A 72,089-nucleotide genomic window follows, 5' to 3' on the forward strand; every position below is an offset into this window, starting at 1 on the left:
AATAATTTTTATTACATCTGCAACTCAGTTTTTTAAGGTAAACAGTCATTAAAAGATAGGATTGATGTTCAATGAAGGAAGCCCTTTTCAAAGATTCAACATGCCAACACTTGAGTTGAGGCAGAAAAAGCTAGTAACAAACAGGTACTCATACTCAGCCCAGCTCCCTCCAAGAGTTCCGTCTGAAGACTTAAGGAAGTTGGCAACTCTGATCATTCTAATTGTCAAAGAACAAGAAGAAAATTCTGTACTCCACTCCCTCACCTTTGAAGTCTTCTTTAACCTTCATGAAGAAGCAAAACATAGGTGCCAACCCAGTTTAAGAAAAGAATTCTTGAAGATCCCCTTTCCTGTTGGTACAATGTGTCTGCAGCCATAGCAGGCTGGGTTACAGAATTATCATTTTGCACAAGCCAAGGAAGAGTAGTGCACAGACAAGAAATAACAAAGGAAAGCTCAGATGTTGCAGGTAAGTGTCATGGTTGATTTTGTAGCTGGTTCTCCTCATAGTACATAGTGGTCAGATCCCAGCTGCACTAATTGGTGCATCTGTCTGTCTTTCAGGTGTGAGATAAAATCCAGACCCTCCCACCCAGCTTGTCATTATGCACAATCAAACCCCAGGGCCAGTTTCTGTAGGGAATTCCCCATTAGGACTGTGTTAGGTAGAATCCTCCTGAAACTGCTTCTGGGAGGAGCCTGTCAAGAATGGTCACTCACAAGTTCTGTCTGTTTCATCCTAGGCAGATATTTATACCTCCCCTCTCAACAAACTTTAGACCATTTGAGCAAAAGCTGCAATTACCTGTCAGACTTAAACATAGAATGTGGAGCATAAGGGTGAACCAGGAATCAGATTATATTCCTGTAATGTGTCCCTGCTTGATCTCTGAATGTGCCTGGTCCCAATAAAAGCTGTGTGCCTCTCTTAGCTCTAATGATGGCCTCTGCCTGCCAAGTTTGCTTGGTAATCAACATGACAGAGTGGAGGGCGAAACTAGTGCAAACCCACAGGAAAGCCACACTATATCCCATTTTCCCTGCTTCACTGAGAGGTTAACTCCAGAGGACTGAGAGCAGGCGACGCCCCTTGTCCTGATATGACTGGGCTGTTGGAATTCATCGGTGCAGGCTGCTGTTTAGCTTGTTAAATACGGGCATTTAGGAGGAGCTCTGATTTAAACAGCGGTCACTCACGCAAACCAAAAGGCTGACTTATGAGCGAGTCTGTCCTGAAATGTGTCAAGCTCTGATCCAGTATATTCGGACTGTCAGCACTTTTTTTTTAAAATGCACATTTAATAAGCACGCTGGTAACACAGACTTTTTAGAAGTGCTTAGGAGTCCTTCCACTGGAGCTCTGGGGCATATCAAACTTTAATTACTGTCTGTCTCCTGGTTGCTTAAAGACTGGTTGCAAATATGCCTTCACGTTCATCGTCGTCATCATGTATATTAAATGGACCAAAGATAAACGTCAAAGATTCAGCCAGCTCCACTGACCAGAATATAGACTATTCATCAACTTGTCACTAAGAAATGCTGATGGTACGTGCGCTGGCTAGTTCAGTGAATATACTTTCATGATCCCTCATGAGGTGACTTTGTGTCTAGTCAGGCAGCATGCAACTACTGGATATTTGAACTCATCTCAGAAGCTCTTACATCAGTGAGTGCCATAATGTACTGACACAGACAACTCCTAGCATGCTTCCCTAAGCCCTGCGTTGTGCTCTTCAACTGACATGCTCCTTCCTCCAAGTCGTGGAGTTAGCTGTGTGTTTAAGGTGGCCTAACACATCCTCCTTTTGGTAAGTTTATATGATAGGAAACATGTTACTTCTGGGCTATCCAACAGTTGAATCAAGTGTTTTTCTGAAACTGATATTTGTGAATTTATTGCTGCCGAGGAAATTGCTCTGAATCTGTTTCACGCTAAATGAATAGCAGAGCCAGAACCCCTTTTGCATGAGCGTAAAACCAAAGTCAGATCCTTCAGTTCAGATGCTTGCACTGCATCCCTGCCTTAGTCTTACTGTAAAGACAGCTGAGGCAGCACGTACAAGGTGTGTCAGGGTGAATATAAAGGAAAAAGATCGTTTTGTGGTTAAGGCAACAGAGAAGTCCTGCCATTCACTTCTTGTGAGGCCTTAGGCAAGTCCATTGATCCCTGTGCTGCAGTTCTCCATCTGTATGAACTGTGGATCATTGCAATCACTTTCCCTTGCTCTTGGTCTGCATAGTCTATTTAGCATGGGAGTTCTTCATGGATGGGCCTCTCTCCCCTTCTCTGTATGTATGGTGCATGGCACATTAGCTGCAGGGTCTGTTTGAGCATGGGTTGATTTGCTTGAAAAGTGTGAATTGGGAGTGCTTTGTTCCATGTGGGCCTTGAGCTGGGACAATTGCTTTGAGCAAGTGGCCCTATGAAAAAGCAGCCATTTGTGGACTGAGTGGACAGTGAACAAAGGACAGGCAAACTCAGGGAGTCTGCCTGGGTGGGGAGATCCCGTTGAATTTTTGTGCCTTTCAGCGTTCTGTGAGAAGTAAATAGAAGATCTGAAGAGGTTCCTAGAAAGAAGACGATATGGATCAGCTCCTGTGACCTGCATAGCATGTACCATGTTTGTCTCTCCCAGAAAATAGAAGTGACTTCACCTGCACAAAGTGCAAGCTGGTCTCCAGACTAGAAGAGAAGGTTATAGGGCTAGAGGCCCTAATGTCTACCCACATTGCATTAGAGAACATGAAGACTTTCTGGACAGAAGTCAGCATTTGGTATTGAAGGCACAGCATGCTGAAAAATCAGTGCAGGGCAGTGAGGAAAATTGGCAGTATGTAGCCTCCATGTTACCCCAGGGCAGAAAGCAGTAAGAAGTCATTTTCAGTCTCCCTTCACAGGTACTGCTGTGGAGAACAGCTGGAAGAGTTTTCTGAGGAAATGGATCAAAAGAAAGCTCCATCGAAAGGAAGGTGTGGGATGCATTGTCTTAAGGGTGGAGATTTTGCAATCATGATTCCCAAGAGGAGGAGACAGGTGGTGGAGGTCTGGGGACTCCCTCGCCAGGCAATGGAATCATCCGTCTGCCGTCCAGACCAGGAAATTGGAAGTGTGTAGCTTGTCTGGCGCTAAAATTCAGGATGTGATGGAGTGCCCGCCAGGACTGATCCAGACATTGGAAGGCAACTCCTTCCTACTTCTCCTCATGGGCACCAATGATACCTCCAAGAATGATCTTGAGGAGGTCACTGCAGACTATGTAGCTCTGAGAAGAAGGATAAAGGAGTTTGAAGTGCAAGTCATGTTCCTGTTCATCCTCCTTGTTGAAGGTAAAGGTCTAGGTAGGGACTGTTGAATTGGGAGCTGGGGTTGGTAAATGCGTGGTTGTGCAGGAGGTGTCAGAGAGAGGGCTTTGGACTCTTTGACCAGAGGATGTTTTTTCAGGAACAAGGATTGCTGGGAAGAGATGGGACCCACCTAATGAAGAGAGGGAAGAGCATCTTCACTGGCAGGCTTGGTAACCTAGTGAGGAGGGCTTTAAAATAGGTTCTCTGGGGGATGGTGGCCTAAGGCCTGAGGTAAGAGGGGAATTGGGATGTGGGGAGGAAACACAAGGAGGAGAGAGCAATGGGGAAGCCTCCTCACCCCTACTGAGAATGTAGGGCAATCACTAGTTATTTCAGGTGCTTGTACACGAACACAAGAAGCCTGGGAAACAAACATGAATAACTGGGAGTCCTGCCACAGTCAGGGAACGGTGAAGTTCACAAAGACATGGTGGGGTAACTCATATGACTGGAACACTGTCATGGATGGGTATGAAGTGTTCAGGAAAGACAGGCTGGGGAGAAAAAGTGGAGGAGTTGCACTGTAGGTAAAGGAACATGACCATTGCTCAGAGCACCAGTATGAAACTGGAGGAAAGCCAACTGAGAGTCTTTGGGTTAAGATTTGAGGCAGAGCCACAAGAGTGATGTCGTGGTGGGCATCTGCTATAGACCACCAGACCATCATCCTTTCAACAACATTCTTGACAAGGCTCTGGCTGGAATGACTGAGTTGGAGCTGATCCTGCTTTGAGCAGGGTGTGGGACTAAATGACCTGGTGAGGTCTCTTCCAGTCTTCCATGATTCTGCGATTAGGGTCCCTAGATCGGTTGAGGCATTGTAGTGCTATTGCTATCTAATCATAATTTTGTGATGGCTTTTCCCTTTTGCTGCTGTAGCGTGGAAGAGGGCTCATTGATGGAGACAAAAGGAGAGTGGCCAGATGTTCCTGTGTCACAGTGTTTCTTGTCAATGCACCCAGACCCTCCCTGCCCCTGCCACAGCTGGCGGGGGGCAATGCACACATGTGGCACTCAGCACCCGCACCCTGACAAGATGGCCTGCATGGGAAGGAAGGTGGGCACATCTGCGAGTGCATGGCTGGGTGGTCCCCAGACCTCTGCAGGGCCCCCACCCTGGAACCCCTTCCCCAGACCCCTGCAGGCCCCCCATGTTCCTGGGAGCCCTCTCCCTTCTCCCCATGGTGGATATGTGGCCCAAGCCTGGCTTACCTCCATCAGGACAGCCCTGATGCCCACCCCAAACTGATGGCCTTGCCCACCCTGAGCTGGTGGCCGATGGACTGGTGGCTGTTGGGGTGGCCAGCTTCCAGATGGCAATCACTACCCTCTTCTTCAGAGGGAGTGCAGGCTGCATTCTGGTGTCCTGGTGCTGGATGGCTGGGGCAAGCCAGTGGCAGACCTCCTTGAGGGTCTGCTTGGTTATCTGGAAGATTCCTAGACACATGTCATCATCCCAGTCCACCAGCACCAGGTGGCCACACCACTCAGTGCTGGTGGCATAGCACCAATGTTGCGGGATCGAAAAGGTGAGGGGGTGCAGATGTTCGCAGGGCAGATGGCCTGCAGGAGGGGGCTTGTGTGGTTGGCCCTTTGGTGCTGCTGGACCACAGCCATGTGCAGTGCAGCCAGCCCATGGCCAGGAGGAAATCCCTGTCAGTGAGCTTCTTTCATTTAATTCTAACCTGCCATGAAACCTTGAAAGGGCGCCTCAAGGACTGAGCTCACAACCCTAGGTGTGGGAGGCTAATTTAATGTTCTAGATGCTGAGCTATTTCTCTCCCCCTTCTCAGGGAGCTGCTGGGGAGGCATGCTGTCCCTAGTGGACGTCGGGTTGCTGCATGGGGTCTGTTGTGCTGTAGACAGCCTGGCAGCCCTGAGCACGTGCAGAGTGAAGATGTTGGGAGGGGCCTTTTGAAGGAGCTGCTGGTTCTCACCCTTGGAAGGGCTTGGCAGCCGTACGACCCGGTCCACGGCATTTCCTGGCCCATTATTTTGAAAGAGTGGCTGTGGCTGTGTAGACACTCCCTTTCCAAATGCTGGGCCAGGTTTTCGAAATAGTGGATCGTGACCTTGATCTGCATTTTGTGTGTGGATGCGCAATTTTGAAAGGTGTTCTTTCAAAAGGTGGATTTCGAAAGGGAGCCTTTTGAAATTGAGATATGGTGTAGATGTAGCCTCATTTATTAATGAAGCTGCTGTAAGTCATGACTTTAAAAAGTATCACCGGCACTTGGACCATACATAGAGGTTGAAAGGTCAAATTTCAGCACCCCGCCTCAGAGAGGTTGCTGACTCCTGCTGCAAGCAATTCAGAAAGTCTAAACACTGTGCACATTGTTGTGACTCCAATGTCTGTGTTGATACTGCTAGCACACAGATAAGTGAGACTGGTATCCAGTGAGGCATTTGTGAGTGTTCAGCTAGTCCTAAGGACCTTGACATGAGCTGTGACGTGGTCTGCCAGTATCACATTGGGGTAAAAAGCCCAGCTGGCATACCAAGAATGTTTTACATCTCCTGTTCCCATGCCCTTGTTAGTGAGGAAGGTATCTTCCCAGTTCATGCTGCCCTAAGGAAAAAAAAATCTCTATCAGCTGTTGGACCATTTCTAGATGTCTTCTTCAATGGAACAAAAATGGGCGGCTGTGTAATGACGCTGACATCGATCTCTAGGACCCTTTAGGTTCTGGTCCTGGAGCTGGCCTTGCTCTGCAGTGACTGGGACTGCTGCAAGGACAGTGTGTTTAGCTCCTGAGAGAAGGGAGCCATGGGACTTTGCAGCAATGTCTCTGGCAAGGAACAGGAATGAGGGACGTCAGATGTGGTTCTGTTCAGCCATCTTGCTCCAAGAAAGATAGTTGTGAGTTGGAGCTTTTCAGGAGGAAGAAAGGGGAAAGTCCACCACTGAGAAATGGGAAGGAAGAGCAAACATCTGTGAAATCCCCAGTAGAAACTGAAGGGCTAGTATATGGCAGATTCAGGCTGGCACATTAATACATCTTATTTAATCATGGTAGGAAATAGCACTAAAATTTACTTTCTTTAAGTATAAAAAATAGCTCTGTTAACTGTCATAAAGTTTTACAACCAACCTTGAATTTGAACCAAGAAAGTCCCTTAATGTGTATCAGTTAGTCAAGGGAAGCTGGGTGCATTTTAAAGATTCCATTGTCCTTTCATTCCACAGTTTGTTTGTCTTCCTTTGCAGCACATTCAAATTGATGGATAGTTTGTTGACTTCTGAACCTTTAAGTTAACTTCGTGAGTTTTGTTTAATTTTGGAGGAAAAGTATATAAATGGGAGAAGGAAATATTTCAGAGATTTTTTGCCACAAAGGATGGCGGCAAGCCATTAATTATGTGCAGAGTAATAATAATAGATAGGCTTATTATTATATTTTTACAGGGTGAGCCATGTAAAACTGAGAAGCTGCTGTAAAAAAGACACAACCCACAAACCCATCTCTGCCTTTTTGCAAAGATATAAAAAATATTAACACAGCTTTGACACAATGCATTTGTATGTTGGAGTTATTGCACCCAAGTTCAATAAACTCTGAATTCCCATTGTTACGCAGAGAACACGCTAAGTGTACATTGCATGTCATACAAGATGCAACAGCCCTGAAGAGTTTACAGTCTAAAATCTTAAAGTTAACGGGAGGCTTTCCACAGACTTCATAATAAAGCATGATGTGAGGTATAGGGCAACAGTTCAAGGACAAAAGGCATGGAACGTGAGGAGATTAACATAGGAAGGATTTTAAATACAAAGTCTGGTAGGGGGGAGGAAGCGTGTTTGGTTCACGAGTAATTGGAGACTTTTTAGAGAATAATGAGGAATATCTTGGTGTAAAGCTCTGAGTGAGAGAAGGAGGTAGAGGTGGAGATGAAGGCAGAAGAATGGAGCAAGTAGATGGTGGTCCAGGAAGAAATAAGAGGAAGTACAGGGCTATGCAGTTTTGGAGGACGGAATTGGGGTGGGCTGAATCACAGAACTCCCCTTGGGGTTGTCCTGCTCTGGGGCTTCCCACTAGCCTGTTCTGCTGCATGGGGGGTGGGAAACCCCAAGGGAATATCTGTGATTCAACCCATCACAGGTGTAGCCCAAGGTTTAGTGTACTTCAGAAGAAGCCCTGGGAACTACAGGTTGTGGGTTACAAACCGTGGCATGTTGGGAGACCTTCCTGGTTCCTGCCAGGATGTACAGTAGACCCTCACTTTGAGCAGACTCGACTTATCCGGTTTTATATTAATGCGAGCTGCGTCCAGGGGGACACTACTTTCTTGTATCCCACCTTGCCACTTACCCCCGTGCGCCGGCCAGCTCAGGGGCTCCTTAGGAGGCAGCTCCTGCCTTGTGGCTGCCCGGCGCTGCAGGGCCAGGGGCAGAGAGAGGCAGGCATAGCTGGAGCTGCTTGGGGCCACGCCAAACTGCAGCTGGAGCTGCCCAGAGCTCCAATGCCATTGCTAGAGCTGCTGCTGCCTGAGCAGCCCCAGGACCAAGCCACACCACGGCTGGGGGGCAGCAGGGGCACCATCACTGCTCCTCATGGCTGGTGGCTGGAGTAGGGAGCACCCTGCCCTGCCCCTAACTCAGCCTCCGCCCGCCCACAGGCGGAACTGGAGCTTCCGGCTGGAGCAGAGGCTCCATCCGGCTGCACCCCCAGCCAGGGGAATTCCAGGCATCTCCCCAACCCCCCCACAATTTATGTGAAAGTTGATCTATGCAGAGGTTGCCCAGGACACAACCTCCACATAAATTGAGGGTTTACTGTAACCTCTGCTCCCCTGCAGGGTCTCAGCACTGACTGAGCTGGGAGCATGTAGGCTGGAAGCAGAGTGAAGGCTGCTGAACTGTAATCCTGGTGGTTTGCCTGAAAGGTTCTGGTCTGAGGTGCACGCATACTGACACACAATGCAGAGCACCCAACGGAGCCTCAGGCCTGGTCTCCCGAAGTTGGGTATAAAGTAACAAGGCTTCCCCTATGTTGAATAACCTCCTACTTGGCACAGGAATGGCTACGCAAGCATAATTTGAAAGACATATTTCTCAGCTTTCTCATAAAGTTCTCAGAGTAGTAATATCTGTGGTGATGAGCTGATGATGCCTCACCACACCATGTAAGAATTAATCATTCTTCTATTACCATTATCTATGGGTACCGGTATTAGGGAATATGTTGGAGACCCAACCACCAAGTGTATGATTTGGAAAATGGCTTTCAAACTTCTTTTAGTGTTAGAGAATTACCCTCTGGAGATGTCAGAAGAAAAGGGGAAAGAAAAGGAACCCTGGAGCATTGTTATTTTTTCTGTCAGAAATGAGGTGAACATAACCACTCAGTATCAGAGAGGTAGCCGTGTTAGTCTGTAGTTTCGAGAACAACAAGAAGTCTTGTGGCACCTTATAGACTAACAGATATTTTGGAGCATAAGCTTTTGTGGGCAAAGACCCACTTCATCAGATGCATGAGTGTGGGAGGGGTGATTTCAGAGGGGTATTTAAAGAATGGGGTCCCAGAAAAAGGGAGGGCCAGAGCTGACAAGGTCTATTCAGCAATAGTCTAGTATTCTAATATTAGACTCTGACAATGGCTCATATCCCCCTGTCTGATCCGACTTGTTTTTTCCTCTTTTGATACCTACTATTGACAATGGGCCATTCCCACCTTGCTGAATAGACCTTGTCAGCTCTGGCCCTCCCTTTTTCTGGGACCCCGTTCTTTAAATACCCCTCCGAAACCACCATCCCCACTCATGCATCTGACGAAGTGGGTCTTTGCCCACGAAAGCTTATGCTCCAAAATATCTGTTAGTCTATAAGGTGCCACAAGACTTCTTGTTGTTCTCATAACCACTCAGGTTCATCAGCCTTTGTGAAAATCTGAACTCCAGATTGATTTGCTGGAGCACTGAGGAAACAAATTATTACTCCCTACTGTCCTGGTCCTTCTTCCAGGGAAATCAATGGAAAATCTCTTGCTTATTTGCAGGGAAGCTGGACTGGGCTTCTCAGAAAGTTTATTTTACTATTGCAAGTGATTTGTTAAGGTTCAAAGCCAAATTCTGAGGTGACATCACTGAGTACTTGACAGAGTAGTTCCATTGAACTCATTGGAACTATTCATTTAATCAGTGCTTGCTAGGCAGAGTATGGGTTACACAATCAGACCTTGGCTAGGTCCCCAGGGAATCTAATCCGATGCAATATGCACTCTTTCACTACTGTCCAGCTTTCATAGCTGTAACATGAATTTAGATTTCCTCTAGACTCCCTTATACTCACTTATTTAGATTCACTTAAACTTGCTGACTGATTCCATTATGAGTGAGCAGAACACTAGAGTTGCATGCATTTGATCCATCTTGGACAGCTTGTTTATATTGAATTGGAAAGTTCAGCTGGTACTTTGTGTGGTTTTTCTCTCAAAGCACACGCTTTAGGTCTTCATTCAGCAAGTCACTTCTTCGTGTACTTAATTTTAAGTATGGGACTAATCCTTCAAGTGAGGTGTCTATAGATAGGTTGCACCTCTGTGAACTGGGACTCTCTTCTCTGGCAACATCCGTGGTCCAGGCCAGAAAGCTGTGGACGCTGGGACTCAGTGAGCAGGAGGGCTGGCATCTCTAGGCTGTTGGGGAGTCCCTGGCTCTCAGATCTGCCACCGCAGCCCCGGCTCTGAGACCTGCCATGGCCCTGGCTCCAAACCCCTCTGCTGCTGCCACCACGGCAGGTTTGGGAGCTTGGATTGCAATGGGGGCTGTGAGCCAGGGAGGCAGGAGCTGGGATCCGGGGCCATTGTGTTAGCTGCCACGGAGCTGGCAGCTGTGGCTTCCATGGCTGTGGTGGAGCTGGGAGACTGGGCTGGGACAGGGTGGTCAGCTGGGGCCGGAAGTAGGGCCAGTGGCGCTGGTGGGAGGCCATCAGCTGGGGACTACCCCGGTCTAGCAAAATTCCAGAAATGTCAACAGCCCAACCACTCTTGAGCAACTGTACACGAATATGCCAGTGCTTATTCACAATGGAAAACATGAAAATGCAATCAGGAAGGAGATTCACTTTCTGGCTTCCAAGGAGTTTTTATAAATATCAGCTAGGAAAAGCACAAGACTGATGTGATTTGTTACAACTTATTGGCAAAGTCCTTTGTAAGACTGTAACTTGGGGCCAGTGTAATTTTTGACAGCAGCTATGCTGTGAATGGTTTATTTGCTGAAGAAAGCCATCTGGTCTTTGTCAGGAACTCTGCCAGATGAAGGACAGTCAAAGTGGTGACTAGCATATGGTAAATAAGGAGACAATTTGATTGTCATATTGCCCACTACAAACCTTTTGGCCCCTTGGCAAGACAGCTGCTGTTCTGCTACTTTGTTCCACAGTGACTGATAGGCAAAGCAAGCCCTTGTTAAGTGAGGTGTGGTTCTTGATTCTCCTTCACTGCTTGGCCCATCCATTGGCACCATGGGCCATGTCTACACTAGTCCCAAACTTCGAAATGGCCATGCAAATGGCCATTTCGAAGTTTACTAATGAAGCGCTGAAATGCATATTCAGTGCCTCATTAGCATGCGGGCGGCTGCGGCACTTCGAAATTGACGTGGCTCGCCGCCGCGCGGCTCGTCCCAACGGGGCTCCTTTTTGAAAGGAGCCCACCTACTTCAAAGTCCCCTTATTCCCATCTGCTCACAGGAATAAGGGGACTTCGAAGTAGGCAGGGTCCTTTCGAAAAGGAGCCCCGTTGGGACGAGCCGCGCGGCGGCGAGCTGCGTCAATTTTGAAGTGCCGCGGCCGCCTGCATGCTAATGAGGCGCTGAATATGTATTTCAGTGGTTCATTAGTAAACTTCAAAATGGCCATTTGCGTGGCCATTTTGAAGTTTGGGACTAGTGTAGACATAGCCCACGTGAGCAAGACCAGATGCCTCTGTAGTGTCTAGAGCTGCAAAGTGGGAACGCATTACTGGAGATTTATGCAAATGATTCTGGACAGCCGATAAGGCAACAGATGTTTGTGGGAGGAGGGAAGGACCAGAGCTTTGTGTGTAAAACATATCTCCTCCTGTGCAGTAAAATTATTCTGTCTGACCCCAAAGCTGATCTGTGGAGAGCAGGCTGTATCAAAATAGGTGGCAAATCTTTGATGAACAACAAACCAGGACCCTACAACAGGAAATAAAATATTTCTCCTCTCTATATCTGAGTGGATTCTTAGCTGGTGCAGATCAGCATAGGTCCTCTGGAGTAAAAGGAGCTATAAGGATTTAGATTAGCTGAAAATTGGGCCCACAGATCTAAATTACCAATAAAATGATACAAAATAATTCTGTGGATAAACAAAACACTAGCAGGGTTAAAAACAGATAGCTAAGAGTTTGCATTGTTTATTCTTTATACAGCTGTCCATCTCTTTACTTGTTCCTCAGCAGAATGTTAAGGACTGGCACACCCACTGAAGTTCAAGGTTTTATGAGCCTCTGGAACAATTTTTGGAGATTGGAAGAACTCAGTGCTAGCCTGAGTTCATGAACACATATATTAACTAAAGAATGGCCATACTCTCGTTATAATGTCTGAAGCATTTTTGCCTGCCAGTGAAACCTCTACATTAATTGCATGGCAATTATAACGTACAAGAAAATCAGCTTTGTCTCTCGTGCAGGAGGACTCCTTTTCACAGGCAGAATACCAAGGCTTCGGCACATTTTCTCTGTCAGTGGGCTTTTCAAAGTCCCATCACTATTTCTAATGCACGTGTGAAAGCAGGGACAGAATCCTTCCATATGCTGTTCTCCATAGGATGATGGAGGTCAGGTAAGAACCTAGCTGAGCTCCTTCCAGTAGTAAGTGACCTGACTAACATCTGTCATGTGTGATTTATTTGCTCCCATCTCTCGCCGAAGAGAGAATTATGCATGCAGTGGAACAGGTGTGTGGGGATCCGAGGGCTTAGACTCTCAGGCCACATCTACGCTAGCAAGTACATTCGAAATTAGAATCGGAAGGCCGAGCTCTTTTGAAAGAACCTGCGGAGCGTCCACACACACCCCGCGCCCTTTCAAAAGTAACTTTGAAAGAACTCCTGTGTTCTTTCGAAGTTGGTCCTCCATTCCTGGGATGGGAAGAGTGCCTTCCTTCAAAAGATAATTTTGAAAGAGGACAAGTGTAGACACTCCGCAGCCCGCTCATTCGAAAGAGAGAGTCCTCCATGGCGGCGATCAGCTGGCAGGCGGCGGCGCTGCTCACAGCACAGACAGAGCTCTATGGTTCTAGCGTCCGGCCGCGCTTAAGAGGACACAGGCTCCCAGAAACCCTCAGGCAGGAAGCTGAGAGCATGCAGCCGGCAGTGAGGCCACGCTGCTCTCCAGCTCACCGGCCACCGTGATGGCCAGCCAGTCCCCCACACCACCCAGACCCATGGCCAGCCACCCAAACACTCGCTCACCCCAGGGGCCCTCCAAAGACAGTGGGAAGTCATCCCAGGAGGTGGGCCAGGCCCCGAAGTGTCGAGCCCCCTCCTGGACAGAGGCCGAGATCCAGGACTTCCTCTGGGAGGATGAGGAGGTCCTCCAACAAACGGACCTTTTCAGACTTATCTCAATTCCTGGGAGAATAATGGAGGGAATCCTCAAGGAATCTGTTTTGGAGCACTTGGAAGAGGGGAAAGTGATCAAAAGTAGCCAACATGGATTCACCAGGGGCAAGTCCTGCCTGACCAATCTGATTAGCTTCTATGACGAGGTAATAAGCTCTGTGAACATGGGGAAGTCAATGGATGTGATATACCTTGACTTCAGCAAGGCTTTTTATGTGGTCTTCCACAACATTCTTGTCCATAAGTTAAGAAAATATGGATCGGATGCTTGGACTATAAGATGGATAGAAAGCTGGCTTGATGGTTGGGCCCAACGGGTAGTCGTCAATGGCTCAATATCTGGATGGTGATCTGTTTCGAGCGGAGTTCCGCAAGGCTCAGTTCTGGGGCCGGTGTTGTTCAACATCTTTCTTAATGACCTGGATGAGGGACTGGATCGCACCCTCAGCAAGTTTGTGGATGACACAAAACTAGGGGGAGAGGTAGATTCATTGGAGGGTAGAGAGAGAATCCAGAGGGACCTGGATAAATTGGTGGATTGGGCCAAAAGAAATCTGATGCGGTTCAATAAGGAGAAGTGTAGAGTCCTGCACCTGGGGCAGAAGAATCCCAAGCATTGTTACAGGCTGGCAACCGACTGGCTCAGCAGCAGTACGATGGAAAGGGACCTAGGGGTTATGGTGAATGAAAGGCTGGATATGAGTAAACAGTGTGCCCTTGTAGCCAAGAAGGCTAACGGCATACTAGGGTGCATTAGGAGGAGCATTTCGAGCAGATCTAGAGAAGTAGTTATTCCTCTTTATTCAGCACTGGTGAGGCCATATCTGGAATATTGTGTCCAGTTTTGGGCCTCCCAGTATAAAAAGGATGTGGGTTTGCTGGAGCAGGTTCAGCGAAGGGCAACCAAAATGATTAAGGGTCTGGAGCACAAGACCTATGAGGGTAGGCTGAGGGATTTGGTCTTGTTTAGTTTACAGAAGAGAAGACTTAGAGGTGATTTAATAGCAGCCTTCAACTTCCTGAAGGGGAGCTCTAAAAAGGAGGGTGAGAAACTGTTCTCAGTGGTGTCAGATGGCAGAAGAAGGAGTTGAAGTTGAAGAAGGGGAGGTATAGGTTAGATATTAGGAAAAACTACTTCACCAGGTGGGTGGTGAAGCATTGGAATGCATTGCCTAGAGAGGTGGTGGATTCTCCATCCCTTGAGGCTTTTAAGTCCCAGCTGGACAAGGTCCTGGCTGGGATGACTTATTGGGGGTTGATCATGCTTGAAGCAGGGGGCTGGACTAGATGACCTCCTGCGGTCCCTTCCAGACCTGTGATTCTGTTAAGTAAAGTGTTTATTTCGTGGTTCCATCTGGGTCCCCTGTGCATGTGTGGGAGTGGTGGGGTGTGCATGGGGTTGGGGTGTGTGTACATAGGGGTGGGGTGGTTACTGCAGTTCCCGCTCAAAGGCCTGGTGCAGGGCCTCCCATACCTTCACCCTGTCCTGCTGGGCCTGGTGGCATGGGGCAGCAGGGTGCAGCTCATACCTGTGCCCTGCCTCAATGGCCCACCTGTGCACGAATGGCTTGTGCTTTGCCTCCACAAGGTTGTGCAGGGCACAGCAGGCCCCAACCACTGCTGGAACACTGGGGAGGCCCACCTCCAGCCTCGTGAGGAGGCATCTGAAGCGACCTTTCAAACGGCCAAATACCCGCTCCACCATGTTGTGGGCCTGGTTCAGCTGCTCACTAAAAATGTCCTGGCTGGGCTGTGTGTGTCCCGTGTATGGCCTGATGAGCCAGGCCTGCAGGGGATAGGCTGCGTCCACCATGATGCAGGGTGGCATTGTGGTGTCCCCAATGGGGAGTTCCCGCTGGCGGATGAAGGTCCCCTTGGCCATGCGGCAGCCCAGCCTGGAGTTCCGGAACACCCTGGCATCATGGGCATAGCCGGCCCGGCCCACACAGATGTCCCAGAACCGAGCATTGGCATCGACGAGTGCCTGCAGGACCACGGAGTAGTAGCCCTTATGGTTTATGAAAGTCCTGCTGCTGTGCTCTGGGGCCCGGATGGCGATGTATGTGCTGTCCAGGGCCCTGAAGCAGTTTGGGAAGCCCAAATCCTCAAAGCCCTGGGTGGCATTGTCCAGGTCCCTGACATGCACCAGCTGCCTCAGGAGGACTCTGTTAATGGCCCGGACGACCTACAGGGAGTGGGAGGAGGATGCATTCATGAGCATGGGGTGGGGTGTAGTGTGGCCGACCATCCCTGTCTCCTGCAGGGAAGGCCTCCCTGGGGCCCCCTGTCCCCATCCCTGTCCTGTCACTGGTGGGGGCTGCCCTGTGGTCCTCAATAGTGCCCCATGCCAGAGTGCCCCCCATCCCCTGGCCCCCGCATGTGCATGGCTTACCTCATTGAGGACGGCCCCAACAGTGGTCCTGCCCACCCCGAACTGAAGGCCGAAGGATCGGTGACTGTCTGGAGTGGCCAGTTTCCAGAGGGTGATGGCCACCCTTTTCTGGAGTGGGAGCACTGGCCTCATGCAACTGTCTTGGTGCTGGAGGGCTGGGGCGAGCCAGTGGCACAGCTCCAGGAATGTCCCCTTGGTCATCCGGAAGTTCTGTAGCCACCAGTTATCGCCCCAGTCCTCCAGCACCAGCCGGTCCCACCAGTCACTGCTTGTGGAGAAGCTCCACAGGCGGCAGATGCCCCGGGGGACTGGCTGGGGACGTCGCGCCCCCTGGATGACTTCCAGGAGAGTGGCTAGTAGGCTGGCTGCCCATAGCTGCTGCTGTGCGGCGGCCAGGACCACAGCCAGTGCGCTGGCCACGGCCTCGATGTGGATGGGGGGCTGCTCGGGTTCCATGGGGGCCTGGGGTGCCTCCTCTGATCTCCTCAGTGTGCAAGCCTGGGGACAGGTGGCTGGCCCTCGACGTGTGCAGGCTGACGTATGTGATGACGGGGGTCCTTTAAGGGGATGGCGGGCCACGGTCCCGGAAGGGCTCATCCGCCATGCGACCCCGCCCGCGGGACTTCCTGCGCCTGTACTTTCGAAAGAGCACCCTGCTAGTGTGGACGCTCATTTTCGAAATTGCATTTCAGGACTTTCAAAAGAGCAGATCGCACCTTTGGTCTCTGTTTGGCTGTGTGGATGCCCCCTTTCGAAAGGGCAGCTTTCGACGTTCTGTTTCGAAAGTCGTCCCTTCAAAAGGGGGCTGTAGTGTAGACGCGCCCTCACTTACACTACAGCCGCTTGACACTGCTCTGGCCAGGCTTGATGACAGGAGTAGGCAAAGAGGGCAATTGCTCTGGGGTCCAGTGGTTGAAAAGGGCCTGGAGCTCTGGCCACTGCTGCTGCCTTTTAAATCACTGTTGAAGCGCTGTGCAGCACGTTCTGACCTGCTCTGGGCAATGCTATGGGCTGGCTGCCCTCACGCTCACACCACCCTTTCTGCCCTAGGCCCTGCCCCTTCTGGGAGCAGGACCTGGCAAGCCTGTTGGCTCCACTCCCTCTGGCACCATTGAAGGACTTTGAAGTGTGAGTAAATTAGGTTTACATCCACCTCAAGGCGTAGTTACCTGCCTAGACAGTGGTGTAAAGTTGCCTTAACATAAATGAGAATCAGGTCCTGTGACTGTTGTGAGCACTGTGAAGGAGATATGAGACGGGGGAACAGGTCCACTCTGAAAACAACCCACACCCAAAACCTAAAGAATTTGTCAGGCAAAATCTTCCAGCAAGGTAAGTGTGGAGCCTACGCAGCATGTTAAATAGCACTGTTGTTTGAGTGTGTTACAGGTGAAGAAGCAACTACATGATAGGAACTTGGCAAAGTCACAGGGAAGCATCTCACACTAGCCTGAACTGTATTCCGGCCCTCTTCCTAGGGACAGGCTTAAGTTGTGCCCTCACTCTGTAGACAATTTTCTATCTGTATGTCCAATAACAGACACAGACTAATACACACACCTCTTGTAGAGCTGAAAGGGGCCTCAGGAGGTCATTGAGCTCACTCCCCTACCCTCTCTGCAGGACCAAGCACTATCCTCCCCACCAGTTTTTTCAGTCTATTTGCCCACAAGCCCTAAATGGCTCCCTCAAGGGCTGAGCTCACCACCCTGGGTTTAACAAGCCAATGCTCAAACAACTGAGCTATCTCTCTTCCTTGGCCCCTCGCTGGACACTGACCAGAGAACCACCATTTCACCTGTGACAACGACTCATCCCCCCATCCCTCCTACTGCATACTCCCAGTATAAACCAATTTTTTCTTACACTTCACTAGTGCTTCTTTTCTAGGAAAAACAGTGCCAGAATTCCCTGAAGCCCCAAACTGCCCCCAGGCCTACGTCCCCTGCAGCTTCAAACCTCCCCTGCACCCTCCGGGCTTACCCCCCGCCCCCAGCCCCAAACCATCCCCAGGCTTAACCCCCCCACTGCCTCAAGCCACCTCCCCCACAACCCGGAGGCAGCTTAACTTCCTTTGCAGGCCCAAACCAGCCCACTCCTGTCCTCCTCAGTTTTTAAGTTCTGTGGTTTTTATGGCTATTATAAGAACATTCCGTTGCTGCTGTTTTAACGGAAACATGTTCTCAACTTTAACTCGCACTTAAGAATACTTTTGTCAGAACCTATCTTCAGTTAGCTACCAGGGCAAACAGATACTCTTGTAGGCTGTGACAGAACAGCACTTGAGGCTGGTTTGATTGGACTTCAGAGGGTGTTTACGATGCATGCTCCATATGTCAGAAAATCAGGACAGGTTAAGAGTTCATATGTTGCCGAACTTGTTAATATTTGATTTATGGCTCCTGGAATACTTTTCAGTGCTGGACCCTACAATTAGCATTACATAACTTCAGATAATGGTGCATGAGCAACCAAAAGCTTTACACTGCAACTCCCTTGCCCCCACTTTAAAAAATACTATGCAATTTTATATAGTTTTCTCTGAATTTCACAAGATTCATCCGATGTAGGGGGAAGTCTCTTCCATGAAACTCTATAACAGCATAACCCATGTCTGAGTAGCAGCCTATATATCCAGTCTCAGGGTGGGATCACTTACCTCACACAATGGTGAGCTCACTGACAACACTGGGTTGGAGGATGATGTTAATTATGGAGGAAGAGGCCAGGATTCCCTGCCTGACCCAGTGGAGGTTGGCAGCTACATGTGATAACTTTGGGTTGGACTGTAGCGGTGTTAGCAGATAGAGACGCGTGCCTGGCAGCCAGTGCTGTTATTGTTGTCATTCTTGCAGTGTCGGGTTCCTTATTGCAGGCTTGTTATTTATCATGTTTTCTAAATAAAGCTCCGCAGCCTTTTCCTTCTGATAAATGTTGTGGAAACCAGCTAAAGTCAACATGAACTGGGAAGGAAGTGGGAGGATGTCACTGTGGATATTTACTAGTGTCCAGTATGTCTAGTTATGCAAGAGAGAAGAGGGTTTTCTGAAAAGGGATCATTTATGACTACAGAAAAACTCCAGCATTGCTACACATGGGTCTTATGTGAAGTTGCGGATTCATTCTACTCTCTTAATCCACCTCAGCTGTGTACTTTGTGGCTCAGTGGAGCAAAATGGTGGTTCATTGCTACCCTGCTCACATTTTCTCATTTCTGGAAATGTAAAAAAAAAAAAAATTGATTCTATTTTCTTGTTGAGAAATCCTGTGGCAGACTAACTTGGCTACCCCTCTGACACTTACTTCCTTGTCAGGGGCCGTGAAGCTGAATGCCAGCCTTTAACTGAAAGTTACCACTGGAGCCTGGTCGATCTACTGTGTGGAGAAAATAATCTATAGAAATAAGCACGTCTCTTTCCTTTCAATAATTTATGTAAAAATTAAACTTTGTAACTAAGGGAACCAAAAAGTAAAATCAGACTGTATGTTAACCAGGGCCATGGGAAACAAGGCAGCAGACATGTAGTACTTTAAAGACTGACAAAATGATTTATTCAGTGATGAGCTTTCATGGGACAGACCCACTTTTTCAGCACCTAGAGAGAAAACCAATAGTACACCTCATTGTTGAGAAGAAATGATGAAATATATACATTTCTAACAATAACTCATGTTGGGTATTGACTGCTGTTAATGAGTACATTTCTTTTAGCAAAGTTGTTTCCATTGGGACAGGCCCTGCTCTCACTGAAGTCATGAGAAGTTTGCATTGCCGTTAAGGTGTGGCTTGCCCATGAAAAGTTGCAAATGACAGTGTGGAGTTCCACGTTTATAGTGTTGTACAGCATCCAGATTAAATTGCCTAGGACAGAAATAAAAGGACATTTTTTTCTCCAGTGACTGGCTGTGCAGAACCAATCTGAGACCTGAAAGTCAATGTTTTGCTCCTTGAGCCGGGGTACTGGCAACAGGGCTCCTACTGAAATTCTGTCTGGCTTACACTGCGTAACCACATTGTCATCAGATTGTGCTGTAGTTATCTTTAGGCAGGTCCAATAATGCCAACTGGCCTTTATGTTGGAATGTAGCTCACAATTCTGCCGATACATTAGATGGACTAACGTCCCATTCACTCTCAGGACTCTGGTGCTCAACGTTTACAAGCAGTAAAAAGCAATAAACACTTATTTTTGTCATTGATGTATGCATGCTAAATGACGAACACACCCAGAAAGAAGATTTTTTATAGAGTAATTTTTCCTAAATAAAATTGGATGTTAAGGAGTAAGGGTTGGCCACCTTAGTTACCACATATGGGCATGAGAAGAGCCCATATTTGGCCTTCAGTTGTCTGGCTATTTTGTCTGTGTGGTCTAGACTCATGCATCTTTAGTCACACTCGAACCCCAGATTTTCCCATTGTTTTAAACTTAAATCATGCTGCATGGTGAATAATGCAGTAAGCTTTCCAGTCTCCTCTCCCTGTCGGATGTTTATAATTTACCATCTGAAATGACACAGCTTTTTAGAGCCAATTTTCAGTTTTCTCTCACTGTTGGGAGACGTTGTGGAACATTTTCTTGCATCTACTGTATACATCAGCTTCACAAGAGAAAAAAGAATATGTAGAGGATTGTTCATAAAAACTTGCACTAATCCAAACATGTAGGAAGGCCACTAAATTGTACTGGAGAATTTTCCATAAGAGAAGCATTCAGAGGTTTGAATTGCTGCTTTGCTTTGCAAGCCCTCTTCATTACAAACCGTCCATGGTGCTTAGGGCTATTTTAGCTAATCAAGGTATCTGTTAATGTAGCATATAATATAGGAGCTAGTCATAAATGGAACTTGGTTGCTTTCCTACCCATCACCCTTCTGGAATTTGGGAGGCCTGCAGAAGCCTGAAGTATATCTGAGGCTATATCTGCACTTCTATGAAGATCGACCTGGTCAATTTGTGTTCACGTGCCTGGTAGAGATGCACAAAATCAAACTGTCTGGGGTCAGCAGTGGACCCCTGTACTCCTCACTGTCACAAGGAGTAAGGGAGGTCCCTGGGAAAAACTCTCCTGTCAATCTCCCTCTGTATGGGTGGCCAGGGAAGTCAAGGGCGGATAAGAAGATTCTGGCTACGCAATTGCCATAGCTAGAATTGTGTATTTGCAGCCAACTTACCTGCCTGGTGTAGACCAAGCCTAAGACACCCTTCCTGTCCTGGATGCCTTGCCTGTGCCAGCCCATGCCACCCCATCCCCACCTGTTCAGGGTAGATGTGAGAAGCCTAGAGAAGATGGTGCTGTTATTGGCTTCAGTACCATCAGTGGTCTGATGAAACTAAACTGTACTGCTGCTACTCACTGCACTTGAATGCTCTAGTTTTCTTGCTGTCCTCGTGCCTGGGTTAAGGACTGGATGAAAGCTAGCTGGATTAAACTCAAGACAAACAAGATGGAGGTGATTTTGCTGGGTGAGACTATCTTGAGCAGTTTATGGGATTTCTGGCTGTTCCCTTTTTTAAGAATATGAACACTCATTTCCTTATGTAGCCCAATGGACCAGGTTACCTCTGTTATTTTCGCTGCTATGCAATATATTCTGCATTATTATATTCACCAGTAATTCAAGGAACCTGTAGGTTTGTAATCTGGAAGACATTGGCTTTAGGATTGGCTTTAACATAAGGCATTATACCAGTGAACTTTGGCATAGTTAAACTTAAGTAATTCATAAGTTATGAGGAACTAGGCATAGGATATAAGAGGGAGTTTTGTGCGTTTGACATCAATTGACCACAGAACATGAGCTGACTCCAGCATCTGGAAGGTTCTGGATGGAACATCTGACCGCAAATGTGGCATGGCAATGAAATGACATATATAATAAGGGGATGAAGTCATAAATGTATTAATCTATAGCAAAAGGACACCTTAGCATTGGTGAGGGGAGAAAATACAAATAAGGAATAAGGGAAAACCCTACTGAATGTGCATTATACATGGTAATGTCACCATAACTTAACGATAAAAATGACATCCCAGTTCAGCAAGGGTAGAGATGTAGATCTTGGGAGGGGCCAGAATAATGGCCACTGGTGAAGATGAGGAAGGTGATGGCAATGTTTCTTTTTCTCTCTTGGCAGTCACTCAATTGTGAGCCAATGCTCCAACTGCTGAGCTATCCCACCTTCTCCCCACAACCCACCAAGCCATGGAGTATGGAGGGTCCAATGTACGTTCTGTTTTATCGCTATTTACCTTGCTAAGTTAGTATAACTCTATTAAATGTGTAAATAATGTATTTATTTATAAATATAAAGGAGTTCCTATGGTGTGAGTTTTGCACCTGTGTACATGGGAGCACGAAACCACAGAACAACTTTAATAATAATTTAACAGGGCCTGATCTTGGGACTAGAACCCATCAGCTCTCAGAGTGATAAGTGGGAATATATGGATTAGGCCACAGTTACCATCTCATGATCTCAAGGTCTTATTGGACTTCTTGTTTCTGGATTTCCAGGTAACAGTCTCGGTCCTATTAGGATACAATTTGCAAGTCAGAAATTCTTCTCTGACAGAGTCATAGAGCCCAGGGAGACTATCGTGATCATCTAGTTTGACCTTCTGTGTAACATGCCATAGAACTCATAAAACATAACTTGGCACTCTATTGAGGGCTAAATCTTGAAGCCTTTCAGAAACTTTAGCATGTGAAAAATGCAATGTTTTCCCTTTTGGTAGGTGTAGATTCACCTGAGCAGGGAATATATGTGTTTTCTGGTCACCCGTGGCTCCCAGTTTGCTTCATGTTGCAGTCGGAACTGTTGAACTTGATTGTCATTTATAAAGCTTTAGGTGGCTTTACAAATGCTTTTCTGCCCTTTCCTAGTAGTCAAAAGTGGCTTCTCAGTTATTGTTCCCAAGGTTAAACTTCAGAGAGCAGGTGGTAGGGTATTTTCATTGGAAGTTCCACGCTCTGGAACTTCTTTATTTTGGTGACCCTGTCAGAGCCCATTTCTGGCCATGTGTCGGGTGCAGCACCAGACACGGACTTTCTGTTTGGCTTTTTCTTAATTTCTAGGTATTCAGGTGGTTTCACTGTGGTGGTCAGGGAGTGTGCATTTCAGAACAATACAGTTTAAAATCAGGTTATTACTAGCTTAGGGATACAGATAACACTGTGTTTTTATTTGTGTGAAGGAGACAGGCCCCCATGGTGAGGTGCAGATAAAAAAGTTTTACAGTACATAAAATAAATAGCCAAACTGCAGAATGATGCTAGTTTTGATGGGTCCTCTATATGCACTAAGTGCAGAAAAAACTAGGTATGGGATCTGTCCTGAAGACAATCTCAAGTCACAGCTGTCTACTCTAGCAGGATAGGGTTCAACACAAATCTGCTTTTGTGCATCTATGGTACAAGCCTCCCTAAGCCAGCTCTGGGCTGAGCAGAATGCATGAAGCAAGAGTTGTGCAAAAGAATGATGTCCCCTCATTCCAAATGCAGTCTGTTCCGCATGCCCATGCAACAAGATGTCTGAAATTCTTTACATTCACAGGTCAGCCACGTCTAAGACCTTGGCATTTATACTCCTATCAGTATCTGAACAATGTTTTCCTTCCATCAACAGTTTCGTGCTATCAGCCACAGATGCCAATGAGGAATACATTAATCTGAGACTAAGGAAGTCACACTTGTCAGACTTGCACAGTTTAGCTCAATGCTTTTACTTTATAAAGTATAAACAGTGGGATATTTATTGTTCTGCATGACATCCGTGAGTCAGTTGATCAAGTAGGGTATGCTCACGCATGACTTTCATGAGCCAGGCTTAATTGCATAGCAGCGTGCCATCAAAATAAAGATTAGACATTATTATCTAGGAACCAATTTTGCATTTTTCTCCTCTGACTGTAACTGTTTAAAATGTAGGGCACTATCTCATCCTGGCCATACATAAATTTCTCATTTGTCAAAATGCCCTTCCTCAACTATCTAGCTTTTCACGTTGGTTGAAAATCATAGTGTTTAACTATGTCAACTAAGGCTAGAAATGTTATTAATTCACCACTGGGTTGCACTGTCCAATTTTTTTAAATCTTAACCAACTATACATTTGAAGAACTAGTTTACAGGTGAAATACTTTTTATAGCAACTAACAAAGACAATATGAGAGTGTCAGGAGGAAAATATCTGCAAACACCCAATTTTCTTTTAGCCACATTCATTCCACTTAGCCTTTTTTACTGGCTGTTTTCAAATCTTCTTAGTATAATGCAGCATAATATGACATTGCACTTAGTGTATGATGCAGACCTGATTCAAAGCCTATGATTTTGAGTTTTAGTGGGTTTCCATTGATTTCCATGAGCTTTGAATCAGGCTCAGGGTTTCTAGTGCTGTAGCTATCTATCAGCCACCACTTCCACCCATAAGCACAACTAACAAAGTGGAAAAAAAGCAAGAGACCAATATGAAATGCCAAACTTCAATGGCCAGTTTCAGTATCTGCGTAATTCCTTGGCTTCAGTTACTTCCACCAGAGATGAAATCTGACTAATTAGCATTAGGTGGCATAAGCAGTTTCTCTTCATTTGTTTGGGATCATTCTCCACTAAAAGGATGTTCCAGCCACAAAGGCTATGTCTAGATTAAAGCAATCTGTTGACAGAAGGTTTTGTCAGAAGATATTTTCTGACAAAACTCCTGTCAACAGATCGTGTCCAGATGGCAAAGTGGATTGCTCTGTTGATCTGCTCTGTTGACAGAGAGTGGCCAGATCGCCCAGCCACGCTCCCAAAAACATGGCCACCTGGAACACTGTCAGACAGGGTCACATGCCTGACAATCTTTTCTGGGAGCCCCAAGAGATGTGCCCTTAAAGAGCCACCCCTCCCAGATGCCTATTCCTTGCTTATACTAAGGCGTGCCTACTTGCACAAGGGACAGCACAGCTGCTAGAGCAGGGCTTTGACACTTTCTGGGAGACACAGCTCTTTCCAGCAAGCCATGGTTCTAGAGCAGCCCTCAGGCAGATGCGGAGAGGGCTAGAGGAAGTGATATAAGGACAAGCTGAAGGCCCACATGATAAAGTGCAGCATCGCTGTTGACACTTGGGAGAACCTTGCCCAGGACTGTGCCCAGTGGAGAGGGGTAACCCATGAGGCGGTGACCCAATCTGAGAGGTCCCCACAGTGCAGACAAAGAAAAGCAAAGAAGAAAAGAGCTGCAAAAACTGCACCAACCCCCTCCAACAGCTACCAACACCTGCCCCTTCTGTGCTGAGACTTTTGTGCACTCGGGATTGGCATTGCTGACTGAGTAAGAGACAGCCTCGGCTCTGAAGAGTTCAAAGTCAAATTAGATAGGACAGACAACGGGTGTGAAAGGGGAAATGATATAGCATACAATTGGAGTGGCGTGTGTTTCTGAGGCAGCACTGCTAGTACAAATCCCGTAATTTCCTTTGTAAAAGAATTACATTTCTGCAGCAGTTTCATTTGTAATTTCTTCTCCAGGTCCTGCCTGGTACTGTCTAGGGCTGTTGTCTAGCTCAATCAAATGAGAATCTGGCTTAAGCTGTTTCCTGGGAAAGTAAAAGACAGTCTCAGATTCAGTTTTAACATTTCATGTAGATAAGCAACTAAGGCTACGTCTACACATGCAGCCAACATCGAAATAGCTTATTTCGATGTTGCGACATCGAAATAGTCTATTTCGATGAATAACGTCTGCACGTCCTCCAGGGCCGACAACGTCGATGTTCAACTTCGACGTTGCTCAGCCCAACATCGAAATAGGCGCAGCGAGGGAACGTCTACATGTCAAAGTAGCACACATCGAAATAGGGATCCCAGGCACAGCTGCAGACAGGGTCACAGGGCGGACTCAACAGCCAGCCGCTCCCTTAAAGGGCCCCTCCCAGACACAGTTGCACTAAACAACACAAGATACACAGAGCTGACAACTGGTTGCAGACCCTGTGCCTGCAGTATAGATCCCCAGCTGCCGCAGAAGCAGCCAGAAGCCCTGGGCTAAGGGCTGCTGCCCATGGTGACCATAGAGCCCCGCAGGGGCTGGAGAGAGAGCATCTCTCAACCCCCCAGCTGATGGCCGCCATGGAGGACCCAGCAATTTCGACGTTGCGGGACGCGGATCGTCTACACGGTCCCTACTTCGACGTTGAACGTCGAAGTAGGGCGCTATTCCTATCTCCTCATGAGGTTAGTGATTTCGACGTCTCGCCGCCTAACGTCGAAGTTAACTTCGAAATAGCGCCCGACGCGTGTAGACGCAACGGGCGCTATTTCGAAGTTGGTGCCGCTACTTCGAAGTAGCGTGCACGTGTAGACGCAGCCTAAATGTTCACTAATATGTAGCCCTAGGCTGTTAAATCACTGAGTGCACAAGAAAAAGGAATATTCTGTTTTGTCAGAGTGCCCCCTCCCTCAGCCCACTGCATGTTCTGAAACTAGTAAAAATAAACTGTTTATTGACTGGGTGGAGAAATTACATTCAGGTCACATAATGCCTGAGGCCTGGCTGGGTTGAGTGAATCCACTCAGGTCTTTGCTAAACGGATTAGGGTGCCCTTCACTTTAGTGCAGAATATCATAGGAAAAAGGGTTGTGACTTTTTCAAGAAATGGGTTGGTATGATTTCCTGTCTACTGAATCCTTGTCCTTTTTGTGGATAACAGAGATGTTGGAAAGAAAAATCCCTGTGGTTGGAACCACATTATATAGCACTCACCAAAACTGGAGCTAGCACAAGTCTTTTATAATGTGATAAGTCTGTCTAGGCTAGGGGCTTTGCTGAGATTGGTGAGAACCCATGTATTTCCAAGTTGCCTCCCCACATGGAGCCCGATTTATCTAATTGCAGATGGGTGACCAGGTCAGGAGATGGGAGCCAAATATGCCTCTCTCTCAACTGATGTGCCATTGGCAACCATATAGACTCTCATAAAAAGACTTAAAGCTGTTTGATACATCTGGGGTCTCTGTCAGGGTCTCAGCCACATCATGAATGATTAGTTCGGTGCAGCTGTAACTGACTGAGATGATGCAAGATGTGAACTATATCTGTCATTTGTACTATGATTCTTAATAAGTTTGAGTGTTGTGTCTAAACAACTGCCTTGCCTTCTCAACTGCCAGATTATTCAGTTTCCTCTGGGCTGCTATCAGAGTGCCTGCTTTCCTGTTTTTTATTTGTGTGTGCGGTGATCTTCTAAACACTGACGGTAATTTCCCCTCTGAAGTCTAAACATTGGCCAGTCACTATTTTTATAGCCTGAAACCAGACTCTCCTCTCATCAGGCCCCTTAATATTTCACATAAAAGTGACACACCTTGTCGCTGGTGTTAAAAAGCCCTTGTATGGTCCTCAGCCTGTGTGTGGTGGACAGCTCTGTGTGCTTTGTTGATCCTTAGAAGACACCCTGCACCCTGCCATTCTGTACCCCAAAGGGGGAGACCCGATCGAGCACTCTGATTCATCTTCAGAGGGAGGAATATCTTCTCTGGGGGAGAGGAAATCCCGGTACTGGTTTTCAGTTTCCCAACTGGGAGAACTTCTAAGATTTGAGGTGAGCACACACAGTTGAGCCCAAGTAGCATCCAAGCCCAGCAGTTGGTGGTTAGGGAGAGAAGGGATCAGTTGCTGTAACAAGGCCAGCACAAGGAGTTCTCAAGTTCTGTCTGTGTTGTCTGGTATGAGGGGAGGGTTTGTATTTGTAACACAAGGTGTGTGTGTGTAGCAGATGCAGAACCCTTTGCGCTTGTGTTGTCACAGTGAAGCTGAAACCCAAGACTGAGTCTTTCTCTGCTCACACTTGAACTCCTGTGAAGTACCTGTCCTTCTGCACCAAGTCTGTCCCTGGCACAGAGTGATTCTAGAATTGCAGATGGCATGAGAGGGTCCTGAAGTGGTCTCTGGTAGGGGGTTTAGCACCTGAGCTCAGCAGTGTCATGCAATGGGACCAGGAAAAGGGGAACTTGAGCCCTTCCTGCTCCATGAGGGTCCAGCCCAGGGTCCTATGTCTGACAGATTGGATATGCCACCTGGGGAGGATGCTTCCCAAGTCTGCTCCTACTACAGGACCCCTCAGGGTCACAGCAACATCTTCTTATAGACTTATCCATGATTCAGAGTCTCTTTTCCATCAGTCATAGTCCACCATTCCTGGTTTCTGTGGGGGCTATTGGTAGCATAGCAGTGAGATCTGGTCTGGTAAGTGCAGAACTCTGACAGCTTCTCTGCATGAACAAACAGCATAGACCTGCTCCTCATTTTGTGCAGGCTGACTGACCTCGTCTTCCTTGTTTTCCTTGTTTTGAACTCTGCCTCCATTGTGAGCATGCCCAGCAGGTGACCAGAGCTGCTCATTAACCCTTGGTCCCATCTCTGGGGCTTATACAATTATTCTAAGTCTTTGCGTGCATCTCCCAATGTTACAGGTTCAAGTGACTGGGATGCATTAGGTAACTACCCCAAATATTAGTGGCCTCTCAGAAGCAAATTATACTTAGCCACACTTTTTGAGATTTTTTTCCCATCACTACAGGTGTTGCCCCAATGCTCTCAATGGTCACCCTCTGCAGGTCGATGCAATAGGCTCAAAGAATGGACAGACATTCAGAAGAGGGAAGAACGCTCAGGAAAATGGTGGCCAAGAGGGTAAAACAGCTCCCAAGGATTCGTAGAGTCATGAATCGTAGAATACTAGGACTGGAAGGGACCTCGAGAGGCGACTGAGTCCAGCCCCCTGCCCTAATGGCAGGACCAAGTACTGTCTGAACCCATCACTGATAGACATCTATCTAACCTGTCCTTAAATATCTCCAGCAATGGAGATTCCACAACCTTCCTTGGCAATTTATTTCACTTTTTGACTACCCTGACAGTTAGGAACTTTTTCCTAATGTCCAACCTAAACCTCCCTTGCTGCAGTTTAAGTCCGTTGCCTCTTGTTCTATCCTCAGAGGCCAAAAAAACACAAGTTTTCTCCTTCCTCCTTATGGCACCCTTTTAGATACCTGAAAAACCGTTATCATGTCACCCCTCAGTCTTCTCTTTTCCAAACTAAACAAGCCCAGTTCTTTCAGCCTTTCTTCATTGGTCACATTCTCTAGACCTTTAATCATTCTTGTTGCTCTTTTCTGGACCCTTTCCAATTTCTCCACATCTAATTTCTCCACATCTTTCTTGAACTGCGGTGCCCAGAACCGGACACAATACTCCAGCTGAGGCCTAACCAACTTGCCTCTTAATACAAGCAAATGATCTTATGGCTAGGAGCAAAGAGCATAGGCCAAACATAAAAGATCAAGGACTGTATCTTAGAGAACAGTGAGTCTACAAAGGATTTCAAGGTCATGGTAGATAGTTAACCAGCTGAACATGAATTCTCAGCATCATGCTGGGACGAAAAAAGCCAACACCATCCTTAGATGTATAAATACCGAAATGTTGTTCAGTGGCAAGTCCAGGACAAACGAGTACTGAGTACAGTACAAACTACAATATGGGGACAGGGGCACTGGGACAATTTTATACTGGGGGTGCTGAGTGCCACTAGCCCAACTGTTAACCTACCATATAATGGAACCACTTCAAGCCAGAGGATGCTGCAGTAACCTACACCTCTAGATCCAGCACTTATGTATATGGACAAGGATGAGAAAGCTTGAAATGAGATCTTGAAGAGATAGCAGTGGTAACTCAAAATGTCTTTTTTTTTTATTACTTAGCTTTGTGTAGTATTTCAAGACAGATCAAAGGAATATTTCCAGGACTAGATATAGCCGAGAATTTATGGAACCCTCTAAATGCTACTTTCTCAGCAAAGCTGTGCCTGTGTCCTCTAAAATAGTCTTAAAATAAGTCACTATGGCAGTGGCAGCTTGCATAGCAGATTAATATGGGCTATATGAATTCTCCTTGAACAGGAGGTATTTTGCATCTAAAAGCACTCAGAGATAAGGAAAGCAATAAAGGTACAACTATTAACTTTGATTTATATGGAAGAAAATATGAAGTTGTGTCTAATAGCATTTCCAGATGGCACGCAAATTGGTGGGGTGGTAAATAAGGAGAGGCCACTGATATGGAGTTATTTGGATTGATCAGTAAGCATTGCCCAGTCAAACAATATGCATCTTAATACAAGCAAATGATCTTATGGCTAGGAGCAAAGAGCATAGGCCAAACATAAAAGATCAAGGACTGTACCTTAGAGAACAGTGAGTCTAAAGAGGATTTCAGGGGCATGGTAGATAGTTAACCAGCTGAACATGAATTCTCAGCATCATGCTGGGGCGAAAAAAGCCAACACCATCCTTGGATGTATAAATACTGAAATGTTGAGCCGTAGTGGAGAGGTGCTACTCTAACCAGTACTAAATGCTGGAGCCCTGTGTCCAGTTCTGGTGTCCACCCTTTCCACAGGCTGGTGCAAAACTGGATAGGCTTTGGAAAAGAGCTACATGAGTGATTTTTGGTCTGAAAACCACACCGTATAGAGAGAGATGTTAGGACCTAACCACTCGTTTAGGTTAGAAATTACCACGTGTGGGGGATACAGTTGGTATTAGAGGGCTTTTTTTAGTCTACCAGCCAAAATGGGGCAAGTTCACAAAGCTGGAAACAAAAAAACCCCCAAACAAACAGGAAATAAGACCTAAATTTCCAACTGTGAAGGTACTTTAATCAGTGGAACAAATTACCAAGGCTGGGGTAAGTTTTCTTTCACCTGAGTGATGCCTACATGGCAGCATGATTTTGAAGCAAGCTATTCTGGAAGAAATTTTCCAAAATAGTTTATTTTGCAATAGGGCATCTACAAACAAATGTGTATCAAAATAGTGCTCAGCCATTTTGAAATATACCATCCACACATAATAAAGTCTATTTCAGAGTAGAGCCCTTGGATGCACAATAGCCTCTGTTCCCTGTCTACACAGCCTGAGTTCCTATTTCAAAGTAGATGCTATTCTTTATAGAATGAAGTTTACCAAATTCGAAATAAAGTCTCCAGTATTTTGAAATTATTTTGAAATCACGATTGCGTTGTGTAGACGCTCTCAGAGTTATTTCAGAATAGTGGCCATTATTCCAAAATAACCCTTGGAGACTAAGTCAAGATGGAATATCTTTCTAAAAGATATGCTGTCATTGAATCACACGGTTTTGGGGTTGAAATAGTGGGTGAAATTCTGTGGCCTGTGTTGGACAGGTGGCAAGATTAAGTGATCAGGATGGTCTCCCTGGCTTTAAAGAATGAATCAGCATTGTAGCAAGGACACAGAAGAGGAATTATCAGTAGTACAGAAAAAGAATAATTAAATGACCATGCTATTTTCCAAACAGGTTTGCATCAAAAATGCAATTACTCTTAAGAAACAGTAAAGATATGGAGAAAGAGGTTTGGTTTTTTTTTCCGCTTATAATCCTGCCTATTGTTTGTCTTTAAACTCAGATCTAAAGCTGGCTTTATACTGTATTGCTGTGAGATCATGAACTACATTTACTGGAAAATTACTGGAGTTCCAAGTTGGGCTTTCCTAAAATGTTCTTGATTTGCAAAATGCAGACATCAGCCACTACTGGCCTTTGTTGTGGTACAATAAAGCCTGGATTTACACAGAACATATTTAACCAAACAAGATGCATTAACAATCAGGAGTATGTCCAAACAGATGTCACCATGATTGATTAATTCAAGATAAATACAAGTGTAAGATAAGAACTAGCTGGGTTCTTGCTCCTTCTTGTGGTTGCACACTCAATGGATGATGGGAAATGACATGTTAAGCATGAGCTAACATGAATCATGTACTGTCACGACTAGTAGAAGTTGAAATACAAAGGAGCAGAGCACTGGAATTTCAGAATTCTCAGACCAAGACTAGTGTACAGACTTCAGTTCTGATCAATGCCAAGACAGATGCCATGGGCCCTGGGGCAAGTGGGGAGGCAGGCTTGGCTCCGTGCCACAGATGGGGTGGGGCTAAGGGCAGAAGGGGCAGGGCCCAGGGCATTCAGCCCTCAGTGCTGCCTGCACCACCATGCTGAGGGCCTCCTGCTCCCTCACAGCCATGAGCAGTGACACAGCAGCATTGCGTCAGCAATTCCAAGGGTCTCGGAGCTACAGTTGCTAGCACTGCTACTTTGGCAGAGGTGGCAGCTGAAGCTCCAGGCCCCTTTGAAATGCTGGTCCAGGGGCAACTGTCCCCTTTACCCACCCACAGTGCTTCTGTCAGCGGGCCGGTTCTGATCTATCCAACTGCACTGTGCAGATAGAACCGTGCACCTACGTGGAGTCCTATTAGTTTCCATGAGTGGGAGTGTAGGTCTCCGCCCTCATTAAGCAGTTTGTAGGATTGAAGCATTGTAAAATGTGAAATAGAGGATCAGTACAAATCTATAGGAATTGCAAAGCATAAGTGAATGATACTGGTATAATTTCCATTCTGCCTTCTGCCCTGAAGGCCTTTTAGTCAATAAAATTCGAAGAGAAGCCACTCTTTTTATTTCATTAGCTCTAAATTATTAGTCAGTCTGAGAAAATCTGGGATAAAAACATTTTAAGGAGCAGTGTGTGTTAAGGGGAGTACTGCACTATTTGCCTATTTAGATATTATTGGCGCACACAGTGTTAGTATACATCCAAACAAGGTCCAGCATTAGACATGGTAGTATTGCGTTAGGTATAAATCAGTGACATATGGCCCTGAGTATTGAAGACTGCCAAATCAGACCAATGTGTAAATAACTTCACAATGAGTGTGCAAGTCAATGTGTAAGTGTGGATATAAAAATACATAAGAGTAGGTATTTATTAGCAAGTAATTTTGTGCAGTATGTAATCATTTGCTCGGAAGTGGTAGAAACAGCTGTATGTCTACTTTTGCAAAGTACTTTAGTACTTAGGAAAAAAATACATTTCAAAATAATCAGTGATGATAAATCCATAAGAAGGTAGGTTATTGGCATTTAAACACCGACACGGACTCTTGGCTTTTCTCAGATATGGAAGGTTAAATATGGGAGTATGTGTTTGAAAATTAAAAAATATCCGGCAAAAAATAAGGTTGGGTGGTACCAAAAGGACATGGCAAATTTGTACGGATTTAGATATCTTTCCGCTCTAGCTGCCTAGCTCATTCAGTAGTACAGGTTGAACCTCTCTAATCCGGAAGTCTCTCATCTGGCCACAGTCCTAATCAGGGATGATTTTAGTTAGCTGGATGACCACTTATTTTGGGTGTGGTCAAGTTTCCTGCGGTCCCATAAAGTTTGTTTACAGCCACCACTCCTGGCTCTCAGTGTTCTGTGCTGTTATTTAGCTGTTTTTTTTGGGGGGGTTGGGTTTTTTTTTTTTGGCTGTGTTATTTACCCTAAAACCTAAATGTCTTCTAAGAGTCCAGTAAGGAGTGAAAGTGTTCGTAACGTGCTAGACAATATTGACCTCCTGTGCTCCGGCAACTTCTCTTATTTGGCACCGGTCATGTCCTGAGGGTACTGGATGAGAACAGGTCAATGGAGCTGAGATTCACGGAGGGAACATAGATCATTCACTATACCATAAATACTCCAGGAAACGTAACTTCCAGAACCGGATAGTATAAAAGGGTCTCAGGGAGAATCCTGCCCCTGCTAGTGGGAACTTCAGTGAGGGCAGAGGATCAGAGGAGAAAGATGCTAGCTGTGCATGAGTTCCGTGTCCCCCTTCTGATATGAAGCAGAATAACCACCTCTAGATGAACAAAACAGCAGTCCTGTAGCACTTTACAGACTAACAAAATAGTTTATTAAGTGATATTAGGTGATATTTTGTTAGTCTGTAAAGTGCTACAGGTCTGCTGTTTTGTTTTGCTAGAATATAGACTAACACAGCTACCTCTCAGTTACACCTCTAGATGAGTCATATCATTTCTGTCCTCTTTGCTTGACTTGTGAAAAAGGATGTCATAATAATTCCTTATTGCACAGCTATTGGGAGGTTTAACCCATTATTAGTTACGTCTTCATTATCCCCTTCCTTTCAGAAAGGGCATGGTAATGAGGGAGTTCAGAACATGCTAATGAGATGCTGACAGGAATATGCAGTGCCTCATTAGCATAATGGCAGCTGCATGCGATTTAAAATTGCCACTTTTGGAATTCATGCTGCCCATGTAGACAGGGGCCTTTCAAAAGGACCCCCCTCACTTCGAAAGCCCCTTCTTCCTAAAACCAGATAGAAAGAAGGGGCTTTCGAAGTCTGGGGGGTCCTTTCAAAAGGCCCCCATCTACAGGGGCGGTGTTCATTCTGAAAACAGCACTTTCAAATCTCATGCAACTGCCATTATGCTAATGAAGCTCTAAATATTCATGGTAGTGCCTCATTCGCATCTTCCAAACTCCCTCATTACCATGCCCCTTCCAAAACCAAGGGGCTAGTGTAGACGTAGCTATTGTCTGTAGATGGCTTTTGTTTGGAAAGGAGACCTATGACACAATACTCCTGCACCAACACGTGCGTGGCTAATCATACATGCCGTGATGAAATACGTGGTTGACTATATGAAAGTTAGATAAACAGTGAGTGCAGTGAGATGGTACAGGACAGGGAATCAGGACTCTGGGTCCTTTTCCTGAGTATGTCACTGATTTACTGTGTAACCTTCGGCGTGGCCCTGTGGCCCAAATTTTCCAATTGGGTGAACAGTGAGGCACCCAAATCCAGATGTCCTGATATTAAGAAGTGTTGAACACCCACAACCCACCCCTCTTTTATCAAGGGGCCTAAGAACGGATTTTGGTGCTAAGGCACCCACATTGGAAAACATTGGCCGTATCTATATGGGTAATCCTACTTGTTTGTAAAATGGTATTGAAAATGCTTCCCTGCCTTGTGCTGCTGCTTGGTACTGTCCTCTGTAAAGGCTGCATGTAGCAACCAGGAGGGACCCAAGGAAAGAAATGTTGCTCAGAGAGACACTGTTCCTTCACTGCCCCATCTTCCTTCCATGCTTCTACCCCTGGCTGATAGCTGATTGCCATCCTTCACTGGTTCAGCTCTGCTCTATGGTGCATTATGAGGTGGAGCAACAGTAAATCGGAGCTCTTCTCTGCTTGTTCCCAACCACCTGTGTTGCAGGGGAAATATCTTGTTTGAGTACAGCTGTTTCTCTGTGCCACCAATGCACATATGTGAAAACTCCTGCGAGTGATGGTGGGGGTTTACTTTTCTGCACAGCCCTGCACAAATGCACACGTGGTCCACGATCTCTGTTGTTAATGTCTGCAAAGTTCTTTGAGATCCTTTGACAACAGGATGTGTATAGGGAAGCAGGGTGTTAATGTGACATTTGATTCATATATGTTTACCTCCTTTTTCTCTATAGTTCCTCTAAAACTTTTCACACACATCCCTTTGGTACATGCAGGATATTACTAGGAAATAGTTCAATCTAATCTAATCTCCGTTGTAAGCACGTATATGTGATTTCACATGTTTACACTTCCTTTTAAAGTATAGCTATTAAAACATGACCACATAACCTGCTTCCTCACCACCACCCCAGGTGGGTTTTTCAAGTTGGGGCTGGTCAGCACATTTATCAAGAATATGATGAGGCCTGAGGGTAAAGGGGGTGGTGGGGAGAAAGCTGAGTGTAATTTACTTTTCATATTTTTAATAGAAAGCCCATCTGCTGTGGTATCATCTGGTATTCCACCCCTCCTTACACATGTGCTGTGTTGTGTATTTGAAAAGATAAGGGGCTTTAAAAAAGATTGGAGTAATGAGCAGGATCCTGGAATAAATTAGGAGGGTGTCACTGAAATCAGTGGAGTTACAACGATTCATACCTGCTGAGAATCTGTCCTTCCAAGTCTTATTGTGAAAATGACGGATGGCATGGGCTTTTATTTGAGTCTGGCCACCAGAACATTTCCATTTTATTGAGGTAGTTTGCTCCACAACATTTGTGTATGAATGCTCCAACACATCCTTTGTTGCATAAATGAGCTCGAAATGATACAAAATGTTCAAACAAGCTGCCCTCCCTCTCACCCTTGCCACTTTCTAAGGCCAGATTTTAGGCACCTGCTGGAAAAGATTCAAACAAGCAGGAACATTTGGACAGGAGAGCCGTGTTTTGGCCAGATCCTATTTAGGGCACATGGGGAGTAGTTGGTTAGTAATTCAGCCTTGAAGCATTTCAACATTTTGTAGCCTATTATCTAAGAGGAGATAAGGCTTCCAGTGAATAGGGAATTAAAAATGAAATGCCCTGAAGCAAATTTGTCATGAGCTCACAACCAGCAGCGGTAATGGTTTTTAGTTTGATATTTCTATGATTGAAAGCCAATTTTCCTGTCAGGGCACAGCAATTTTAGTTATTTAATCAAGCTAAATTATTTCCTTCTTTCTCTCTCTCTGCTAGTCCACAGATCAGGATGCACAATTAAACACAGCCTTTCATCCTACCTCCTTTTGCTGCTGTAGTTGACCCAGGGATGGAGAGCCATTAATTTGTCTGAGATACTGGTTTAGTAGGGTAGAAGAATTAAAAAGGACAAAGAGAAACCCGACTAATTAGCATTTCCAAGATATTTCTGTAATTAGTCAGTGGGGATTTTATAAGGCATGAAGTATTTGCTTTCACATTCATTTGTCCCACATTCTTTCTCTCATGTTTGCTCAGCAAACTTTCTGGAATAAAGATCCCATCTGCCTCTCTGTAAACTCAGTACTTGGGAGGTAATTCAGCTGGCTTCTTCTTAAGAGAGCATGTATGCATTTAATTGGACATATGCATCTGAACACACTATCCCAGCTACTCCATTGAATTTGATTTGGAATGAATCCCATGGAAGGCTGTTTTCCAGCCTCCATGGAGAAAAGGTCTTTTCCAAAGGGAAAAGTATTGAAGCACTAAATTTAATAAAGTTTAGTCTGAAACTTAATTCTTTCAAACAAAATCCTTTGAAAACTGCATAGCTCAGAATAATTCCTCATCTCCGCCCATTGATTTAATAGCCAGTATCTTATATAGTCATTGTGATTTGTAACTAATTAATCTTTATTTTGTAAACATGGAATAGTTACATGACAGTTTAATGGGGTTTGGTAGAATAATTACATTGTTGTAAAAGTTACTTGTGCTGTCATGTCCTGCCATGTTGAGCTACAATGGAGGATTTTAGGGAGATAAATTCCTCACAGTGAGATGAAAATAAACACTGGGATTATTTTTATTCCATTTCTAAATTTAGGATGCCTACTGAAACACAGTGATGCAAACACATGCTCATCACTAGAAATCTATTGCATTACTAGCTTCAAGAAAAGAGACAAGCATTCAGGAAGAGATGAAGTAATAGTCCAAAAATTGGTCCATCGGGATGAGATGAGAAGAGCTACTCTAGTTAATGAAGGTAATATGTATTATCCTTAAAGTATGTTGTAAGTGAACTTGATAGATATGTCTCCTGTTTTCATTTTTGCAAATCATTAACTGGTACAAGTCTTGACTATTTATCATGGGGTGATAGCCTGAAGTTTTTATTCAGTGTCTACTCAGCTTTCATTTAGTATTCCCAACTGAACTTGATGACCTCTCAAGGTCCCTTCCAGTTCTATGAGATATATATATCTCAGGGAAACCTGCTAATGACTGAGTTTTGCTTGAATAAGGACATCAGGCTTTCGGCCGCTGTTAATTGCTTGAATTATATACACAGAGAACCAAAAGAGCAGATTACCGGTTTCCAAACTAAAGTGACAATCCCCTCTGAGACAAGATGATGGGGGATGGTGAAGCAAAAGGAATTGTTTTATTTGCCCAAATCTGTTGGTAGGGATGCCACATTGCATATTGATCCTGCACTCTAGCTCCTTGGAGCAAACCACATCAGTTTGTTCTGAGTAATGCCTTGCCTAGATGCCAATAATGAGAGAACTCTTCCATCCAGCTACTCCTTTCTGACTTTCTAGCTGCTAGAAGTTGCATCTCCCCAGTGTCTTCCTTCTTTGGAGTTCAAGGCTGTTTAGATGTGGGGTATTGGGTCCCCACCCTATCCCTTGCTCCCTGGTACTTAGGGGGCTCAGAGCTGAGGTTTTTCTATTGCTCATTACAAGATAGATTCAAGAACTCATGTAAAATAATCTCTTCTTCTGAGAGTATTCCCACTGAAATAAAAGGAACTACTTATGGAGTAAACTACTACCAAACAGTCATAAAGTGACCAGAATCGGGCCTTATTAATCAGAGATTGATTTACAAAATTCTGATACAAATCTAGGCTTCAGTTTCAAACACCCTCTAAGTTCCTGGCTGTTGAGACTCCAGATTCTTCTTTGTGTGCGCACTGTACAAAAGACTGCAGCATATTAGGTGATCAAACAGTGTTAGACTGGGCTCCAAACACCCAGAGGCTTGTCACAGCATTGAATCAGGAAGGTTTGGTATTCTTAAGAGAAGCGGATTCTCACTTCTTCCTATTTCCAAGTCATCTGAGTGACGCAGAACAAACACTGACGGTTGGAATCTGTTGATTAACCAGCTGGCTTTTGATATTTTCTAGAGAAAATGAGAAGCATTTTGTCTTGCCATCTGCTTTAGGGAAAATGATGTTTTGATTAGGGATGGGCCCAGGCTGATTCAAAAGTTTCTCAACATTACGGAGGTTTCAAATCTTGAGTTTTGGTTTAACACATTACAGAAATACGGAGCAGCTGTGAAGTTCAGAGAGAGATCTGGATCCAAACTTTTCCACAGTTTTGGTTTGGGCCCGGTTCTAAATTCCTGGCCAGAATGTGTCTGTGCTTGGTCCTTATAGCCGCGTCTACACGTGCACGCTACTTCGAAGTAGCGGCGCCAACTTCAAAATAGCGCCTGTCACGGCTACAGGTGTTGGGTGCTATTTCGAAGTTAACATTGATGTTAGGTGGCGAGACGTCGAAGTCGCTAACCCCATGAGAGGATGGGAATAGCGCCCTACTTCGACGTTCAATGTCGAAGTACGGAACGTGTAGTCATTGCGTGTCCTGCAACATCAAAATTGCAGGGTCCTCCATGGCGGCCATCAGCTGAGGGGTTGAGAGACGCTCTCTCCAGCCCCTGAGCTCAATGGTGGCTGTGTGGAGCAGCCCCTTAAAGCTCCCTGCCCTCTCCCTTCCTGTGCAGGAAGCTGAGAGAACGTGCAGGCGGCAGCCCAGACACACGGCCAGCCTGCACGTCTCTGAGCGCCACAGACACCCACCCCAGCTGCAATGGTCGCATGGCAGCCCCCCAAGCGCCCCCAGGGGACCCCCCCAAGGGGAGCCAGGGCTCACAGCCCAGCAGCCAGGCGAGGAAGCGGCAGCGGGGCCCCTCCTGGATGGAGGCTGAGCTTCGGGACCTGCTGGGGCTCTGGAGTGAGGAGGAGGTGCTCCAGGTAATAGGGAGCAAGAGGCAGAACGTGGACGCGTTCGCTCGGCTGGCCGAGGGCCTGGCCGCCCGGGGTCACCCTGCCTGCACTCCGGATCATGTCTGGAGTAAAGTGAAGGAGCTGCGGCAGGGTTACGCCTGGGCCCGGGATGCGGCCGGTCGATCTGGGGCCGCCCCCGTCACTTGCCCCTTTTACAGGGAGCTCAGGGACATCCTGGGCCCCCGGCACACCTCCTCCCCTCCGGCCACTCTTGATACCTGAACCGAGGAGCCCCAGCAGGCCTCGGAGGCGGAGTCCGCCCTGAAGGCAAGCCCAGCACCCTGGGGGCCCCCCCAGGAGCCCACCCCCAGGGCACTGGAGGAGGAGGAGGAGGAGGAGGAGGTGGGGGAGTCCTCCTCCAGTGACACCAGCCTGTGGATTGCCATCCCATCGTGGAGCTCCAGCCGGGCGTCTGCCCCCCGGGTGTCCCCCGACCGTGGGAGTGGACCATCAGGTATGTACCCCCCCTGGTGCACACCCCCGGGGTTGAGGGGCGGGGGTAATAGATATGACCAGGGCCCTCCACATGCCCAGATGACCATGGCCCCAAGGACAGCAGTGGCATGTCCCTCAGAAGAGTGCATCAGCCCCTGCCCCCCCCAGCACGACAGTGCCATGCCCCATCCCCGGGGCTGGGGGGAGCGGAACCTCTAGGGTCCCCTGGGGGGAGGGGGTGGGACACCCAGCAGCAGCAGCAGCAGCAGCAGCAGCATGTGATGGAGTGAGGGGGAGTGCAAATGTGAGACTCAGGCTACATATGAGAAACAAGAAGCAGAATAGCTCCCAGGGGCTAAAGATGATCTTGGGGCTACAACTGGCAGGTTACACCTCTACCCTGATCAAAGAGGAGGGAGGAGGCAAACTGGGTTTGAATCGGGGGCAGCAGTTAGAGGCTAGGGGAAGGGAGAGCTAGAAGGCAGCCAGCCTGAGGAGAGGGAAAGCTACAGCCTAAAGGGGCACCCCTCGGGGTCTTCTCCCCAGGACGGGTTGGAAGGACTGTCTCTGACTGCTGTACTGTCGCTTCTGTGAGAAACTGGGCATCTGTTGCCTAATAAACCTCCTGTTGTACCTGCTGAGTGACAGTCACTCCTGCCAGTGGATGGGGTGCAGTGCAGGGGGACCCCTGAACCCCATCACAGCAGCATCTCCCGGGGACGGGGATGGGGAACCTGCAGCAGAGGGGTGGGGGGACAAGGGCCATGGCTCGGGGCCCACACTAACAGCTGTCTCCACTCTTCTTCCCCCACTCCTGTGTTCCGCAGCTGCACCATCGGAAGGACCGGAGAGCGCCGGCGAGGCGTCAGTGGTCCCGGACAGCCTTCCGGGGCCATCACTCCAGGCCAGCCCCTCAGCGGAGGACCGACCAGCCCCATGGAGGGGAAGACACTGGACCCAGCACCAGCAGCCAACGGCGACGGACCCCCAGCTGCTGGCCCTCCACCGTTGGCAGCTGGAGGTCACCGAGCAGCGGCTGCGGGTGGAGGAACGCCGCCTCCAGCTGCAGGAGTGGTCGCTAGCCTGGCACCAGGAGGCATGGGGGGCCTACATGCGGACCCTCAACCGTATCGCGGACTCCCTGGCCCCCCATGCTGCGCTGGCCGCCGCAGCGCCTGACCTGCCTGCTCCACCTGCTGCTCCACCCGCTGCTCCAGCCACTGCGCCGTCTGCCATCGCACCGCCACCCACCACTGAGGGCCATTCTGCCGAGGGGGACCTGGGGCCAGCTGACACTTGCCGGCCGTATCTCCCGGTCCGCCCGGCCGCCAGCCAGCCCCGGCCAGTTCTGAGGATGAGGCGGGGATCCCGGCCGCCCACTCCCAGCACTGGACTTTAGGGGTGTGGGGCCCAGGACGTGGCCCCCCCCAGCTTTGTATATATTCCCCCCAGTTTTAAGTTAGTTTGTTGTAAATAGTTTGTATATTTGACCCCTGTTACAATGATGATCCTTACCACCCCAATGTAAATAGTTCTCCCCTTCCTTGTCTTCCCCTTTCATGTTATCCCTATTTTTATAATGTATATATATTTATAAGTTATTTTCCCTGTACATAGTTAGTTAGTCTTGTTGATAATAGTAATAAGAGATTTAAAGATATTTGAGTTGACAAACAACTGTCTGCTTTTATTTTTACAAGAAAAGTGGTGGTGGGGGCTCTTGGGTGCTCTGTGGTGTGGGCGTAGGGGCAGGGAGTGTTGTGGAGGATGGGGGGGCAGTGGGGGGCCTGCCAGCGTTCACCCCGTGGCCTCATTGAACTGGGCCCGCAGGGCCTCCTGGACCCGGGTCCCTTCGGGGTCCACCTGGCGACTGGGGGCAGCGGGTGGCTGCACATCGGCCCTGCCGGCCTCCACAGCCCAGCCCAGAAAGAAGGCCTCCCCCTTGCTCTCCACCAGGTTGTGGAGGGCGCTGCATGCGCCCACAATCTGGGGGATGTTGGTGGGGCCTGCATCAAGGCGGGTGAGGAGACACCTCCAGTGCCCTTTGAGGCGCCCAAATGTGCGCTCCACCACCTGGCGCGTGTGGTTCAGGCGCTGGTTGAAGTGCTCCTGGCTGGCAGACAGATGGCCTGTGTAGGGGTGCATGAGCCAGGGCCGGAGGGGGTATGCCGCATCTGCGATGATGCAGAGGGGCATGGTGGTGTCCCCCACAGGGATCTCCCGCTGGAGGATGTAGGTCCCCGCCTCCAGCTGGCAGCACAGGCTCGCGTTCCGGAATACCCGGGCGTCGTGGGTGCTGCCAGGCCAGCCCACATAAATGTCCAGGAAATGGCCCCGGCTGTCCACCAACTCCTGGAGGACCACTGAGTGGTAGCCCTTCCTGTTTAGGTAGCGTCCTCCACTGTGCTCCGGGGCGCAGATGGGGATGTGAGTCCCATCCAGAGCCCTGAAGCAACTGGGGAAGCCCAGGGTGGCAAAGCCCGTGATGGCGGCATCCGAGTCCCCAAGCCTCACGAGCCTGTGGAGGAGCACGGTGTTGATGGCACGGACGACCTGCAGGGGAAGCACATGGGAGAGCACCAATGAGGGATGTGCAGGGTGTGTGTGGCCCTCCCCTGCCAGGGCCCCCCTCCCCTCCCCTCCCCTGCCAGGGCTGCCTCCCCCTCCCCCCGTGGGTCCTCTTACCTCCATGAGGACAGCCCCGACGGTGGCCTTGCCGACGCCAAACTGCTGGCCCACGGATCGGTAGCTGTCTGGAGTGGCCAGCTTCCAGACAGCGATGCCGACCCGTTTCTCCACACTGAGGGCACGCCGCATGGCGGTGTCCTGGTGCCTCAGTGCGGGGGTGAGCCACTGGCATAGCTCCAGAAATGTCTGCTGGCTCATGCAAAAGTTCTGGAGCCAGCAGTCGTCGTCCCACTCTCCGAGCACCAGCCGCTCCCACCAGTCGGTGCTCGTGGGGTAGCCTCACAGCCAGCGGCGGGGGCGGCGGAGGGGGCGGCGGAGTGTTGCAGGGTTGGGGGCTGTGTCCTCCTCCTCTGCGGGCAGCTCCTCCTCTGTGGCAAGGAGGTGCTCAGCTGCCTCCTGCATGGCATCGAGCAGGGCGAGCACTGCTCCTGCAGGGGCAGCTGTGTGGACCTCTGGCTGCTGCTGCTGCTGCTGCTGCTGGGGGTCCATGACTGCGTCGCTCGAGGTATGCGTGCCTATGGCTCTGCAGACCGCATGCTGTGCAAGCTGAATGTGTCTGGGAGGGGCCCTTTAAGGGAGCAGCTAGCTGTTGCCCCAGAAGTGCTAGTCCGCCCTGTGACCCTGTCTGCAGCTGTTCCTGGCATCCTTATTTCGATGTGTGCTACTTTGGCGTGTAGACGTTCCCTTGCAGCGCCTGTTTCGATGTGGTGCTGCGCAACGTCGACGTTGAACGTCGACGTTGCCAGCCCTGGAGGACGTGTAGACGTTATTCATCGAAATAGCCTATTTCGATGTAGCGTGCACGTGTAGACATAGCCTATGTGTGTGAGAGGTAGTCATGGTATGAGGAACTTTCCTTTCCCTTTGTGCCTCCTATGGGATACATCAAAATTTTCTTTTAAAACTTTTTTCTTTTTACAGAAAATTAGTTTTTTGATCATACTAAAATTTCTTGAGAAAGTATCTACTTTTCTTTAAAACTTCAGATTATTTTTAATCAGTAAACCAGATAGCTGAAATTGTTTGGCCAAAAATTGGATGTTTGGTTTTCAGATTTTTGATGAAAAATCAATATTTTCAGCATGCTTTTTTCATTTTAATTGACATAGTTCACAGGGGAAAATCCCATGCTTTCTAACCTCTCTGTCTCCCTGTGATAAGGTGCACTTGGTCTTTGCTGCTGCCAAATGAGGCCCTGTGGCTTTGCCCTGGGACAAGAGCAGTGAAGATGGGTCCTCCGGGCCTGCCTAGAGAGGCCTTATGGAAGATGACTGTCTAAAGGTGCCTGAGGGACAACCAGAGTTCCCTTCTGGCTGCATGTGTTTAAGCTGGATTTTCAGGGAGAGGGAGAATCTAACGCCTCTGTCCCTGAAGTGAGGGGTGAAGCTAAAAGGGGCTAGGTAGGAAGATGCCCAGGAAATAGGCAGCAATGAACTGAATTTTGAGCAGGATGTAGCTGCTGTCTATAGGGTCCATAGGTTGGAACCTGGAGAAGTGGGTGGGCTTAGTTTCCCTATCAGCCACATTAGAATAACCCCCAACAGGGAGACAAGGCTCATTTGAGAGTCTGACTAAAGGGCTGAATTTAAAGGGTCCAGAATCGGTCTGAAGACTAGTGAGGCAATAGGACAGCTTATTTATTGGACTCCATACTACTCCAGACGGGGTTCATTTGGACTTTTTGGGGGGACTCAGTCACAGAAGACCCACCAAGGTCAGTCGATGGCTTGCTGCGGCTCCAGTGACTAGGAGAGGATTGTAGTACTACGCCCGGCTGCTTGGACGTGCACAAGAGGTGAGTGACCCCTGTTACATGTCTGCTCTGAGCCAGGAACAGTTACAGTCCTTGTACTAGGAGGTGTCAGATTGCTACCTCCTAGCACCTTTGGAAGCATAAACCACATCAAAGGGAACAAACTGGAGATAAGATCTAGGCCCTGGCTGGTCGTCCTAAGGCATGTGCATGCTGCATCCCCCTGCCCCGCTCCACATGTGCACTGGTAAACTCTAGAAGGAACTAGGCATCCTGAGACACATGCCTTCCCAGAGCTGTGGCTGCACAGCCTGCCCCCGCAGGGGCTGTGTCTGAGTCACAAGAGTCCCTCATCTATTGTCCAGTGGCAGATTCCCTGGTACCTCAAAGGCTGCATCAGTTCACAATGCACTGAACACTTATGATGCAGCAGCTCTGTTCTGCTATGTAAAGATTATGGGAGGAGGAAGACTGTTAGACAAACCCACTCTCTGCTCTGAATATTACTTGTAGCTGGTCAGCAGGTTTCAGTTCTTCATATAACTGCATTAAGATCAAACGTGTTTTGAAGCTGGGCCAGATTCCCGAGTGGAGTACATTTGCATAGTATTGCTAACTTTAGTGGAGCCTCACTGATTTACACCTGTGGAAGATCTGGCTCACTGTTTGTGCCTCTGGAGGCAACATGCAGGAGTCAGGAATGGTCAGCAATTGAATAGAAATCCTGACTTTCGCTGTGTGTATCAGGATGTAAATGCTAACCTAGCAACTTACTGGATGTGAAGCAGAGCCATGTGCCCATAAGACCCGAGTGCTGATTACTTCATGCTAATTACACCTTCTGCACTCATGCAGTGCTGCTGGTGATAAGTCTTTAGCCACGGCAAAGGAGTGCGCTGAAGGAAGATGAAAACAGCCTCTGCTGTTCAACTGCCCAAATGTCAGCGGTGTTGACTTGCCTAGAATGATGCATGCCGAGGATTTGCATCACCTAAACAGATGATTCCATAAAGCCAGCTGCTTTCTGTTTTCGGCTACATCTACACGAGAAACATCTGTCAGCAGAAGTGACTTTCGGGAGAGATTTCCTGGAAAAACGTCTGTTGCTGGATTGCGTCTACACATAAAAGGAGATCTAAAAAGCAATCTGCTCTGTTGAGACTGAGCAGCCAGACTACCCAGCCCTCTTTCGACAGAACGGCTGACCGGAAGCTCAGCAAACGGGGATGCCCTGTGAACCAACACCCGCCCTCTGTCAACAAAAGGGCCGCAGAGTGTCTACATGCCTGTTTTGTTGACAGGAAACTACCAAGAAAGGTGTTATACCTGAATGCAGAGAGGTATATCACTGCCAACAGATGTGCCAGGTTTTGTCAACAGACTGTTGCCAAAGCACATTTTGGCAGTGGCCACACTTGTCCAAAACTTTGAAATGGACATGCAAATGGCCATTTCGAAGATTACTAATGATGTGCTTAATTGAATATTCAGCACCTCATTAGCATTAGAACGCTTCTGGCTGCAGCTCTTTGAAAGCGCCACTTTCAAACGCCCGCGGCTCAGCGCAGCTACATGGGGCTCAGTGGAGGGGAATAAGGGGATTTCGAAATGTGTGGGGTCCTTTCAAAAAGCACCCCCTTTGTAGCCGCACCGAGGTTATGGGGTAAGTGATGCTGCTTTTCCACAATTTCTGCCTGTGCACGCTGGCGGAAGCATTCTATGTATAGGTCCAGTTTGTCATTTCGACTGTTGGTGGAGTCCATGAGGAATTCTTTTCCTTGTACCGTAGGTGGAAGGGTACCTGTGGGTCAGTGCGTTGTTCAGTGTCATGTTGGAAGTATTCCTTGAGTTGTAGATGGTGAAAGAAGGCTTCCAGACCACCACAGAACTGTATCAAGTTTGTGGGAGTGGGGGTGCAGAAAGAGAGTCCTCTAGAAAGGGCAGATTCTTCTGCCGGGCTGAGTGTGTAGTTGGATAGATTGACAATATTGCTGGGTGAGTTAGGGGTACCACTATTGTAGCCCCATGTGGAAAGTAGGAGTTAAGATAGTTTACAGTCCTTTTTCTTCTGTAGAGAAGAGAACTGTGTGTTGTAAATCTCCTGTCTTGTTCTAGAAATTTGACTCCATTAACCATGGATTAAACAGAGACTGGGAGAGGCTCGCAGCTTACAAAGGCAGTTTCTCTGCTCTGGGTGCTAATATCTCCCCATTAGACTCTGACAAATTCTCACATCCCCCTGTACGATCTGACTTGTTTTTTCCTCTTTTTATAAGTGCTGTTGATACTGGGCCATTTCCACCTTGCTGAATAGACCTTGTCAGCTCTGGCCCTCCCTCTTACTGGGACCCGAGTCTTTAAATACCCCTCTGAAACCATCCCCCAACTCATGCATCTGATGAAGTGGGTCTTTACCCACGAAAGCTCATGCTCCTAAATATCTGTTAGTCTATAAGGTGCCACAGGACTTCTTGTTGTTCTCGAAGCTACAGACTAACACTGTTACCTCTCTGATACTTTAACAGAAGCTCATATAAAAGTGAATGAAGAAAACACAAAATTACTGGCCAGGAAAACTTAGTTTTACATGTTTTATTTTCCAGACTTGTTCTAGCCTTTCTGCTTAGAACTCTCGCATCTGAGGAAAACTCTTCTGTATTTCAAAGCTTGTGGCTGACTGAACACAATGAACTGGGATACGTCTATAGGCAGCATCCTTCACTGCTGCACTATAACAAGGCACAGAACTGTTGCTCCTGATGGGCTGTCTCAGAGGCCAAGCCCCACACACCCACAGCAACCACACTCCAGGTGCCTGATTGGATAGAGAGGCAGCACTCATTGAGCACCTGGATTATATATGTAAAAGGTCCAGCAGAAAGCTGTTTGAAATGTCATTGTTTGTTGGTTGGTGCCTAGACCACCGTGCCCTGTTGTCTTGCCCGACCCTTCCTTGCTGCCTCACCAAACTTGCCTCCCTAACTCACTGACCCAGTGTCACAGACCAGATCTTTTGTCTACAGACCCCTGCAAGAACTCCAAATATTGCCCTGGGCACTTGGTTACTAGACCACCCATGCACACTTGATTTCTGCTCAGGACTTCCTCTTAGCCCACCTCAGCACTGAGTATTACACTATGACATTATTAGAAAGCATCTAATTATAGTCATTTATCGTAAAGCAAATTTCCTTTTCCGTGCTTTTGAGGGAGGCAATCCTGCACTACTCAAGTCAATAACAGTTTTACTAATTACTACAATGAAAGCAGAGCCTGGAAGAGATGGCACCAAAGACCCTTCTGTTATTTTGCTCATAATCCCTTGCTTCTCAAGTGGATGTTACGGTGGGCCTCTTGCATATTTTGAGGCCATAGAGAAGAACTTTGTAGCTAGTCCAGGAGGACTGAAATAGTCAATCAGCTCTTGTTACCTTGTGCTCTTCATATCTACCTGGATCTACCTGTTGTCACTGAGGTAAACAGAGTTGGGCAGAAAAGGGTAAAGCTGCTCTGCAGAGGATTTCAATAGTTCAAAAACAGGCTTTAATTCTGATTCAGAATGAAACCCCCACATTTTGAAATTCTGAGGGAGAGGGAATGGAGCTGTGGCACTCGGGCTGCCATACAGGAGTGGACCCTGGAAGGTCTGGGCTTTCCAACTGTAAGGCAGTCTGTAGGTGGGTCACCCTGAAGTCACAGAGCTTCAAAGCACAGGTTCCCAGCAGCCTCCTAGGCAGGCTGTCAAGAAGCAGGTTGGGTGAGCAGCTAGGACAGCAGGTTTCCTCAGAACTCACAGCAAGCAGGATTTCTCTCAGTGCATTTGTACTGAAAGTTTCCATTTCAGCGACATTCTGACAACACAATTTTAGTTGGAATTTGGTGATCACCCAAAATTGTAAATGCATTGTAGCAGGGAGAGACTTTTCACTTGGAATTTGTATAGTATCTAGCACATGAGGGCAGTTAGGCACTACTGCAATGGACAAAATAAATAATACAATAGTAGGCGAGTTCAGATGTAATAGTGAAGTCCTTATCCTCAATGACTTAGTCATTACCACTTGTCTTGGACTGCGGTGTTTCCTGAATTATGGTGAGGTGCTGATTTCAGTCCCAGATCCGTTTGCATTTCAATAAACCTACATGCACAAATACATGCCTGGCATATGATAATGGTGCAGACATGAATAAATCCAAACACACACATTGAAATATGGTCATCAAAAATCTCAATAGATTTTCAGCTGCAAATTCTAACGCTTAGATGTTTGCAGGCCTTTTTAAAGTGTCCATGCTGGCATTTCTACCTTGAAAGCACAGGTTTGTATGTATTATGTGTACTCATTCATGAAAGTCAAGTAGAAAACTTGTTGAAAATGTGGTCCTAAAACTCACTATTAACATGAAGAAAGAGACCCTATAGTGGATTTATTCAAGAAGGCTAAAAGTAGACAGAACAGTTACCATGAACAGGCACCATTTATTAATAGCTATAATTCTGTAGAATATGAGACATCAGGATTATTCTCTATTCTAAGTGGAAGGAATTAAATGATGTCCTAGATACTGTACTTCAGTTTGGTAACAGTTGGCAAATGTTGACTTTATTGGTAACCACTACGGAACTGACTAATGCTTCTGACGTGATTTGTTCCAGCACCTATCTTGCAATGGGGTTTGGTCTGAAGGATTCTTATGCTGTTGTTGATTCCATTGCAGGCTCAAGTCTGGATTTTTTTTTTTAACTTGGAAAGGATTTTTGAGTTTTGGGGGTTTTGTATCTGCTTTGGCTGTTTCTAAAGTGCTAGTCCTTAACAAATGGGCTGGTGGAGGAGACTTCCTGGGATAGTCTAATCTGGATGGCAAGAATCTAGAGGTTGCTCCTCAGATGTCAATGTGCATTGCATGTTGTGTGCTGTGCTGCTATCTATCCATTGCTGCCAGATTAATGAATGCTTTGTTCTCCCCTGAATGATCTATCTCCTACAAGTTTTGATTAGAGTTAACCAAACTTCAGTGGTTTTACTTTGTAGAGGTTTCATGCAATTTTTTTTCTGGTCTCAGCCCATGTAAGTTCACATCTCTTGGGTCTGCATTTTAAATAATCCCCCGAACTCAAAGTGAAACAGCCATGGCTGCACGATTTCCTCTGTTTTGTGCTGGAAGCCATGCAAAACATAAATCATTCCAGATTTGCTGAAATCTTCATGAGCTGAGACTCATCTGAATATCTAATGAAAACCAAAGCCAGATAAGTTTTGTTTGTGTGCAGGTTTCATTAAGGAAATTTGGCACATACAATCATTTTGAATGTGATCTCTTACATTTTCCTTCTTAATGTTAAACGAAACAAATAATCATTGCCTAAGAAAAGGGAACTTATTCTTAATTCCAAGCTCTAGCAGTCCTAAAATGGTGAGATGTGATGGCATCTGCAGGGCCAATTAATTGACTAGTGAATAGCAGCTAAAACTGGCTAGAAAATTCTTGACAGAACTGTTTTTCTTCAGAAAATGCCAATGTGTTGAAAATAAAGTGTTTAGTGGAAACACATTGCTTTTGAAGATTCTCTTACTGATCACCAGGGATTCTAGAAATCCATTTGCCACAGAAAACATGGAATTTATGTTTTTACAATGAATCTTTAGTTTTTACATTTTGTGAAAAAAATAAAAAAAGGATATAGTAGAACACCGTTTATCCGAGTCTCTTGTTATTAACAAAACCACTAGCCATCTGCGCTGATTGCTTAAGCTCTGCTGCTGATGGTTCTGTTAATATGGAGTGCTGGATAACGGAGGCACAGCTAAAGGGGCTTCTACTGTATAGCAGTACAACATTATGTTCTAGTGATACCTGTATATATTGTGACAAACCCAGATCATTTGGCTGTAGTAGTCTGGATGAAGGTAAATATACTGGCCACTGGATGAATAGTTTTCTGTTCCCTGAGCAATCAAGGCAGGGGCTACTCCAGAGCAATTGGGAATGTATTAGAACCAATTAAGTCAGGCAGACACTACAGTAAACCCTTAACATGCATGGCTTCAAGTTGCGCGTAACTCACTTTAATGCGAGTTAAGCATTTACGCTGCTCTGCAGCCCCTTCTCCCTGCCTGCTCCCATCTGCACAGCTGTCAGCCTGACAGCCGAGCCACTGGGGAAAGGCAGGGAGAAGGGGCTTTTAGCTCACCTAGCTGCTGGCACCTGTGGGCAGCTAGGCAAGTTAAAAGCCTTCCCCTGACTTCTCCCCGTGGTGCGGCTGTCAGGTTGACAGCTGCGCCACTGGGGCTACGTCTACACATGCAACCAACATCGAAATAGTCTATTTCGATGAATAACGTCTACACGTCCTCCAGGGCCAGCAACGTCGATGTTCAACTTCGACATTGCTCAGCCCAACATCGAAATAGGCGCAGCGAGGGAACGTCTACACGCCAAAGTAGCACACATCGAAATAAGGTTGCCAGGCACAGCTGCAGACAGGGTCACAGGGCGGACTCAACAGCAAGCCGCTCCCTTAAAGGGCCCCTCCCAGACATAGTTGCACTAAACAACACAAGATACACAGAGCTGACAACTGGTTGCAGACCCTGTGCCTGCAGCATAGATCCCCAGCTGCCGCAGAAGCAGCCAGAAGCCCTGGGCTAAGGGCTGCTGCCCACGGTGACCATAGAGCCCCGCAGGGGCTGGAGAGAGAGCATCTCTCAACCCCCCAGCTGATGGCCGCCATGGAGGACCCAGCAATTTCAACGTTGCGGGACGCGGATCGTCTACACGGTCCCTACTTCGACGTTGAACGTCGAAGTAGGGCGCTATTCCTATCTCCTCATGAGGTTAGCGACTTCGACGTCTCGCCGCCTAACGTCGAAGTTAACTTCGAAATAGCGCCCAACGCGTGTAGACGCGACGGGTGCTATTTCGAAGTTGGTGCCGCTACTTCGAAGTAGCGTGCACGTGTAGACGCAGCTTGGGGGAAGTCAGGGAGCAGCAGCCAGGAAACTGTCCAGCCCTGGTGGGCTGGTCAGTTTTCTGGGACCACAAGCAGAGGGGAGTTGAGAACCAGGTGGCAGCCTTGTTCCCACCTCCCCCGCAACTTGTGCAAAAATTTGAGTTATGCGGGGATTGCAGGAACACAACCCCTGTGTAACTTGAGAGTTTACTGTGTAAGACACCTGAAGCCAATTAAGAACCCACTGGAAGCTATTTAGAGAGACAGGTTAATCAAAACATGTGCCTCCCATTAATAACCTTCCTGGACTAGTTTAAAAGGTTCTCTTCATGGAGGGTGGTGTGCTAGGAACTTGGAGTATGAGCTGTGGAAGAGGTGGGAGGATGAGCATGGTCAATACCAGGAGGAAGGTGCTGGGAGGGGCTGTTTGGTGAAGTGACCCAGGAAGGGCTATAGCTCTGGTAGTGGTGGCAAAAACTACCCGTTGCTGTTGCCTTTAGGGTCCCTGGGCTGGAATCCAGAGTAGAGGGTGAGCCTGGGTTCCTACCAGCCCTCCTCACACCACTACAAAGAGGTTCTCTGAGAGAGAAGATGTCTAGTGAGCCACTTGTCCTGAAAGTCAGGTCGCCCAGAGATTCAATTAGCTTGAAAATCTGGCAGTCCTGAAGTGGCAAGGCTCTGGAGCAGTTGACCGAGCAGAGCTGCCCTAAAATCATGAGTCCTGGAAGCCGTGGCAGCTGTTGACTGAAACTAATACGATGACTTTCCCTACAGTGACACCTGCCCATGGCTAACTAGCTGCTGTGAAAGTAACAAGAATGTCAGTTTCAGTGAGTGGCTGCTGAGGACCCCTGAAACAGTATTTCGTTTCAGAAACACCATGTTCGAGCATTCACTAGCACAAATGCATGGACTTCCCATTTTATGGAAAAATCCAGACATGTTTGTTTTCTTTGTTTCTGTTATGATAATACTTCTTGAAACCAGCTCCAAACGTAGCTTCCATGGATGTCAGCAGATCTGTTAATGTGACTTCTGGGCTATATGGGATCCTCAGTTACACAGGGTGAAAGAAGAGTCTGTTCTCTAAACACTCAGTAAACAAGCGGAGCAAAGTCCCTCTTTATTGCATGTTCTCGACAGTGTATTTTCACATTTAGCTCTCCTAGTGTCTTTGATTAAAATACATTTTATTAGTCTGGGCAGAAAATCAAAATCAGTGTTGTTCACTATAGATATATTTTAACAGTAAAATACTCTGGATCCCAGCAGTCTCCATGCTTTACCTAGAAGTTGACTAGAACTTTAACTTTCTGTAGTTTGTCACAGGGACCCCGATTTAGAGTTAAAGAATAGAGATAATGTTTCTAAAAATATTATTTTTTACACTGGACATGTTCCCGTGTTCTCATTAAACAGCTATATCTTCAAAACGTCTAACACTGAAAGACCCTGGCAACTAACAAATTTTCCAATAAAGCTGTAACTCTTCATTCAGTTGGAAAGAAAAAATAAGCATGACAGTTGTAAACATACAGTCATAGGATGAAAGCCAAAAGGACCCATTGTTACTGTCTAGTCCAGAGGTCAGCAAGCCCTGGCACGGGTGCCAAGAGTGGGACACGAGCCAATTTTCATTGGCAAGGGAGGTGAAAGCCCAGCCTACCCTCATCCCCCATGCAGCCAGGAGCTTGCTCAAAGCCGGGCTGCCTGCGGATTAACAAAAGACCAGCTAATGCCACCAACCACCGCATAAACGGTAAAGCTCTGCATCTTCATTTGTTTATTAATGAAGCTGTTGTAAGTAGGACTATTAGTGACTTTAAAATGCATCACCAGCATTTTAACCGTACATGAGGTCAAAAGGTCAAAAGGTCAAATTCAATACTCAGTTTTGGAAAGGTTGCTGACCCCTGGTGTAGTCTGACCTGCATAACACAGGCTAGAGAATCGCACTGCATCAAGCCTGATAACTTCTATTTGACCTGAGCAGTAGCAATCTTTTAAAAAAGATATCCAGTCTTGATTTCAGGATGACTGGGATAGAGAATCTATTGCATATACAGCTAAATTATTCCAAAGCATAACTACTCTTCCCATGAAAAAATTAAGCCTCTTTTCTAGTCTGAATTTGTCTAGCTTCTGTTTTCAGTGATTGGATCTTGCTGGAGCATTTTTCTGATGGATTAAAGAGATGCCGACTATCAGAAATCTCTTCCCCATGCAGATACTTTTAGACTGATGAATTGTCCTCTTAGCATTCTTTTGGATATATTAAATAGACTGAATATCTTTAGTTTCTTACAATAAGGCATTTTTTCCAGGACATATTTCAAGCCGATATCTCTCTTCTGAATCATTTCCAACATTTTAATATCTTTTTAAGTGTGGACGCCAGAACTGGATAGCAGACTCCAGTAACAGGCTCCCTATGCTGTAAACAGATGCAATATTAACTCCCTACTCCTTGATATGCCTCTGCTCATATACCCAAGCTAAGTTCCCTCTAAGCTATGTAGTGTACCTTTAATGGCCGCACAGGGGTGTAGCAGTGAGAGGCACCTCTCCTCCAGCCTGGGTCCCAAGAGCACGATCAATCGTTTTTATTCCTATGAACTTGAATTTTGCTATGAAAATGCACACAGTTCAAATGAACACACCTTAGCAAGCAATCCGGTTTGGTTTGCCAATCTGACCTGTCCCTGTCACTGTTTACCAGTGCACTAATTTGTGTCATGTGCAGATTTTACCAGCAATTCTTCCACACTGACAAAAATATTGACCAGCATTGGATCATGAACAGACTCTATGGGATCCCAATAGAAATAGCCACCTTGGATGGTCTCCTTAAAATTGTTCTGGAGATCTATCGATTAGCCAGTTCTTAATCAATTTGATATGGGCAGCACTGATTTTTGTATATAGCCAATTTTTTTGTATTAGATTGTTATACAGGATTAAGTCCAATGCCTTGTATCCCATACCAGGCTTTTTGTGATTTTGCCCAAAATTGAACTGAATCAGGCTGAACTGAACTGGAATTTCCCAGATATTCCTGTTTACCCTTTTAAAATATTGGTGGGACATTTGCTTTTTTCCCATTCTTCTGGAACTTTACCAGGGTCCCAAGATTTTCCAGAAATCAACGTTAACTCAGCCAGCTCCTCAGCCAGCTCCTCTAAAACTGCTCTGTACAAGTAACTAGTCTTGAAGATTTAAAACTCTTTAACAGGTACTGTTGCACGTCCTCCCTGGTTAATGATGGACTAGAAAGCATTTCGGTCTCAGTGTAAGATATGAATATTTCATACCGCTTTTTGAATGCAAAACAGAAATATTTGCTGGTTACTTCTCTCTTTTCTGCATCACCTTTGATAATTTTGCCATCCTTGATGAGTATTGGACCTGTATCAAATAACATGTGAAAAGCAGAACCTGCAGCAGAAGGACTGACTGAGTTAAACCCGATAAAGGCTGATTATACATTCCTTTTCTGTTAGTCAGACAGCTGCTTTCTTTAATAGATCAGGACTTTTTGGACTAGTTGCTCATTCTTGTGCTAAGATATATTCTTTCATTTGTACCTTCAGGCATGCTATGGAAGTAAGGTTCCTATTAGCTAAATACAACCCACTTCCCTCCCTGCCTTATATTCCCTGTTGTGTGCCATTCCACAGGCTAAAGAACAGAGCAAAATATATTAGAGATGACTGTTTCACACAGCACAAGCAACTCTGATTCCTTTCTATCACTGGTTCCATACTAATCACCTGGCTGAGGTCTGGGGGCAAACTGCTTTCAGTCACTAGGGGATGGATGGTTTTGCAAACCTATCCTGGGTGTGGGGGCAGTAGCTAGAAACACCAAGAACTGTAGCCAATTCATTGAAAGTTAAATGTTCTAGACCTAAGCTGTAAGGCAGACCATCAGCCAGTATAAATCAGCCTAGCTCCACTGATTTCAATGCATTTATCCTGATTTATACCACATCAAGATCTGGTTTGCCAGTTTTCCTTATTTTCTATTAGGTCCTTACAAAAATTGGTAAGCTACCAATCCAGCTCCCACAGCAACTGGCTCTGTGCTTTAAGTAGTCAAGCAGAACTGAACTCGAGGGCAAGGGAATAGTCTTTCCAGGGCCTACTGTACTGATGAGCTAGAACCTGGGGGACTATCCCTCCACTGCACTACACCAATTTTGTGTCAATGGGCAGGTCTACACTACCATTAAAGGTACACTACATAGCTTAGAGGGAACTTAGCTTGGGTATATGAGCAGAGGCATATCAAGGAGTAGGGAGTTAATATTGCATCTGTTTACAGCATAGGGAGCCTGTTACTGGAGTCTGCTATCCAGTTCTGGCGTCCACACTTAAAAAGATATTAAAATGTTGGAAATGATTCAGAAGAGAGATATCGGCTTGAAATATGTCCTGGAAAAAATGCCTTATTGTAAGAAACTAAAGATATTCAGTCTATTTAATATATCCAAAAGAATGCTAAGAGGACAATTCATCAGTCTAAAAGTATCTGCATGGGGAAGAGATTTCTGATAGTCGGCATCTCTTTAATCCATCAGAAAAATGCTCCAGCAAGATCCAATCACTGAAAACAGAAGCTAGACAAATTCAGACTAGAAAAGAGGCTTAATTTTTTCATGGGAAGAGTAGTTATGCTTTGGAATAATTTAGCTGTATATGCAATAGATTCTCTATCCCAGTCATCCTGAAATCAAGACTGGATATCTTTTTTAAAAGATTGCTACTGCTCAGGTCAAATAGAAGTTATCAGGCTTGATGCAGTGCGATTCTCTAGCCTGTGTTATGCAGGTCAGACTACACCAGGGGTCAGCAACCTTTCCAAAACTGAGTATTGAATTTGACCTTTTGACCTTTTGACCTCATGTACGGTTAAAATGCTGGTGATGCATTTTAAAGTCACTAATAGTCCTACTTACAACAGCTTCATTAATAAACAAATGAAGATGCAGAGCTTTACCGTTTATGCGGTGGTTGGTGGCATTAGCTGGTCTTTTGTTAATCCGCAGGCAGCCCGGCTTTGAGCAAGCTCCTGGCTGCATGGGGGATGAGGGTAGGCTGGGCTTTCACCTCCCTTGCCAATGAAAATTGGCTCGTGTCCCACTCTTGGCACCCGTGCCAGGGCTTGCTGACCTCTGGACTAGACAGTAACAATGGGTCCTTTTGGCTTTCATCCTATGACTGTATGTTTACAACTGTCATGCTTATTTTTTCTTTCCAACTGAATGAAGAGTTACAGCTTTATTGGAAAACTTGTTAGTTGCCAGGGTCTTTCAGTGTTAGACGTTTTGAAGATATAGCTGTTTAATGAGAACACGGGAACATGTCCAGTGTAAAAAATAATATTTTTAGAAACATTATCTCTATTCTTTAACTCTAAATCGGGGTCCCTGTGACAAACTACAGAAAGTTAAAGTTCTAGTCAACTTCTAGGTAAAGCATGGAGACTGCTGGGATCCAGAGTATTTTACTGTTAAAATATATCTATAGTGAACAACACTGATTTTGATTTTCTGCCCAGACTAATAAAATGTATTTTAATCAAAGACACTAGGAGAGCTAAATGTGAAAATACACTGTCGAGAACATGCAATAAAGAGGGACTTTGCTCCGCTTGTTTACTGAGTGTTTAGAGAACAGACTCTTCTTTCACCCTGTGTAACTTTGGATCCCATATAGCCCAGAAGTCACATTAACAGATCTGCTGACATCCATGGAAGCTGCCATTAGTAAACTTCGAGATGGCCATTTGCGTGGCCATTTCGAAGTTTGGGGCTAGTGTAGACCCGGCCACTGAAACAGTAAAGCTCTGCATCTTCATTTACTTATTAATGAAGCTGTTGTAAGAAGGACTATTAGTAACTTTAAAAAATGTCACCAGCACACAGACCGTACAAAAAGGTCTAAAGGTCAAATTTTGGCACTTTGCCTTGGAAAGGTTGCTGATCTCTGGACTAGACAGTAGGTCTTGAACAAAATGATTCCATTAGAAATTGCTTTATAGGGCATGGGACACAAAACATAATGGATATGACCATATAATCTTGATTTAAGAGGATTCCATGCTGTATCCCAAAATATATAGTACCCTGATACCTTAGCTGTGTTTTGAATGAAAGTTATGTGGTCAGAGATCTGGAAGACTTGCATTGACTAAGCTGACGGGTTCAGAGAAGCCTGTCTGCTCTTTCAGAGTCATGTGTGAGTTTTTGGTGAGAAAGGATAAGATCTGTATGGGATGATGACTAGAAATGGATGTAGGGCTGCCAATGTTCTAACCACAGAAAACAGAACAGCCTTGCCCTGTTCCCCTGCTCTGAGGCCCGTCCCTGTCTCTAAAGCCCCAGTCCCACTCACTGCATCCCTTCAGATCACTTGCTTTCACCAGCCCTAGCTCACTTGCTCATTTTCTCCAGGCAGAGGGTGGGGCTTGAGGTGCTGAGATGGTGAGGGCTCTAGCTGGGTTGTGGGCTCCGGGGAAGGGCTGTGTATGAGGTGTTTGGGGTACAGGAGGGGACTCCAGGCTAGATAGGGGGCTGGGGTGCTGACAGGGTGCGGGCTCCAGCAGGGGGTATGAGCTGTGGGGTAGGGCTAGGGAAGAGGTGTTTGGGGTGCAGGAGAGGCTCCACGCTGGGTCCAAGGTGTTCAGAGTGCATGAAGTGGGCGGAGGGCTGAGGCAGGGAGTTTGGAGTTCTGGGAGGAAGTTTGGGTGCAGGAGGGGACTCAGGGCTGGGGCAAGGGGTTAGGATGTGGGAGGAGGTTTGGGGCACAAGCTCAGATGGTGCTTACCTAAGACTGCTCCCAGGAAGCATCCAGCATATCCCTCAGGCTCCTAGGCGGAGGTGTGACCTAGAAACAATGCCCAATGGAAGCTACAAGGGTGGCCCCTGCAGGCAAGGGCATCATGTAGAACCCTCATGGCCACCCCTCCACCTAGGAGCTTAGAGGGACGTGCCAGCTGCTTCCCAGGAGCTGCCCAGAGATGCGTAGGGAGCCTGCCCATCCCCTTCTGCCACCCTCCAGGCACTTAATGGTCAGGTCAGTGGTGCTGACTGGAGCCTCCCTTGTCTCTTCTAACTCAGGTATTGGAACTGAAAAGTATGGGCCTAAAGTGAACAATTTAAATCCAAACCTCAGGCATCCAAACTTTGGATGCCTGGTTTTAGTCTGGTCAATTATAGAGAAAGGAGCCAGTTCAGTTCTGTGCTGAAAGCATCTCATAGCAGGGTCAGTGGAAACCTTCAGTGCATAAATCAAGGCTTAACTTGAGTTCCAGGTTAGCTGTGCTGTTCAACGTTAATGCTGCATAAATTTTAAATGATGTCAGTATCCTTGTTTAGGGAACTGTGAAAGTGCTGAGCTGAAAACATTCACCTTAATAAATAAACACTGGAAACCACTGGGAATGTGCAAGTGTCAACTAGGGTTATTAAGCGAAGAACGTCTTTGGCATTGCTGAGCAAGGGAAGATCAGACCCACTTTATTTCTTGTGGTCAGTCATTTGATTAATGGTTTTGGCTTGGACTGAAAATATCAGCACACTTAGCAACTGGCGAAGAAAAAACTGCACCTCTTCAGAACTGCTCATGTTGTGATATGAAGCAGGGATGGGCTGACTGAGGTAGTAGAAATTTGCCTTAGCAACACCGGATGACTTGCAGATTTCTAAAATGAATCTAATTGGATACTCAACACCCAAGGGTAATCTGATGTTGCTGACCCGTGAGCTAGAGCAACTTCAGGTTTGCTCTAACTTGTGCCAATGGATGAAAAATCCTGCTGTTTAGAAATGAGCACTTATGGCCCTGCCTTCTGCAATCCCTCACATTCCTGTCCCTGGCGGGATGAGGAGCAGCTGGCATGCATGAGGATTCCTTTGTTCCAGGGCTATCTGACAATGCTATTTTAAGCCAGATTTAAATCTCTTTTATGCCTCTAAAGCTTACTTCTCCTGGGACAAGAATCATAATTGGTGGGAAGCAGTTTTGTTGGATGGATCTGCTAAGCAGGGGACTAGGTTTGCAACCAGTCCCCTCTCCAAGGCACTTCCCTTTCCTCTGGCCAGGCCAGGAGGAAAGGTCCTGAACCAGGAAGCAGTCAGGCTGTGTTGGGAAGCAGTGGCCACAAAGAAAGCCATGAGTTGCAGAGAAGCAGGATGAAGAGAGGAACCCCCAGGAACTGAATGCAGAGCTCTGTGTTGAGCAGGCTAAGCGAGACAGAGGAGGGTGTGGGTCTGCAGATGATTAGCAGCAACTGGACAGGAAACAAGTGTAAAGGGGCCCCAAGGAGTGACAGGAACTGAGGCTGGCTGGGAAGGCTGCAAGTGCCTATTGCTTGTGTAACCCACGCACCTAGAGGGAGTAGTTCACTGTCCCAAGTAGCGGCACTAGACCACTTACACAGAGAAAGGAGGAGTCTCCTCCACACCCTTAGCTGAGCACCAGCTGGCTGTTAGCTCACACTGTAGAGGCTCCCACACCAAGGTCATAGAATCATAGAAGAATCATAGAAGAGTAGGACTGGAAGGGACCTCGAGAGGCCATCGAGTCCAGCCCCCTGCCCTCATGGCAGGACCAAGCACTTTCTAGACCATCCCTGAAAGCCATCTATCTAACCTCTCCTTAAATATCTCCAGTGATGGAGATTCTACCACCTCCCTTGGCAATTCGTTCCAGTGTTTGATCACCCTGACAGTTAGGAACTTTTTCCTAATGCCCAACCTGAACCTCCCCTGCTGCAATTTCAGTCCATTGCCTCTTGTTCTATCCTCAGAGGCAAGGAAGAACAAGTTCCCTCCCTCTGCCTTATGACAGCCTTTTAGATACCGGAAAACTGCTGTCATGTCCCCCCTCAATCTTCTCTTTTCCAAACTAAACAAGCCCAGTTCTTTCAGCCTTTCTTCATAGGTCATGTTCTCTAGACCTTTGATCATTCTCGTTGCTCTCCTCTGGACCCTCTCCAATTTCTCCACATCCTTCCTGAACTGCGGTGCCCAGAACTGGACACAATACTCCAGCTGAGGCCTAACCAGCACAGAGTAGAGCGGGAGAATGACTTCTCGTGTCTTGTTCACAACACACCTGTTAATGCATCCTAGAATCATGTTTGCCTTTTTCGCAACAGCATCACACTGTTGACTCATATTTAGCTTGTGGTCCACTATAACCCCCAGATCCCTTTCTGCTGCACTCATTCCTAGGCAGTCCTTTCCCATTCTGTATGTGTGACACTGATTGTTCCTTCCTAAGTGGAGCACTTTGCATTTGTCCTTATTAAACCTCATCCTGTTTACCTCAGCCCGTTTCTCCAGTTTATCCCAGGTCCCAGGTTTGAGTCTGCTTGTGGGTGGTTACACTTGCACAGAGACTGGACAGGAAAGGGCACTGCAAGGACAATGCCTGCAGAACCATTACTCTACACTGGACTGCCCCAGGGTGCCAAGCACCTCTATTACATGCTATGAACCATAGCCTTTCAGACTGCTGTACCTAGGGCTTCTGCAGAATTTCTGTATCTTGTCAGCCCTAGTAAAAGACCCTTCACTTAGCTATGGTAAGAGAATGTCAGAGTGATCAGGGCTAGTGCCTGCAAGGTGCAGATGTGGAAAAATATATATTGCTTGTCTCTGAGGCATGGTATATCTGTCATACTATTGGCACCATAGTGGATCAGTGTACTCATTCCATCACTGGGCAGCCTCCAGGATTCACTCTTTGGGAGTTTTGTGTATAATAGTGACTTAATTTACTTTATTTTTCATTGTTTAGTTCAAGGTCACTGCTAAAATGATGACATTTTATTTGGAAACAGTATGCCTCCCTGCCCCCCACCCCGGATAAGGCAATGTTGTAAATTAACTTAGTTAAAGCCACCTACAATTTATTGGTGCCAGACAGACAGGGACAGCCGGTAGCAGCAATTCATTTTTGTGTACAGCTCCATGTTGAATCTTTCTAATCCAGAACTCTCTTGTCTAGCAAACTCATAATCCGGCATGAGTTTAGTTAGCTGGATGGCCACTTATCATGTGTGTGGCCAAGTTTCCTGTGGTCCCATTAAGTTTGTTTCCAGCCACCAGTCCTGGCTCTCAGTGTTCTGTGCTGTTATTTAGGTTTCATTTACCCCTGAATGTCTAAGAGCTCAGTAAGCAGTGGAAATGTTGGTAATGTGCTAGAAAATATTGATCTCAAGGGTGCTGGATGAGAGACATACAACCTGTACGAGCTTCCCTACAAGACTACACCAGTTAACAATCCTCAACCCATCCTTCAGTCTCTCCATGCCATTTTGAGTGACCTTAGGTAAAATGAAGGCAGACGCTGGGCCTGATTCGCCACTGTGCTGCTTCAGTTCTATGCTGATGGGATTCCATTGAAATTTACACCTTTGTAACGGTGGAGTTCAGTGGCGATAGTTCATGAATAAATGTGACCTGTAGAGAAGCACATATTTATAATGGGTTCATTATTGCAGCTAGAGCTTTGCATCTGTTGGTTTTTATGAAGTGCAGTCTTCATTTTGGCCAATGAAAGAAAAGAGTAAATTTTTCGCTATGACTTCACAAACACATATCAGTCTTGAAAATTAGGAAGCATAATATTTTTAGGGCAAGCTTTTGGAAAAGGGACAAAAAAGTTGGGGCTAAACTCCCTAGTCACTTGGGCTGGTGCAAATAGAAGGTGACTTGATTTCAGTAGAGTCTCTCCATGTTGACATCAGCCTCGGTGATTGGAGAACTTCACGTGCAATCTCTTTGTTCACGGACATGGCCAGCTTTGTTTCCTTTCAGTGTTCTCACGGTGACATTTCTGATGAGCAATCATCTGCTCCTTGTAATTGGAAAGACATTAGAAGCCATGAGTGCTTTTACAGTGGCAAACCACTTCCTCTTATTTCTCCTATGTACTTGTTTTGTAAATGCAGAATATATGCTATATGGCAGCTGAACGTAACACTGTGTTTCTGCCTCTATCTGAATGAGCATTTGCAAGGCTTATTATCTGTACACATTTAACCTGGCCTGGCACCAGAAAATATTATCTCAATTCCCAGAATGCCCTTAGATGTAATTAGACATCAAATCAACATACATTGCACAGACACAGCAGACTGCTGCAGCTTGCTATGGGCTGGTAGTTCTCTTCTCCCTATTTAAAAATACTAGCCTTTCTTTGGCTTACCATTATTGCATGGCTAACACAATAGACAGCCATCTTTTGCTCAGCAGCAGTCTTCTGGTGTCTCCTACTGGAAGTTACTGAATATCATGTTACACAGTTCCTACCTATCCATATTTTAGGCAACCTTAAGCTCCTCTGGACCTGTACAAAATGCTAACATCGCATGGGGTTTTGCTCACAGTCCAGGAGCAGTGACATGATTCTTAAAGCGAACGCATGGTACTTGTGTAACCCAAATACCTTATTTTTCTAGTGGGGAGGAGGGAGGAAGTAAGGGACTTGAGCTGGATATTCTGAATCATTGCACATATGCATGGAGCAGGGCAGTGCAATCGGAAGAACGTGCCCCCTCGTGAGATAGCCTTATCGGGGAGAAGAAAGAGGAGACCTGCACAGGCTGTGGATATTCGTCTTCCCTTCCTGCATAAGCAGGAACCCGTTGAGCCAGTACTTGAAGTCTGGCGCCAGACTTGACACCATGTGCTGTCTGGTGGGGCAGTGCTGTACATCTTCCCAAGGCCACTGAACAGGAATGCCTGGAAAACATTCAGGATACTGAGGGGGGCAACTCTGGTTCTGGAAGGCCCACTGGACAGAGTAGGTGCCCAGTAGCCTCCTGGCCAACCACTTGATGATACTCCTGTGAAGGGTGTCACATCTGGAGAAGTGGCAAGAGCGACTTCGAGGAGGGGAAGGGCACAACTCAGTCTCCAGTTCAGAAGAGGTTGATTCTTCCTCTGCTGACCCCAGGGAAGCTGTTCCCAATGGTGCTGGTGAATGATGCTGAGGCAAGAGGTCTGCACGAAGGCAAACATTTCCAGTTTTCCTCTTTGATTGTACCAAAGGTCAAGCTGTCCTGGATACTTGGGGTCAGCACAGTACCAAGTGTTGTAGAGTTGTATTTGGTTCACTTCTGTCTACCTGCAACAATAAAGTCAGCTACTGCTGCTGGCAATACCAGTATCGACAGCAAGAGAAAGCCCCTCGGAGCTGCAAATGCCTCTGGTGTGGTGGGTGCTGGGATAGAATGGATACGTTGTGATGCTCCTGATACGGAAGCCTCTTCTGGCTCCAGACCCAACAGTAGCTACGAACGTGCTGGAATCAACAGTGCTGGCTTCAGTGATACCATGGTAGAGGAGTGCTGAGGTTCGGAGTACACTCTGCTCTAATCCTCAGGTCTGTCAGCCTTCCCTTCTGTGCATGGACATCACCACTGTTTGACAGCCTGTTTCTTTTGTCTTTTTCTAAGCACAGGGGTTGGTGATTGCTGCTAGGACTCTGGTGGAGTTGGAGCAGCCCTCCTTATCCATCCCAAGGGACTTAGTGCCAGATCTGACTGGCCTGCCTCAGACGGAAGTCTCGGTGCTGACTTCATGAGCAGGAAATTTATGCCAAATGGAATGAAGGATTGTGAGGCCAGACTGAAGCCCTTACAGATCTGGCAAGGTCCCCAGTATAAGCTTCTCCTAGGGGTGAGGGTGGCTCACGGGCATAGCCCTGTTGCATGAGATTCAGGGCTTGAAACTCGGCTCTCTCAGCACTGGGGGTGAGATGCGAAAGTGATAAATACCAATAACTAACTACAGGCTGAACCTCTCTAGGCCGGCACCCTCAGGACATGACTGGTGCCAGCCCAGAGAATTTGCCAGACTATAGGAGGTCAATATTGTCTAGCACATTACCAACATTTCCACTGCTCACTGGGCTCTTAGAAGACATTTAGGGGTAAATTACAGTTAAATAACAGCACAGAACACTGAGAGCCAGGACTGGTGGGTGCAAACAAATGTTATGGCACTGCAGGAAACTTGGCCACACCCGTGATAAGTGGTCATCTGGCTAACTGAAATCATGCCAGATTGCAGAGTTTGCTGAACAAGAGAGTTCTGGATTAGAGAGGTTCAGCCTTTATTTACAAAATATAGAGAAGGTCCGCAGAGAGGACCTGTGAATGCACGTAGAGCCAGTCCAGTGACCGTCACAAGCACTACGAAGGCAATGAGGAGATGCAAGCTCAGCGGCGGGGAGGGGAGCTTTATGCTGGCACTAGTGGATCACAGAAGGAGAAGGTGCTCAAGTCATTCTGACAAGGGCAGCTCGGAAGGAAAGATCTCCAGCAATTATATGTAGGGCGCGTGCACACCCAGAGTGGAATGCACATATACAAGAAAAAGAAGAATCTGCATTTAGTTCTCCCCTAACTGCGCTAAATGGGGATTCTGTCGGAATGAAAGAATAGGGCAATGTACAGCGAGGTAAAGCATTGTGAATTCTCGCCTGACTTTGTTGGGCTTTTGGGGAGACAGTGCTGCCCTATAGAATGAGAGCATGATGGCAATCCAGGGAATGGATATTTTATCTGCTGATCCCAATCCTGGACTGTTTTGGACACAGGCTACAGACTTCTGTTTCACCAGCAACTGTGAGAATCAGTTAGCTATTAATCAAAGGGCCAGAGAGCTGCTAACTGGGGAACCCTCCAGACAGTTTGTATACTTACAGGGCTCTGATGTGTTTGAAAGGCCTGAGATGCTGCCATTTTTCAAGCGCTGAACAGTCCAGGCAACACACACTTGGTCACACTGCAAAGCTTGAGGAATCATCTCAGAAAAGACCAGAGGGGAAAGTATTCTGAAGTGTGTTGAAGTAGGGTAAATGTTATGTTAAAGCCTTATAGTTTAATGCTGACAATAGAAACAAGAGGCGCAGGGCAGGGGATTGTGTCCAAGGAGTACTGGTCAATTTACTGTCTAATATAACTTTGCTTAAGTTGTTTAGAGTATTCCAAGTACTAATTAAAATGTGCATTAAACATTTGTTTTAGTGAGAGAGTTTGCTGTGTTCTCTGGTTGAAACTGGGAATTACTAACACCCATTTATCATGGGTTTACGTGCACTAGCTCAGAGGCTTAACTCTGCATAATGCTTTTTCATAAGTCCTGACAAGACAAACTTCTGGGCTGTGCACCAGTTGTACTGAGGGACAGGAAGAAGGAGAGTGCACAGTTGTACAGACTATTGCCTGAGCATCTCCCCCTGTTCTTTTTACACTGCACAGAACAACAGGACCGAATGGAGTCCTTGTAGTATGGGTACAATCCAGTACAGGGCTGCGTAACTCCCGGAAGTGACGCACAATGAGGCCACTAGGCATTGAAGGAGCTTGGCGTCTTGCCAGAAGTGCCTAACATCTTGCAGAGCAAGCCCCCTATGTTGGCTGGGTAGTGTATAAAGAGCTACCCTCAGAATTCAGCCTGAGAATGAGCAAACAACCCTGGTTGGAATTCACCCTTGACCCGAGGAAAAGTCAAGGTTCAAGCATCATTATATGTAAGCGATGTGCTGGGCCTTGGCATGAGGGTGAATTTTACCCCAGTTGACAAATTCATAAAGGCTTATTTAAATAAGAAACTCAGGCTTATTCCAGGGGAAGGTCAGGGTATATCTTCACTGCAGTGTTAGCTCAAGTTTCTTACATTCAGATTACTTCTCCTGAGTTAGCGTAGCCTCAGCGAGAGGGGTCACTTGTGAAATTACGCTTGACTTGCTGTGTCCACGCTGATAGGTTACTCACTTGTGTATGGTGCTGGCACTAGTGTGGTGCATAGTGCTGGCTCATAGCACTGACGCAAGCTGGGGTCCCTCTGCATTCCTTCTGAGGGAAGTCAGGGAATGCTTGTCTGCCTTAACTTGGCACATGGGAATGACAAGGGGCAGGGTGGAATTCTGGGAAGGCATTGGAGGACTAGTGGCCCTAGACTGTGTCCACACTGCAGAGTGGTTGTGTTAACATCTGACATGTTATTGTGCTCATTTCAGCTGTAGCCTATCCTGCCTCTCAAGCCAGACAGTTTGAATTAAAAACACCACTCCACTTGAGTTATGTGGTTTGGTGTGTGGAGGAGACTTGAATTAGGGGTAACATGCAAGTTCATATTTCAAATTAACTTTGTAGCGCAGCTAAACGCTCAGTGTCACTCTGACTGTGGTGGTAAAACAAGAGTCCTGTGTAGCAAGACGTAGTCCACATAATAGGGTTTTACTTGTCATGCTGAAAGCCACTGGAATGCCATAAAATAAACAGAGCTGCCCAATTTAAAGCAGATGCCTGTAACAACAATCGGGTTTCATCTCTCTTTTAATCTTCTGAAATCTCTGGATTCAGCTCTCAAAGGAACTAGAAAGTGATCACGGAGAATGCCGGGTGGGTATCAGCTTTGGAAGGATTTGGGGGGTGCATTGAAGGAATGACTGAAACTGATTGGTTAAAATAACTAGATTGGATATAACAAGTGTTGGGTTATGATTATAAAAGAATTTCCAAGATTTCTGACTGAGACTTTCTATCAGATACACCCTGGCAAATGCCCCTGCTAAATACTTTGTCAGAGAGTGGATCTTTCATTAAGTGAAACTGCAAGGCATGAAGTTTTCTTGGCTGTGACTAAACTGCAGGTGGAGAAAAGAATTGCAGGTTGAGTACATCAGCTGGTACCCTAAAGTGTGGTGCACAGATGGAGAATTGCACAATACATTTGTCATGGAACTTTGGAGTTGTTGTTACAGTGAAACAAAAGAATTAACTAAAAGCATGTGGCCTTGCTTCTCCATTGCCCTGCTCAGTGAGCTGTCATCTACACTAATGCAAAGTGGTTCAAACACTGCTGTTCTACCACTCTCCACCAGTATCAATTACTTGTATGAGGATTTGATTCTGTACTAATGAAACAATATCAAAACTCCCATTGATTCCAAGTGATGCAGGATCAGGGCCTTAGTGCAGGGTAACAGAGAATCAGGCACAGATGGCTCTTCATGGTCTCAGGGCTCCTTGCTAAGGCACCTTACTGAATCAGAGCCTGAGATGGTAACCTCCTTGAGGCAAGAACCATGACTTTAATCCCCTGTGATGGGTGTGCGCATCACACTGGCCCTTAGCACTGAATAAGGCCCAGGTGGACCCAATCAGCCTATTCAGCAGCAAATGAGGAAGAGTTAAGCTGCACTGAGAACCTTGATTAGAAAGTTGCTCACCTGTATGGAAACAGGTGGGAGAATCTATAAAGCTAAGATGCTGGTGATGGGAGAGGCAGAGGAGGAACTTAGGCTGTGTCTACACTTGCATTCCTCTTTTGAAAGAGGTATACAAATGAGGGACATTGAAAATGCAAATGAGGTGCAGATTTGTGTATCTGACACCTTATTTGCGTATTCTTATTTTGAAATAGCTTCTTTCAAAAGAAGAAAACCAGTGTAGACACTGCTCTTTTGAAAGTAAACCCCATCTTCAAAAGAATCCTCCTTCCCATAAAAAAGGGGGATGCAAGTGTAGACACAGCTGTACAGTTTCTCTCACTGGATTACTGAGAGAGGAAGATAAGACTCTGAGCCCTAGAAGTCTGAGAGACAGTAGGATCTGAGTAGTTGAAGACCTATGATAGAATGTGGTCTAGGGCCTAGAGTAGTAAGGTAGGTTCAGCTAAAGGCTTGGACTATTTGCTATAGGGCCCTGTGTTGGACCCTGGAGTAGAAAGTGGGCCTGGGTTCCCACATCAGTGACTGCAGACTGTTACTAGTGTGGGGCTGTGAACTAGAGAAGTCCCTGGGTCACTGCAGGAGTGACAGTTAGGGCCATAATTGTGAGGATTGCCTGGGGTTGTGTGGGCAGAAAGACTTTGAAGGCCTGGCCCCTGAAAGCCGGGGCTGCTTAGTGACCTGGTTGGAGGTAGAGGTAATGAAGAAACTGTGGATGGGAATGAAGGAGTGCAGCTGCACAGGTAAGTGTTGGCCTGGCAGAGCTAACCTCCAGAGTGTCCAACGGGAGGTGCTGTTCAGTGTGATCTAGCATACCCTGACTTACTTCTCTATGTGGCTCTACTGCAGTAGGGATGCCCATTAAAAGATAATGGGTGTTTCTCACATGTGTGATTCAGGCAGTAGTTCAGTTGCTTGCTAAGTGTTCTGTTTTATTTCTTTGTGCTTATGGGTTTGCAGTGGAGGGGCAGGACTCCATTCTGTGCTGTCTGCCCTCCATTCTCATTAACTTCAGTGGGAACAGAGACCCCTCAGCACATCACAGGTGCCTCAAAGGACTACCTGTTAAAGTCAGATCTAGCAAAACTAGGTGAGACAAAGGATCGAGATAGTGGTGAGGTACGGGAAAGAGAGACGCACAAGAGTATGTGATATGCTTACAGTACTCTACTCACCTTGGGGGAATCTCTCCCATGTGAATTAAAGTTTATTTGTACTAGTGTAAATTAAACTCCAGTCTTGAGATTTTGAGCCCGACTTAGACATGCAAAATAGGGTGCGAGGGTTGCCTAGGACCTGTGTTGGCTTGTTGCACAGGGCTTAATTTCATCGGCCGTGTCTACACTAGCCCCAAACTTCAAAATGACCACGCAAATGGCCATTTCGAAGTTTACTAATGAAGCGCTGAAATGCACATTCAGCGCTGCATTAGCATTCGGGTGGCTGTGGCACTTCGAAATTGATGCGCCTCGCCGCCGCGCGGTTCGTCCCGACGGGGCTCCTTTTCGAAAGGACCCTGCCTACTTCGAAGTCCCTTTATTCCCATGAGCTGATTGGAATAAGGGGACTTCAAAGTAGGCGGGGTCCTTTTGAAAAGGAGCCCCGTTGGGAAGAACCGCGCAGCAGCGAGGTGCGTCAATTTTGAAGTGCCGCGGCCACCCGCATGCTAATGAAGCGCTGAATATGCATTTCAGCGCTTCATTAGTAAACTTTGAAATGGCCATTTGCGTGGCTATTTTGAAGTTTGGGGCTAGCGTAGACACGGTCCCTAATTGGAGGAACTGGTGGAATGGGAGGGCCCAGGTATCCCTAGACTGTAACTGCTAAAGTGGGGGGCCCAGATACTGCTCAGGTGCCCTGGATACTAGGGCACCCAAAAAGGCCACAAATGAAAGATCTTCAAAAATTAAGTACTCTTACAGGGAAAGTGTGGTTTTTTTTTCCAAGCTAACTGGAAGCTCAGAGCTAGCTTTCATGTCTGGATATAGTTTAAAAGGGAGACTTGGACATTTGTTTTCCACAGGTGAGTTCATCTTACACACAAGCCTCCTAGGACTGGAAGGGACCTCTGGAAGTCATCTAGTCTAGTCCCCTGCCCTCTTGGCAGGACCAAGCACCCTCCTTGACACCTATTTGCCCCAATCCCTAAATGGCCTCCTCAAGGAGTGAGCTCACAGCCCTGGGTTTAAGCAGGCCAATCCTCAAACCACTGAGCTATCCTTCCCCCCTGTTGCTTCCCACAGACCAAATAAGTTGCTTGTGAATCATTCTTTGGTGATATTTTCACAAATTAATACTCTGTCTGATCACTTTAAAAAAATCAGACTTTTTGGATGGAAACTTTCCAAAAAACATAGTGACAAATTGTCACCATTTTTTAACCAACTCTGCTGAATAGAGATTATTTTCATACTGTTTAGCAAAAATTAGGGAAAAAATGTAAGGATACTCTGACAGACTGCTCTGTAAACTGATTGTATTCTAAGAATTGGATACAGAAGCTAGTCAGTTGACCATATCATTAGAAACGATTTTTTGTGTGTGTATGATTACAGCATATTCTTGCTGTATATGGAGTGACATGTAAAATGAAGACAGATAAAGCTCAGAAAAGGCTAGAGGCTGGATTTTGAAAGGTTGAAATAAAAATGCCTACTTAATACTTCCCAACAGTTATTTTATTTATTTTTTGGCTATTTCCTGAACCCAAATGGTAAATTTACTCCCCCATGGAATGAAAAATTATTTTGAGAGGTAAGCAAGTGGAGAAACAAAAAACTGCTGTGCATGAAACAATACAGATGAAACTAAAACCAACTCAAATGGAATTAAAAGAAATTTGCTAAATTGCTATGTAGCATGAATTGGAAAAGAAATCAGAATACGATGGCTGACTAAGCACAAGGGCTGTGTCTACAACTGCTGTCCAGAAGATGCTAATGAGGCATGGCTGTAAATTTCCTGTGCCTCATGAGTGTATGGCCAAGCTCTTCCGGACATTTTGAGGAAGAAGAGGATTCCAGGAGGGTTTCCTTCTGGAAGATCCCCGCGGGCTGTGCATCTGCATGTGTATTTTGGAGTCTGGAAGAGCTTCATCTGGACTCCAAACCATATGCCTATATGCTAATGAGGTGCAGGAAATTTACATCTACACCTCACTAACATGTTCTGGATGGCTTATTACCATGCCGCTTCCAGAAGAAGTGGCATGTATAGACACAGCCAATGAGAAAAACAATTCTTTTAAGGGTTCAGATACAGGGATAGAGGAATGTAGCTTGATAAATGGCCCAAAATATGCTAATGAAGCATGGATGTAAATTCCCGGTGCCTCATTAGCATAGGTTCACATGATTTCGAGTCCGGAAGAAGTCTTCTGGACTCCAAAACAGTGTGTAGAGTTGCAGCCCCTGGGGGATCTTCTGGAAGGAAATCGTCCTTCTGGAGGCCCCGTCTTTGAAAGTGGCATGTGTAGAAATGGCCTAACCAAATGCCCGCTATGCCTGGGAGAGGCCAGTCCTTGTTTTATCAGCTCCACCTGTGTGGGTGTAGGACTTAAAAAAGGGAGGAAGCTCAGCAGTTGGAAGGTGGTTGTGGAGACGGGCATCTGAGCTAGGTCCTGGCAGGAGAGCTGAGCTACATCCAGGAAAGGAGATTTCTGTGTTGAGCCCCTGAAATGAGAAATTAGGTTTGAGGGACAAGCGTTCTCCCCTAGAGGACCAGAGAACTGAAGAGAAGCACAGGGAGGGTCATGAGACCATTGTGGTTTATGTAGAGTTGGTCTCCCTGCTGGGAAAAGCCCAGGGGGCCAGTGCTCTGATGAGAGGGAAAAGAACTAATAGCTAAGCCCAGGAGCAGCCAACAACCAATGATACGTGTTTACTTGGGGCTTTTGGGGAAGGTGGCATACTTTTAACTCTTAAGTGGTCTGGCTGGCGGGCTAGGCTAAGGGTGATCCAGAGGAGTGCCCAGCAAGGCTACACCCAGCCACAAGAGGGCACTGACTAGTGAGTTGCTCTTGGATAGGGCCCTGTAATGCCTTCCTATGGGAAAAACACAGAAGGGCTACAAAACTAGGGGACCATCCTGTTGAGAGTACTGGGCATGTGGCTCATGGAGGTTACCAGGAGTGTGGCTCTCCTAAGCCACTCATGTTGCAAGGCCTGTGAGGAGATTCAGAGCACAGACTGGGTGCACATGCTGACAATGTCAGCCTTCCTTCAGGCTTAACACTCCCCATTTGTTTGCAGGAGGATGCAGATGTGAGTGAGCCTACTCCATACCCTGCCTCCATCACCATGTCCTTGACACATTCTCAGGCTGTGTCTACACTACGAGATAAATTAGAATTCATTAATATTGATTTTGTAATTCTGGAATTTATATGTTTGAATTTGACCATCTTCGCTTCCCATGTACTCCTCACAAAGTTGATTCATTGCTGCCACCCTCAAATTGGCAAACATGGACTGTTTCAGTAGTGCATTGTGGAAACCTATCCCACAGTTCTCTCATCCCTGTAGCATTTGGGGTATGCTCGCAGGTCTTTGATATCATCTTCCCACATTGCATTTTCCTCATTCCCCTCCTGATCCCCGGAAATAATACAGAGACCCTCAAAGTTAGAAGAAAGAGGATAGAAAAGTATGGGAAAAAAGAATTTTTGATTTCCCCCTCATTACATTGCTGTTGGGGAGAGTCTGTGGCTTTCTGGTGCACTATAAGGCTTCTGTGCAATGACTGTGTTCTCAGCTGGCCATCCACTGCTGTCTCACCTCCCATCATTGCAAGTGATCCCTGAAAATAATGCAGGGGCCCAGACTGTATTCTAAAGTTAGAATAAAGAGGATAGAAAAGTGTAGGAAACAAGAATTTTTGACTTTCCTCTACACTAGACAGCTATTGCCAACACAGTTGATGTCAGTGAAATAACATACACTGAGCTTATAACACAAAGGCTACGTCTACACGTGAAGCCTACATCGAAATAGCTTATTTCGATGTAGCGACATCGAAATAAGCTATTTCGATGAATAACGTCTACACGTCCTCCAGGGCTGGCAACGTCGATGTTCAACTTCGACGTTGTGCAGCACCACATCGAAATAGGCTCTGCGAGGGAATGTCTACACGCCAAAGTAGCACACATCGAAATAAGGGTGCCAGGCACAGCTGCAGACAGGGTCACAGGTCGGACTCA

This window comes from Carettochelys insculpta, chromosome 1, assembly GCF_033958435.1.
Source record: "Carettochelys insculpta isolate YL-2023 chromosome 1, ASM3395843v1, whole genome shotgun sequence".
Taxonomy (NCBI): domain Eukaryota; kingdom Metazoa; phylum Chordata; order Testudines; family Carettochelyidae; genus Carettochelys; species Carettochelys insculpta.